Raw genomic sequence first — 72,089 nt, forward strand, 5'->3', positions numbered from 1 at the left:
CCTGGAGGGAAGAATAAGACGAGGTTCGTCAATCTCTTCCTGGGTAGAAACCATAGAGCAAGACAGGGCGTCTGCCTTGTTATTCTTACTCCCAGACAGATAGTTGATGGAGAAGTGAAAGCAGGAGAAAAACAAGGACCAGCGGGCTTGGCGAGGATTCAGACGCTGAGCGGTTTGTAAGTATGTCAGATTCTTATGGTCTGTATAGACCTGGAAAGGATGTTTCGCTCCTTCCAGCAAGTGATGCCACTCCTCCAAGGCTAGTCTCAGGGCGAGCAGTTCCCTATCCCCAATAGTATAGTTTCTCTCTGCCGGTGAAAAGGTTTTAGCAAAGAAGAAACATGGCCTTTTTCTACCTGCACCGTTCTTTTGATACAAGACCGCACCAGCACCCACTGAAGAGGCATCAACCTCCAAGAGGAAGGGCTTATTCTCATCGGGTCTTTGAAGAACGGGAGCAGTTGAAAAGTGTCTTTTTACTGCCTCAAAAGCCTGGGATGTCTCAGTAGACCAGACTTTTGGATTAGCACCTTTCTTAGTCAAGGCCACCAAAGGGGCCACCAAAGTAGAGAAATGGGGTATGAACTGCCTGTAATAATTTATGAATCCTAGGAAGCGTTGCACCGCCTTCAAGGAATGAGGTTCGGACCATTCCAGGACAGCAGAGAGCTTCGCAGGATCCATAGCCAGACCCTCTTGTGAGATAATGTAACCCAAAAAAGGCAAGGATGACTGCTCGAATACACATTTTTCGAGTTTAGCAAACAATGAGTGCTCCCTTAAACGGGAAAGGACACGAACGACATCCTGACGATGAGTCTCCAGATCAGGAGAAAAAATCAGGATGTCGTCCAGATACACCACGACGGAGGATAACAGTAAATCCCTGAACACATCGTTTACGAAGTCCTGAAATACTGCGGGTGCATTACATAAACCAAAAGGCATGACGAGGTATTCATAGTGACCGTCTCGGGTGTTAAAAGCGGTCTTCCATTCGTCACCCTCTCGAATTCATACCAAGTTATACACACCCCGCAGATCTAACTTCGTAAAAACCTGAGCTCCCCTCAGTCTGTCAAAAAGCTCCGAAATTAAAGGTAACGGGTATTTGTTCTTTATTGTGATTGCGTTGAGACCCCTGTAATCTATGCAGGGACGCAAATCACCCTCTTTCTTCCGAACAAAGAAAAACCCAGCTCCCGCGGGAGAGACAGACTTCCGTATGAACCCTTTCTCTAAACTCTCTCTTATATAGGTCGACATGGCCTCTGACTCAGGTATTGACAGGGGATAAACCCTGCCCTTAGGTGGAACTGAACCTGGGATAAGGTCTATGGCGCAGTCATATGGCCTATGGGGTGGAAGAACCTCAGCACCCTGTTTGGAGAACACGTCAGCGAAATCCAAATAGGGTGTAGGTATGGGAGAGAGATCAGTTGATGCAACCGCAACGACCTTAGGTGGTAAGGGAAGACATCGGGATTGACATTTCGAACCCCAACTAATAATGCTGTCGGACTCCCAGTCAATTAGAGTAGCATGAGTCCGAAGCCATGGGAGACCCAGAAGTACGTCGTCTATACCCTCAGGCAAAACAAGAAAAGAAATCTCCTCTATTTGACCCTGAGACAGGGAAAGGCGCAAGGGAACTGTCCTCAATGTAATGGAGTCAGACAACATAGTCCCAGTAACAACACGGACAGGAATAGGCGCCTCTAACATGATAGAGGGAATATTGTATCTTTTTACAAATCATGAAGACACAAAAGTCCCGTCACCTTCGGAATCCACAAAAGCCATAATAGGCCATGTATTCTCAGAGAATGAGAGCTGACCTGGGATACTACACTTAGAGGGTGCAGAAGGCGTCTCTAGTAACCCCCCTCTAATGGTTACTAGGCCTGGGAGTTTCCCTGACGGCTAGGACACTTGTTGGCATAGTGCCCAGCCTGACGACATACGTAACATATAGGGGGTCCAGACTTGCGTAGTCTGGAGGACGTATGACCTAACTCCATAGGAGTGGGAGATGTTTCAGATGCTGAGGAAGATGGTAGTGGAGCCTCAACAATTGGAATAGCCCGATGCTTAGGGCGTGAGGAAGAGACCTCGAGTCTACGTTCCCTATGGCGTACGTCGATCCTCGTTGCTACTGTGATCAAGTCCTCCAGAGAAGCAGAGACCTCACGAGTAGCAAGGGCATCCTTGACATAGCCTGCCAACCCTCTCCAGAAGATAGGAATCAACACCTTCTCTGGCCAATCTAGTTCTGCCACCAGAGTTCTAAAAGCAATGGCATAAGAACTAGTGGATAACGAACCCTGAGATAGATCTAACAGTCTCAGGGCCGCATCATGGGTAACCTGCGGACCCATGAATACCGCCTTAAGAGCATCAAGAAAGTCTTGATGTCTCAGAGTAACCACATCAGAGCGCTCCCATAGGGGAGTCGCCCATTCTAAGGCTTTGTCCTGAAGTAAGGAGATGATAAAGCCTACTCTGGACCTCTCCGTAGAGAAGCGAGAAGAGTTGACCTCTAGGTGTATCTGACACTGACTAATGAAACCACGACATGATCTGGCATCGCCAGAATATCTGTTTGGCAGAGCAAGTCGAGGATCATGTGCAGATGTCACCATGGTCTGAGGTTTATCCTCTATACTCTTGAGCCGCGACTCAAGTACTTGTATGTAACGGTGTAACTGCTGATATTCTGCCATAACTGCCAGACTCTTGGCTCAGTCCTAATGTTACAGGGGGCTGTCTGATATTAAAACCTAAAGGAATATCAGACAGTCAGGGTCCACCGTGCAAAGACTCTGCTGCAGACTATGGCAGAGTGCAATACCTCTGTTAAACTCACAGAGGAATATAATTAGTAAATAAGGCAATTCCTCCCTTACTAGGAGGGTGTGTGGAATGATCTATGTCAATGATCACAGAGACAAAAGCAGTGAGTGTGAAATGGCACCTACCTAGGTCCGCTCTTCTAGTGGTGCAAAAGAGACGGACAGCAGCGTAAGCCGCACAAAGCTCCTACCTGTGTTCGCTCCACTAGTCTGCGAGGACACGAACCACTAGATATGGCACCTGCCTAGGTCCGCTCTTCTAGTGGTGCAAAAGAGACGGACAGCAGCATAAGCCGCACAAAGCTCCTACCTCTGTTCGCTCCCCTAGTGTGTGAGGATACGAACAACTGCCAGACGCAGTATAAGGAACGTTACCCTAGCGGCAACTTCCACCTACGAGTAGAATCACAAGGCCCAGCCGGACCATGTGCCTCAGGCACCTGCCTATGTCCGCTCCACTAAAAGGTAAGGATACGGACTCCAGCCGAAGCTGTAAGGTATAAGAACGCTACCCTGCCGGTAGCGCTCACCTAACATAGACAGAGAGATGCCTAGAGGGACGTGCACAGGGCGTCTACCCTCATGCATGAACCAAGAGGACTGAGCGCCGGGCGGCGTGCGTCAGGGTCTTATATAGACTTTGTGCCTCATCCAAGATGGAGGACACCAGAGCCAATCCGCTGCCAGAACGACAGGAATGACATCACGCTGGCCTATCACCGAGCAAAGCGTCACAAGCACATGACCAGCGACCAATCGGCATAGAAGGTGTCAGAGACATGTGACCACGTGTCACAAGCACATGACCAGCGGCCAATCAGCTTAGAAGGTGTCAGAGACATGTGACCTCGTGTCAGCGATGATGTCACCCGCACATGTGCAATGGCTCCAAGATAGGACTTAGTCTCCAGCGCTTGCACATGTGCAGTAGCAAGAAATCCGAAGATAGTCTGCAGAGCCACAGCAACCGTAACACATTTCTTGTTATTATTACCCCATATTCCTTTCATTTGGTTATGGCATTACCTATTTATAATTGGCATTGACTCCTGACATTCCCCATTACACTACTAAATGTTCATGCATTTCTACAGTCCATGCAGTGTCACATCTGTCACTCTTGCTATAGACATACTGTCCTGATTTCTTCTTGCCATCCATTTGCTGTACAGGGTGTACAGACTTTAGGTTCAGCTTTTGAGACTTTTTTCATTGTATTTTTGGCCAAAGTATTCAATTTTATTCAGTCGGATGAATTTTTTGAAATAAATTCCTGAAAGTAATTTTCAGAGGGGATTTTGTTTACACTTCATCTGACTAGGAAATATATATTTATTATTGCTGGCCACCATGTGATTTCAACCAGAGAAAAAGCTGTCTCCTATCCTCATGTCATTGTATTGCTGTGCATTTTTATCTTGTTTTATATATATATTCTCTTAATAAAGATATTTTCTATGTAAAAGTGTTGTAGTTCTTTGTAGGTTGTATAGTAGCCTGGAAGATGGGATTCTCGATAACGGTACGAGATGAACCATCCGGGAGAAATGGTCCGTAATGACCCACACAAATCTATGTCCCTGTGAACACGGAAGATCACCCACAAAGTCCATGCCTACCACCTCCCATGGTCTATCTGGCACTGGTAAAGGATGCAAGAGCCCAGCCGGTCTCTGCCGTAACGGGCGGTTGTGAGCACACGAGTAGCAGGAACCGACATATCTCTTGACGTGGCTGGCTAAGTGTGGCCACCAATACCATCTCTCGAGTAACTCTCATGTCCGTCTAATACCAAAATGCCCACCCACCTTTGAGGTGTGGGCCCACGACAGTATATCATTCTGTCGATCCGGCGGAAAAAAGGTCTTGCCCGGTGGGATTTGGTCTAACGTCACAGAGGAGAGCATATGAAAAACCCTGGAGGGAAGAATAAGACGAGGTTCGTCAATCTCTTCCTGGGTAGAAACAATAGAGCGAGACAGGGCGTTTGCCTTGTTATTCTTACTCCCAGACAGATAGTTGATGGAGAAGTGAAAGCGGGAGAAAAACAAGGACCAGCGGGCTTGGCGAGGATTCAGACGCTGAGCAGTTTGTAAGTACGTCAGATTCTTATGGTCTGTATAGACCTGGAAAGGATGTTTCGCTCCTTCCAACAAGTGACGCCACTCCTCCAAGGCTAGTTTCAGGGCGAGCAGTTCCCTATCCCCAATGGTATAGTTTCTCTCTGCCGGTGAAAAGGTTTTAGCAAAGAAGAAACACGGCCTTTTTCTACCTGCACCGTTCTTTTGATACAAGACCGCACCAGCACCCACTGAAGAGGCATCAACCTCCAAGAGGAAGGGCTTATTCTCATCGGGTCTTTGAAGAACGGGAGCAGTTGAAAAGTGTCTTTTTACTGCCTCAAAAGCCTGGGATGTTTCAGTAGACCAGACTTTTGTATTAGCACCTTTCTTAATCAAGGCCACCAAAGGGGCCACCAAAGTAGAGAAATGAGGTATGAACTGCCTGTAATAATTTATGAATCCTAAGAAGCGTTGCACCGCCTTCAAGGAATGAGGTTCGGACCATTCCAGGACAGCAGAGAGCTTCGCAGGATCCATAGCCAGACCCTCTTGTGAGATAATGTAGCCCAAAAAAGGCAAGGATGACTGCTCGAATACACATTTTTCGAGTTTAGCAAACAATGAGTGCTCCCTTAAACGAGAAAGGACACGAACGACATCCTGACGATGAGTCTCCAGATCAGGAGAAAAAATCAGGATGTCGTCCAGATACACCACGACGGAGGATAACAGTAAATCCCTGAACACATCGTTTACAAAGTCCTGAAATACTGCGGGTGCATTACATAACCCAAAAGGCATGACGAGGTATTCATAGTGACCGTCTCGGGTGTTAAAAGCGGTCTTCCATTCGTCACCCTCTCGAATTCGTACCAAGTTATACGCACCCCGCAGATCCAACTTCCTAAAAACCTGAGCTCCCCTCAGTCTGTCAAAGAGCTCCGAAATTAAAGGTAACGGGTATTTGTTCTTTATTGTGATTGCGTTGAGACCCCTGTAATCTATGCAGGGACGCAAATCACCCTCTTTCTTCCGAACAAAGAAAAACCCAGCTCCCGCGGGAGAGACAGACTTCCGAATGAACCCCTTCTCTAAACTCTCTCTTATATAGGTCGACATAGCCTCTGACTCAGGTATTGACAGGGGGTAAACCCTGCCCTTAGGTGGAACCGAACCTGGGATAAGGTCTATGGCACAGTCATACGGCCTATGAGGTGGAAGAACCTCAGCACCCTGTTTGGAGAACACGTCAGCGAAATCCAAATAGGGTGTAGGTATGGGAGAGAGATCAGTTGATGCAACCGCAACGACCTTAGGTGGTAAGGGAAGACATCGGGACTGACATTTCGAACCCCAACTAATAATGCTGTCGGACTCCCAGTCAATTAGAGGAGCATGAGTCCGAAGCCATGGGAGACCCAGAAGGACGTCGTCTATACCCTCAGGCAAAACAAGAAAAGAAATTTCCTCTATGTGACCCTGAGACAGGGAAAGGTGCAAGGGAACTGTCCTCAATGTAATGGAGTCTGACAACATAGTTCCATTAACAACACGGACAGGAATAGGCGCCTCTAACATGATAGAGGGAACATTGTGTCTCTTTACAAATCCTGAGGACACAAAAGTCCCGTCAGCTCCGGAATCCACAAAAGCCATAATAGGCCATGTATTCTCAAAAAATGAGAGCTGACCTGGGATACTACACTTAGAGGGTGCAGAAGACGTCTCTAGTAACCCCCCTCTAATGGTTACTAGGCCTGGGAGTTTCCCTGACGGCTAGGACACTTGTTGGCATAGTGCCCAGCCTGACGACATACGTAACATATAGGGGGACCAGACTTGCGTAGTCTGGAGGACGTATGACCTAACTCCATAGGAGTGGGAGATGTTTCAGATGCTGAGGAAGATGGTAGTGGAGCCTCAACAATTGGAATAGCCCGATGCTTAGGGCGTGAGGAAGAGACCTCGAGTCTACGTTCCCTATGGCGTACGTCGATCCTCGTTGCTACTGTGATCAAGTCCTCCAGAGAAGCAGAGACCTCACGAGTAGCAAGGGCATCCTTGACATAGCCTGCCAACCCTCTCCAGAAGATAGGAATCAACACCTTCTCTGGCCAATCTAGTTCTGCCACCAGAGTTCTAAAAGCAATGGCATAAGAACTAGTGGATAACGAACCCTGAGATAGATCTAACAGTCTCAGGGCCGCATCATGGGTAACCTGCGGACCCATGAATACCGCCTTAAGAGCATCAAGAAAGTCTTGATGTCTCAGAGTAACCACAACAGAGCGCTCCCATAGGGAAGTCGCCCATTCTAAGGCTTTGTCCTGAAGTAAGGAGATGATAAAGCCTACTCTGGATCTCTCGGTAGAGAAGCGAGAAGAGTTGACCTCTAGGTGTATCTGACACTGACTAATGAAACCACGACATGATCTGGCATCGCCAGAATATCTGTTTGGCAGAGCAAGTCGAGGATCATGTGCAGATGTCACCATGGTCTGAGGTTTATCCTCTATACTCTTGAGCCGCGACTCAAGTATTTGTATGTAACGGTGTAACTGCTGATATTCTGCCATAATTGCCAGACCCTTGGCTCAGTCCTAATGTTACGGGGGGCTGTCTGATAATAAAACCTAAAGGAATATCAGACAGTCAGGGTCCACCGTGCAAAGACTCTGCTGCAGACTATGGCAGAGTGCAATACCTCTGTTAAACTCACAGAGGAATATAATTAGTAAATAAGGCAATTCATCCCTTACTAGGAGGGTGTGTGGAATGATCTCTGTTAATGATCACAGAGACAAAAGCAGTGAGTGTAAAATGGCACCTACCTAGGTCCGTTCCTCTAGTGGTGCCAGGAGACGGACAGCAGCGTAAGCCGCACAAAGCTCCTACCTGCGTTCACTCCACTAGTGTGCGAGGACATGAACCACTAGATATGGCACCTGCCTAGGTCCACTCTTCTAGTGGTACAAAAGAGACGGACAGCAGCGTAAGCCGCACAAAGCTCCTACCTGCTTTTGCTCCACTAGTGTGCGAGGACACGAACCACTAGATATGGCACCTGCCTAGGTCCGCTCTTCTAGTGGTGCAAAAGAGACGGACAGCAGCATAAGCCGCACAAAGCTCCTACCTCTGTTCGCTCCCCTAGTGTGCGAGGATACGAACAACTGCCAGACGCAGTATAAGGAACGTTACCCTAGTGGCAACGTCCACCTACGAGTAGAATCACAAGGCCCAGCCGGACCATGTGCCTCAGGCACCTGCCTATGTCCGCTCCACTAAGAGGTAAGGATACAGACTCCAGCCGAAGCTGTAAGGTATAAGAACGCTACCCTGCCGGTAGTGCTCACCTAACATAGACAGAGAGATGCCTAGAGGGACGTGCACAGGGCGTCTACCCTCATGCATGAACCAAGAGGACTGAGCGCCGGGTGGTGTGCGTCAGGGTCTTATATAGACTTTGTGCCTCATCCAAGATGGAGGACACCAGAGTCAATCCGCTGCTAGAACGACAGGAATGACCTCACGCTGGCCTATCACCGAGCAAAGGGTCACAAGCACATGACCAGCGACCAATCGGCATAGAAGGTGTCAGAGACATGTGACCACGTGTCACAAGCACATGACCAGCGGCCAATCAGCTTAGAAGGTGTCAGAGACATGTGACCTCGTGTCAGCGATGATGTCACCCGCACATGTGCAATGGCTCCAAGATAGGACTTAAGGCCACTTTACACACAGAGATAAATCTATGGCAGATCTGTGGTTGCAGTGAAATTGTGGACAATCAGTGCCAGGTTTGTGGCTGTGTACAAATGGAACAATATGTCCATGATTTCACTGCAACCACAGATCTGTCAAAGATTTATCTTTGTGTGTAATGTGGCCTTTAGTCTCCAGCGCTTGCACATGTGCAGTAGCAAGAAATCCGGACATAGTCTCCAGAGCCACAGCAACCGTAACAATCTCTTTGCCTGTCTGTCTCTTTGCCTGTCTGTCTCTTTCCAGGGCTGTCTCTTTCCAGGGCTGTCTCTTGGCCCGTCTGTCTCTTGGCCCGTCTGTCTCTTTCCAGGTCTGTCTCTTTGCCTGGTCTGTCTCTTTGCCCGTCTGTTTCTTTGTCCGTCTGTCTCTTTCCAGGTCTGTCTCTTTCCAGGGCTGTCTTTTTTCCAGGGCTGTCTCTTTTTAGGGTTGTCTCTTTCCCCCTTTGTCTCTTTACAGGTCTGTCTCTTTGCCCGGTCTGTCTTTTTGCCCGGTCTATCTCTTTGCCCGGTCTGTAACTTTCCAGGGCTGTCTCTTTCCAGGTCTGTCTCTTGCCAGGGCTGTCTCTTTCCAGGGCTGTCTCTTTCCAGGGCTGTTTCTTTCCCCATCTGTCTCTTTCCAGGTCTGTCTCTTTCCCCATCTGTCTCTTTCCAGGTCTGTCTCTCTCCAGGTATGTCTCTTGCCCACACATGAGCTTCTTATGCATACAGTTTTTTTTGTTCCTATAGCAACCACTGACAGTTGCTATTAATAGCCTGCAGCTCCCAGCTCCTTTCAGTTTAATGGATGCAGGATTTTTCGAGAGTAACTGTAAAGTGGGGGTTAAATTTTCCCGCCCAAACATAGTCTATGACGTTCCCTGAGTCACATGGATTGTCTGTGCAAAATTTCGTGATTGTAAATGCGACAGTGCGGATTCCTTTAGCGGACATTCATACATACATACACATACACTCAGCTTTATATATTAGATTAATTGTTTCCACAGTTGTATTTGTTATGTGGGGTCCCTCATAGGACTTTTCCTGTTTTTTTAATTGTTTTTTAATAGTTTTTTTCTTTTAAAAAGAAGTATTCAATAAAATTAATAAATTTTAATTTTGCATGAATCTTTTGTTCTTGGCCTTATTGGCTTGTAAGGAGAGGTTGATGTATTAAATTCATATTCTGTATCTGCCTTCTCCCAAAAAAGTAATTCAAGCATCAACAATAATCAGGATAGAAATGACGGTTAGGAGGAGTCCAAGTTGACAAAAAGCAAAGGGCTGATATTAGAACACTTAGCCAAGTTAATGGAAACCAAGTCCCCAGGTCCAGATGATTTAAACCCTAGAGTCTTAAAAGAGAAAGATGACAAAATAATAGTACCACTTGCCATAATCTTCAATATGTCATGGGAAACAGGAGTGGTACCTTTAGATTGGAAAGGGGCAAATGTGGTTCCTATCTACAAATAGGGGAAAAAGGAGGATCCAGGGAATTACAGGCTAGTAAGCCTGACCTCTATTGCAGGAAAAATCTTCGAGCAAATTGTCAAAGAACATTTATTTATGTACCTGGATGGGAAGATATTAATTAACCAGAGCCAGCACGGCTTTATGACCAATAAATCTTGTCAGACCAACCTGATTTCCTTCTACAACAAAGTCACTGAATGATTGGACTGGGGGAATGCTGTGGATATAGTATACCTTGACTTCAGTAAGCCATTCGATAAAGTATCACATGCCATCCTCATTGAAAAAATGATTAATTACGGAATCAACAAAACATCAGTTAGATGGATTCACAACTGGCTTAATGATTGGGCAAAACGAGTAATACTAAATAGCTACACATCAAACTGGAGGAAAGTTAAAAGCGCGGTGCAGAAAGGCTCTGTTCTGGGGCCATTGCTGTTTAAAATCTTTATAAATGTTCTGGACAACGTAATTATTGGGGAACTAATAAAATTTGCAGATGATACTAAGATAGGAGGAGTAGCTATCACTAGAGAGGAAAGAGACTGTATTCAAAAGGATCTAGACACACTCGAACAATGGGCCGAGGAGAACAGTATGGAGTTTAACAGAGAGAAATGCAAAGTCCTACATCTGGGTAAAAGAAATGTGAGAAGCAAATATAGTATGGGAGGAATAGAACTAGGTGATATCACTGTGAAAAGGACTTGGTCATAATAGAAGATCCGAGATTCAACATGAGCCAACAGTGCGGAGCTGCAGCTAAAAAGGCCAACAAAATTCTGGGATGTATCAAGACAAGCATTGAATCTAGATCAAGAGAAGGTAATTATTCCCCTATACGCTTCAGACCACACCTGGAATATTGTGTCCAGTTCTGGGCTCCCCAATTCAAGAAAGACATCAATATATTGGAGGATGTCCAGAGAAGAGCAACCAAGATGGTAGAAGGTCTGCAAACCATGTCATATGAATACCGGCTAAAAGAACTAGGAATGTTTAGTTTGCAAAAAAAAAGGTCTACAAATATCTGAAAAGTAGTCACATTGCAGAGGGAACTGCCGCATTATCATTAGCACAAGGAAGTACAAGAAGCAATGGGCTGAAACTAAAGGAAAGAAGATTCAGATTTGACATTAGGAAAAATAGGCTACCACGGGAGGTAGTGAGCTCTCCATCAATGGAAATCTTCAAGTGGAAACTGAATAAACATATATTCTGGCTGGGATGATTTAGGGAAACCTGTGCTTGCAGGGGGTTAGACACGATGGCCCTTGAGGTCCCTTCTAGCTCTACCTTTTTTTTATTCTATGTTTCTATGGTATTTTGTAATTTTTGCAAAGATAGTAAAGCATGCTGTTTCTTTAAGAGCATAATTGAGAATTCATTGGTGTGTGTTTAAGTCAAAATAGGGGGTCATAACAAATTAGTCAATTTATTATTAAAATTTATTTAAACATTTTATTAATGTGAAACCCTTTTAACTTCTTGAGTAGTTTGAAATAGGTTCAAATTCTGCCTGGGGACAAAATTAAGTCCCTCAGCCAGAACCCCAATCTGAGTAGCATAAATTATAGTAGGAGATGAAAGAAGGAACACTATTTAAACATTTATCTAGAGTGGAAACACTCTTCTTGTCTCCCTCACTGGATACTACCTGTGACCATTTGTAGGAGACTGCCCCTTTCCTCCTCTTTCATTGTTTAGAGCAAAATCAGATTTGTTATTTTAATTAGAATGACATGAATTAGATAAGTCCAATATTTAATCCGTAAATTCCCTTTCTGAGGAAAAGGAGACATGTTTGATTGTAGCATACTTCCCTTATGAATGACCATGCTCGGAAGAGCGAAACTTCAAAATAGAAACAGTCCTTGTATTTTTGTTTTCCAATGTGTACACCTGATTATTGTTATAATCTCTGGAGTTTCTATTAAACTTACTTTTATTTTAACAATAGAATCTTCCAGTGCATAAAGACTGATTGCATCTTTTTGTACGATTTATCATATTCCACAGTATTCACGTTTGGACAGAGGTGTGTAACTCATTGATATCCTCCATAAGTTTTAAAAGTTTAAGTTCCTCATTTCTGAAAATCAGCCCCTTCAATTCTAAGGCAGATTTAGTAAGAACCTAATTCTAAACTACAAGGAAATCATCAGAAAAAATACCCACAAGTAGGCACCTTTCTTAAGCCCCAAACCCATAGGTATCATTTTTCATACAAGTTAATTTTTTAGCGTGTTCCCTCCAGATATGCATTTCTTGACTTGAGAGCTTTTTTTTTGCTGTGTATTAACACTGAGATCAGAAGATTCATGTGTAGTTCCAATAGGTTATTAAACACCCATGATAATCGAGCCATGCGTTGTTCTACAGTCCACCTGTGGTTTATTCACATTCTATTAGATAACATGAAGTAAAATGTTAACACAAATTGGATCCATTGAAAATATGTCCTTTTTGGCAGAATAAAAAAATACATAGACCCATACAGAAAATGAGCTTGAGCAAAATAAAAAAAATAGGTCAAGATATCAGGCACAGAGAAATGCCAAGGAATACTATGCAATGAAAAAAGAATGTATAGGGAGCTCGTCACTCTTGTTGGTATTGGCAATGGCTGAGAGGAAACTGTGACAGTAGGTACTATATTATTTATAGTTTCATAGTTTTAAGGTTGAAGGTAGACTTAAGACCACTGAGTTCAACCTACAGCCTAACATGTTGATCCAGAGGAAGGCAACAACCCCATGGGGTAGACAGTAATAGCTCCATATTAGAGGAAAAATTCCTTCCTGACTTTACATATGACAATCTGACTAGTTCCCTAGATTAACGCCCAGTCGCACAATCTATAGCCTATAACAAGCAATATTATATTTTTCAAGAAAGGTATCCAGTTCTCTTTTGAATTTTAGTAGTGAATTAACCATTGCAATATTATGTGGAAGAGAGTTCCATAGTATCTCTACTGTTACAGTAAAGAATCTGCATCTTTGATTGTGATTAAACATTCTTTCATCCTGATGTAGAAGATGTCCCCTTGTTCCCGTCACAGGCCTAGGTATAAAAATATAATTAGAAAGGTCTCTGTACTGTCCCCTAATATATTTGTACACTGTAATAAGTTCACCTTTAAGACTTTGTTTTTCAAAACTGAATAACTCCAAGTTTAATAACCTACCTTGGTATTACAGTACACCAATTCCCTTAATATCCTTGGTTGCTCCTCTCTGCACCCGCTCTAGTTCACCTATGTCTTTCTTAAACACTGGAGACCAAAATTGTGCACAGTATTCTAAGTGTGGTTGCTCCAGTGACTTGTATAGAGGCAAAACTATATTCTTCTCATGGGAATCTATGCCTCTTTTAATGTATCCCATTATTGTATTAGCCTTGGCTGCAACAGAGTGACAGTTGTCAGTAAAGTTGAGTTTGATGTCCTTCCATACACTCGTCTTTTTCAGTGACAATTTTACCCAGTGTTTTACAATTAGGTTCATAGTTATACATTTTATTTCCTCTGTCAAAATGCATGAACTTGCATTATCCATGATCCTGTTCGGAGATAATCTTAAATATGTGTCCTTGCTGTGTACTGTGTAATGGCTGTTCCTGACCGTACAGGGACATGGTCTGATCCTACCATAGCTCCTGGGGAGGAGAGGAAGTAAAAAAGTACAATATATAGACATTACAGCATGGGATCGCAAATGTTTCTTTCTTTGAGGTAAAACTTTTTTTAAAACAGGCAGGGAAATTATTATTATTATTATTTATTATTATAGCGCCATTTATTCCATGGCGCTTTACAAGTGAAAGAGGGTATACGTACAACAATCATTAACAGTACAAGACAGACTGGTGTAGGAGGAGAGAGGACCCTGCCCGCGAGGAATCACAGTCTACAGGGAATGGGTGATGGTACAATAGGTGAGGACAGAGCTGGTTGTGCAGTGGTCTACTGGACTGAGGGCTATTGTAGGTTGTAGGCTTGTTGGAAATGTTTTAACTTTACAGAAGGAATCAGCTGTGATACCAGGATGTGCTATCTTCATACTCTTTTGCACCATCACCTGACCAGGAACTGTGGTATGATCAGACCATGTCACTGTACGGTCAGACACATCCATTACACAGTACATAGCAGGGGCACATATATAAGATTATCTCAGCTCAGTCACATTTTTTTTAAACACAATCAACTGTGTAAATTACTATGATTCCCAGATCTACTGATTAAAATGAACTTTAAAATGAACTTTGTTGGTGGGAAAAATCCCTTTAATTTTACATTTCACTGTGGGGAAACACATTTCCTTCCCATAGCTTTATTGGTCACAATACTAATCGTTGAGGTTTCTAAAGCCAAAGAAACCCTTTAAATCCTCCAATACATTAGATTGTTGTTGGTAGATAATAAGACTTTGAAATCTCATGTGTATTAAAGGATTTTAAACATATGAAATTCCGCAATTTTGCTGTAGCTTTGCTGCAGATGTGACCTTTGAATTGCAGAGGGTAAAATCTGCTAATATTAAAATTTAGATTTAACTATACACAACATGACCTTATAATATACACAGATTTTTTTTCTGCTGTGTTTTAATGGGATTTTCTAACACAGTATTCACTTGCATTTTACTGGTCTTTGTTTACAGTAGATGTAATATGTTTATTATTTAGGGACATTTTAACACCTTATAGATAGAAAATCTGCAGCATATTACTGTTTCAGAGGTGTAATTTACCCTTTCCGGTGAATGCATTATAAACTGTGACAAATCTGAGTCACTTCTAATAAGTGCGGATTTGGCTGATTTTCTGCAACAGAGATATTGTTTTTTTTCCTCCTCTTATAGACCTACCCTTAAAGGGGTTGTTTGGGCATTTAATATTGATGAACATAATTTTGATATGTCAAGAATAGAAGATTGGTGTGCATCTGACACTTGGCTACCCCACGATTAGCTGTAAACACTGTAAGTGGATGAAAGTATTGAACAAAGCTGAACAGCACAGCTCTGTTCAATGTATATCCACTGCTGCCTATTCAAATATAATAGCAGCAGATGTGCAGTTCTCAGCAATCACTCCAACACATTGAACACAGCTGTGCAGTACAGATGCAACCACCAAAGCAAGTAACAAGAGTTTGGTGGGAGTGTTAGGTTACCGACCCTAATAATCTAGTATAGCTGTCAATTTTGAGTAAAAATCATATAAGATTCATTGTTCATGATGTCCAGTCAAAACCAACATTTCATGTAAATTACTCTATGGCATTAATGGTATCTAAGTGACGGAAGAAGGTTAATTTCTTGCTATACCAAAAATGCATGGGGCATGTGTATAATGTTTGCTTTTTGAGAAGTACAAAACTCTCATTCTGCCTGTATACAACTATAAGATACTTGTTCATCTGAACATTACTTAGGAAATGAAAGTAAAATCAGTGTATTGTAAAAGATATGCTACTCTTAAAATTCGAGTCCCCACTCTGCTGAGCAAACATTATTTTCAAAAAGGCAGCATAGCCTGCCTAGTGAATAATTCATCCTAAATCTTAAGCCTTGTTCACACATAACCATGATTCACGCATTTTAGTTTGTACCACCTTATTTTTTCTCCTTTTGCTTAACAATACAGTAACATGCAGGGTCAGTTGTAAGGCATAATCCTATGTATAGGGCTAAACGGATACTGAGAGACGAGTGAGTGTTTTCAAATTCAATTTCAAATCCAAATGTTTTCCAAATAATTGATGTGTGGCAAATCTTAGTACTGCAAAGCCAAATGACTTATCTGAAATTGACTTGTATAGTTACTACTGTATTGAACCTTTTTGAAGTGCTTAGATGCAAAAACAGGCTTATTAGGCCCTGTGCCCACGCTGCGTATTTTGACGCAGATTTTGACGCAGATTTTCAGAAATCTACAGCAAAGTCTGCATGTCCATTGTGAAGCCAGCAAAGTCTATGAGAATTCAGACATGCTGTGCCCACGTTGAGTATTTTTCCCTTGCATATTTGGTGTAGATATCTTTTTTTCTGCACCAAATCTGCACCAAATACGCAAGGGAAAAATAAGCAACATGGACACAGCACTTCTGAATTCTCATAGACTTTGCTGGTTTCACAATGGACATGCAGATTTTACTGCAGATTTCCAAAAACTACCCAGCGTGGGCACTGGCCCTTAATGTCCAAATAGCCTCAATATATCTGGCTGGAGATAAATGGATGGACTTGTGATAGACAACAGATAATTTAACAACTCACTGCAACTGAGACTTTACACTAGTTCAATAGCAAAAACTGATCCCAAAAATGAACCCTTTTTGGGAGCAGGTGCCTGCCTTGCTGGTGCTTACACAGTGTAAATGCAAGCAGAAGAATCTATGGCATTTTTTCCTTGACCTGATGAAAAGTCATCCATGTTTGAGGAGTATCAAGAGCTTTGTTCTTTGGAAAATGAAGAAGTGAATCACTGCTGCTAACTTGGTTATTTGTTGTAACAGTACTGGCACATGCAGGAGAATGTTAATTTTACAGGTAGTGAAAAGAGGCTGCGTGTCAGACATTCAGTAATACATTGTCATGTCAGTACAGTCAAAGGCTTTGCTGGTTCATTTTTCCCATTTCAATGTGAAGGTTGGTTTTCATAGCAAACTCTTTCTCGCCCCTGTGTCAACTCAATGTCCACTTCCAGACTCACCTGCTGTTGCTGCCTCTCCTACCCATGATGCTGCATGTAACATGCAAATCTAGTGTCTGGGTAGGTGGCCAATCCTGGGCAGCATTCTACCGAGAAAATTCAACCAACTAAAATGTTATTACCAATTTAGATAAATAATTGAGAATTTTGTTAAACAAAATTGAATTAATGGAATACCAATAAATTTAGTTTGCGAAATTACAACACTTTTCTCCTTTGTGCATGGACACAATCTGAAGCAGAATTGCCCTCGTAGATTCCCCCCAAAACCTTCTCATAGTTGCCAAAAATTATGATGAAGCAAAATTGGGAAAATCAAAAACAAATCATATTTTTAATTTTATTTTTGCTATTTGTGGTCACCACTGCTCAGTGGGCTAATCCTGGGCTTGGTCCTACATGTGGAATTCACTAAAGAGGCAACTACAAATAAAATTAATTTCACACAAAATAAAGAAAATGAGATGTAATAAAAATATGGAAGACATTGAATTTGTTTTGTAAAAATGTTTACATTTTGTGCATAAAACTGCGCATTGGTAGAAGTGTAGATGAAGGGATTTAAAGTTTGCTATGTAATAGCTCAGGCCCAAAATTTATGGAAAGGTTTTACGTCAGAAAACTGGGGAAAAGGTAGGAATTAATCCAAAACAAGAAAACCAGTTTACCATATCTGTAATGGCCTCATCCAGGGAGCTCAGAAGCTTCACCAGAGGATGTCAATATTATCAAGTAAGAGAAAAGCTGGCATTCCATCCTTCTTGAGAAAACTCTGCGATTATTGTAACTTTACTCCATAAGTACTAAAACCACTGAACTCAGATACTCAACCAGCTGACGAGTTTCGCAATAAACCTTCCTATTTCATATGAAATGGTAATAAAATTGATTTTAGCACATATTGAATAAAGTTACAAAAAACAGAGTTTAACAGGTATCTATAAATCACTTGTAAGGCCACATCTGGAATATGGGATCCAGTTGTGGGCTCCACATTTTAAAAAGGACATTCAGAAGTTAGAGTCAGTTCAAAGGCGGCTAACTAGACTATTACAAGGAATAGAAGGCCTCCCATATGATGACAGGTTGGAAAAGTTAGATATGTTTAGCTTAGAAAAAAGACGTCTCAGAGGAGATCTCATTTATATGTATAAATACATGTGTGGTCAGTATAAGCGACTGGCACATGACTTATTCCTTCCAAAGATAATACTAAGGACCAGGGGGCACTCACTGCGAGTGGAAGAAAAGCGATTCCGACAGCTAAATAGGAAAGAGTTTTTTACAGTTAGAGCAGTCAGACTGTGGAATACCCTACCACAAGAGGTATTAATGGCAGATACTATAACAGCTTTTAAAAAAGGACTGGATGATTTCCTCAGTACAAATAACATTGTGGTTATAAATGATTTAATGACAAAAATGTATAATTGGTGGAGGAAGGTTGAACTAGATGGACATATGTCTTTTTCCCTATGTAACTATGTAACGTTGGCTTTTCTCTTAAAAGATAAAAAAAGTAAAGATGAGCAGATCTTTGGAAATCTGAATTCCCTCGCTTTGATAAATTTTCCCCCAAAATTTGATTTGATTGGAAAATATGTGTAGAATATGTAACTTCCCCTAGAAGTCCATTGAATACATTCTAAGCTCTGTTATGCATACACAGCCTTTTTAATGTCCAAATGACTTTAAACTATCTGGTTATAGGAAAATGGATGGTACTAGAGGTAACCAACAGCATATTTAACAACAAACTGCATTATCAGACTTTTAAGGCTGGGGCCACACAAGTGCAAATGCGAGTGCATTGAATGACACTTGGCTCCCACTCTGCTGGAGTTTAAGCCAAGTGTCATGCCACAGTGATGTGATCCTGTGATCGCAGCACAGCCGCAGAGGAGAGGGAGTGACTAATCTCCCTTATCTCCTCCAGTATCAGCTGATGCGTATATCATACTGCACGCCGCTGTAATGCGAGGGCAATGCAATGTTTGGTTCTGGGTGGTGCACATTAGACCTGACAGGTTCCCTTTAAACAAATCCATGTGTTACGCTTGATTATTTGGAGACGTGAAGGAGTAACTGAAGGGTTCCTGAGGAGTGCAAGCTCTTCAACTAAACCTAAGTGCTTATTCGTGAGTTGGAGATGTACATCTTGGAGATATAATAATTTTAAACAGGCTAAGTAGTTTTGTAGTGGTCACATCAGATCATATCCATTAGGTTCATCAAGGGTAGCCATGGGAACGAGTATCAGTTAATGTTGATAGTAACTTTGGGAGCAACTTGAATTTGGTGGATATACTGGTATGGCTCATGACAACTGCTCCTGTGAAATGACCCTTCTCAATTACAATTGAAATTGTTCATTTACTATATCTATTCAACCACTGACATTCTCAAGAGAATATCTCCTTAATGCTCAGAACTCAAACTGTTTTGCCACATTAGCGAGTATGGTTAACATTAAACATTTAAAAGGTGACATGCATTATTTGTGCGTAAACCCTCAATGTTTTATCACATCACCAGTGTCATCTGATGAACTAGAGTTAAATTATAGACATACAGGGGGAAAATAAGTATTTGATTTCGCAAGTTTTCCCACCTATAAAGTATGGAAATGTCTGTAGTTTCTATCGTAGTTAGACTTCAACTGTGACAGAATAAAAAAATGCAGAAAATCACATTATATGATTTCTAAATAATTAATTTGTATTTTATTGCATGAAATAAGTATTTATTCACCTCATCCAGCAAGAATTCTGGCTCTCACAGATCTATTAGTTTTTCTTTAAGGCTACGTGTACATGATAAGAACATGCTGCATCCTGGATGCAGCATGTCCTCTCCTGTGGGGCCACGAGTGCTCTCCGCAAGAGACCACAGCTACCTATGCCCATGATCAGGGTTCGAGCCACTGAAGTCTTTTTCTCTATTCTCCCTGCGGCGAACACTCGTGACTCCGCAGCAATAAATTCACATGTCGCACCACATGTCAGTTAACGCTGAGGGAAGAACAAGCACAGTGGGCATGGAATTTCTAGAAATCCCATCCACTATGCTTGTACTGTACAACGCTGCATTTTGAATGCTGTGAAAACACACTGTGTCCAAAACGCTATGAACCCTGATCATGGGCACGCAGCCTAAAGGCCGCTTTACACCCTGCGATATCGTGACCAATATCGCTAGCGTGGGTACCCGCCCCCATTGGTTGTGCGACATGGGCAAATCACTGCCCGTGGCGCACAACATCGTCCAGACCTCTCACACTACTTACCTGCCCTGCGACGTCGCTGTGACCGGCGAACCGCCTCCTTTCTAAGGGGGCGGTTCGTTCAGCGTCACAGCGACGTCACAGCTGCGTCACTGAACCGCCGCCCAATAGAAGCGGAGGGTTCAGTGACGTCCCGCCCACCTCCTTCCTTCCGCATTGCAGGCGGGAGGCAGGTAATGAGAGGTTCCTCGTTTCTGCAATGTCACACATACCGATGTGTGCTACCGCAGGAATGAGGAACAACTTCGTTACTGCTGCAGCAACAATATTAGAGAATGGAATGTCACCGATGAGCGATTTTGCACATTTTTGCAATGATGCAAAATCGCTCAAAGGTGTCACACGCAACGGCATTGCTAAAGCAACCGGATGTGCGTCACAAATTCCGTGACCCCAACGAGATCGATTGAGCGGTCGCAGCGTGTAAAACGGCCTTAAGGCCTCCTTCACACATCCATGCAAAACACAAATGTTTTGCTTGGTCCATGGTGAATGTGCGTATGTGTGTGCGTGTGTGTTCCGTGTGTTGTCCCTGTGCTGTACGTGTGACATGGGGATGGCACATGGACACCATGAGCTGGTATACTTACCTGTCTTCGGCGCTGCTGCTATTTCCGGGTCCGCGATCAATGCAGTGAATATGCATGAGCTTAATTCACAGGACCTGTAAGTAACAGCAGCGCCGGAGACAGCAGCACTGGACTCAGGTAAGTATAAAAATTATTTCTTTTTAGGTGACCTGTTTTTTCTCCTGTACGTGTGACACTGATGTCACATGGATCACATCAGTGTGTGGTCTGTGTGACACTCATGCTGCTGGCAGAAAAAGGAGGGTCGCTGTGTGGTGCACATGGACACACGTGTACACCACATGGACCCACTGTCCGTGTGAAAACACGGATGTGTGACCAAGCCCATTGATTTTAAAGGGTCTACATGAGTCCATGTCTCTGGTACATGTGCAAATGGATGTCACACGTACCCGAGACGCGGATGTGTGAAGGAGCCCTAAAAATCACTCCCATGCTGCACTCATTACCATTATTAATTGCACCTATTTGAACATGTTACCTGTATAATAGACTCCTGTCCACACACTCAGTCATTCACATTCCAACCTGTCCATCATGACAGACCAAAGAGCTGTCCAAGGGCACCAGGGACAACATTGTAGACCTACTCAAGGCTGGGATGAGCCACAGCACAAAAGGCAAGCAGATTAATTAGAAGGCAACAACTGTTGGCGCAATTATTAGAAAATGGAAGAAACATAAGATAACTGTCAATCTAACTTGCGGCTCCATACGAAATCTCGCCTCGTGGGGTAAGGATGATTCTGAGAAAGGTCAGGAATCAGCCCAAAACTACTTGGGAGGACCTGGTGAATGACCTGAAGAAAGCTGGGACCACAGTCTCAAAGATTACCATGAGTAACACACTACACCGTCATGGATTGAAATCCTGCAGGGCATGCAAGGTCCCCTTGCTCTTGCCAGCACATGTCCAGGCCCATTTGAAGTTTGCCAGTGACCATCTGGATGATCCAGTGGAGGCATGGGAGAAGGTCATGTGGTCATATGAGACCAAAATAGAGCTTTGCCATGTTTTTAGAAAGAAGAAGGATGAGTACAACACTAACAATACCATCCCAACTTCATGGGGTGCAAACATCATACTTTGGAGGTGCTTTTTTGCAAAGGGGACAGGCCGACTGCACAGTATTGAAGGGAGGATGGATGGGGTCATGTATCACAAGATTTTGGCCAACAAACTCCTTCCCTCAGTAAGAGCATTGAAGATGGGTCATGGCTGGGTCTTCCAGCTTAACAATGACTTAAACAACTCAGCCAGGGCATCAAAGGAGTGGCTCCATAAGAAGCATTTAAAGGTCATGCAGTGGCCTATCCAGCCTTCAGACCTGAACCCAATAGAAAATCTTTGGAGGGAGCTGAAACTCAATGTTGCCCACCGACAGCCCTGAAATCTAAAAGATCTGGAGAAGATCTGTATGGAGAAGTGAGCCAAAATCCCTGCTGCAGTGTGTGCAAACTCCGTTAAGAACTACAGGAAACATCTGACCTCTGTAATTGTAAATAAAGCTTTCTAAACCAAATATTAATTTCTGTACCAAATATAAAGTTCTGTTTTCTATTGTATTAAATACTTATTTCATGCTATAAAATGGAAATTAAATAATTATTTAATAATCATATAATGTGATTTTCAGGATTTAGTTTTTTTATTCTGTCTATCACAGTTGAAGTGTATCTACTATAAAAATTACAGCCCTTACTTGCCTTGCAACATCGGCACTGTATCAAATACCATTCTTTTCATTTTAAGATGTACCAGATTATAAGATGCACCCCAAATTTAGAGAAAAATAAAAGGGAAAAAAATATGGGGTCTGTCTTAAAATCCAGTGGTGTTTTACCGGTGATGGTGCGGGGTCACAGGACTGAGGAGACATGTGTGATGGTGGAGTAGGGTAATGCTGCGGGCATCCCAGATGCTTGCTGCGGGTACTGTGAGGCAGGAAGTTCATCTATAAACTGTCGCAGAGCGGGCTTCAAAGAAATGACACCAGGAGTTGGCGTATGTGCAGATGGAGCTCTTGGCATAATGACAAGCCGAGATCTCATCTGCGTATGCACCACCTCCGGGCACCATTTTCCTTAAGTCCACTGAAAGGAGATCAATGGGTTGGTGGCGCGCATGCACAGATGAGATCTTGAGCCAAAAACTCCATCTGACTCCAGGTGCCATTATTTAAAGCTCGCACCACTGACATTTTTCAGAATGGTAGCCACTGCTTCACCGCCCGCATCAGCACAGCGCAGAGCCCGCAGCACAGCACCCGTGGCCCTCAGCATTGCCCCTGCCTCCTGTGACCCCTTTCCACCACCCTCAGTAAGCTACATTTGGATTATAATACTCACCTCTCATTTTCCACCCAATCTTTTGGGATGAATAGTGCGTCTTATAATCCAAAAAATACGGTACTTATTTTCCCCACTGTATATATCACTTGGTTCTATCAGTATTGCAGCAACATTCTACATATAGAAATATATTTCATTCATCCTAAATCCATCACTTCAGGGAAAGCTCTTGTAAAGTAATCATTGTTTTAATGGATGCAAAGGACTGTCATATAGAATAATTATACTGTAATATTTACTGGGTGCAGCTCATCTTTAAGAAGAAGGCAGTTTCATCATTCAGCTCCTTCACAATTCTTTATGTCAAGATTATAATGAGTATAATTTCTTAGTGGCAGCGCTAGGTGCCCTTGGCATTAGCTCTATAGCAGACTTTGTGATTTAACAGAACTTGGCTCGCTTAGAACAGCTTATGTTTTCTTCACTGAACTGAGGATGACAAATGTATTGTATACCTTTCTTTTAGTAATATATTTAAATCTATAGGCTATGGCTAAATTTTTACTTTATTATACATTATCATTAAAAAAGAATCTCATAAATAGTAAATAGGGATGATCGAATACCTCAAATATTCGGCTTCGCGAATATTTTCCTAATAGGTCGCCACTATGCGAATATTCGATGCGCAATGCAAGTCTATGGGAAGCCCGAATAGTTCCGAATAGTTATTATTCGGGTTTCTCATAGACTTACATTGCGCATCGAATATTCGCGAATAGTCGAATAGTGGCGACCTATTCGGAAAATATTCGCGAAGCCGAATATTTGAGGTATTCGATTATCCCTAATAGTAAAGCTATTTTTCACACGGCATATGCGTTTGTGTCTTTGTGTCTTAGGTGTAGATCCAGTTTTTCCAATCTTCCAAAAATACCAGAACAGACCGTAAAAACAGGGCACTCTTTTGCCGGTGGTGAAAAAAAATGTAGGTTTCCATCATGAATGTTTTGATGTTGGAGAAACATATAGATTATTTTCTCTGTAATCATTTTACAGTTTACAGGGAATGCAGCTGAGGACTTTATTTCAGAACTATGGGCTGTATACATGTATCACTTATAATCATAATGATTTATTATGGTTTTCCAATGTGTCGTTAAAAATATTGTCTGTCTGTGAATTTTTGATAAGCTGTTCAGAAAAAATAAAAAGTCAAGTCAACAACCCTATATGGCTGGGGTTAAAATACATTTGTCTATTGTTTAAATAATTTTTTTGTGTTTATTTTTTTTTTTTTTTAATTGGCAATATTTTTTTCCAATATCACAATCTATATTAAAGTAACAAATAGAAATCATGCAATATTAGCAGTTGCCACTGGGTCTTTTCTAACATCTAATTAGGCTTCCTGGTGGTTCAGGATACTCACATGTGCAAAGCCTTAATGATCAGACTCTGGCCCTATGTTTTGTATTGAAATAACTAATAAGCATGTGGAAAGGTCATTTTAAAGGCTCAGCTGTTAAATTGCCTCATCTTAATGGTGGATTACTTGTATTGTCAGGTCAGCTGTGTATAAGGATGTTACATTAATTGTAATCCTGCCTCTGTTGGAAATGAGCCTACAGAAAATCTTTCTGAAAGAATAGGATGTACAAGTCTCATAGAACCCCAGTGGTCAGTGTGAAAACTGCATGAGTAGTAGTATATTTGGTTTCATAAGTTTCCTGAAATTGGCAATTTTTATCTTAAATACATATATCACAAAACCTGGCTCAAATAATAGGTAGTTTTCTGACTACACATTCCTTTTAGTAGTGATTACTCTGGTAGCCTAGGTTAAAGCCACAATCTTTGATCATCGGGGATAGAATAGGGCATTTTTTTGTTTTTTACCTGGAAGACTATAGTAAACAGAGAATAACCAGAAATAAGTAACTTGCTTTTAATTCAATTTTCAAATAAATGGAAATTCTTTGGGAAAAGAAAAAATGTGGTGCTATCTGAGTGTAGTAAGTGAAAGTACAATAGATAATCACATACGTGATTGTCCTGATGAAGGAGTCTGAGCATCCGAAATGCAATGAGCATTAATTCTCATTCCAGGATTTCATCTTCTGTCTTCATTTCATTGGCTACACAGGATTAACCCCTTCTGTTTCAACCTCAGATAGCTTTGTGAGAGAGAGACTTCTGATGATATTCAATATGACATGTATATTCCACTTACCCAGTAGAATTTGGAGATGGAAATCGAATCTGCCATTCAAAACTACCAGTTCAGTGGTCAGCTGTGCTCCACTGGGAATACTGATCTTTGCCATCCATGTACAATGTATCCAACAGCTGCAGGGAATTATGGGGAAGCTACGGGAGCCATGAAAAATGTCATTAGCCAGCGAAATACATACTTTCGCTGTATTATTGTTGGGAATCATGATTTAAATCTCAAAATGTTTAAATTTGTGTGAAACCACTAATTTCTGGAAAATTTGACTCAAACACAGTCATTTGTGTGGATTTCTGGATCTTATTGGCTCCTCACTAAAATTATGCATCCCAACTGGGCAATTTTCTGTTCTTTTTGCATTTTTTTCTCTTTACTACATGAGTCATCCCTTTTTTTCCATTAAGATAGCCTTATGAGAGCATGTTTATTGTGGAACAAGTTGCAGTTTACAATGACACCATTCATTTTACCATAAAACTGGTAACTAGGGCTGAGCGATGCCGAACGGTAACGTTCGGTGTCAGTACCGAATACCTTGTGTTTAATGCTAAACACTGAACACAGACTTTTGACTGTACGTTCGATTCCCTTTTGTCCCCCGAATAAAGCTTGTTTAATGTTTGCAGAACAGCCAATCAGCAAGCTTTTAGGCTGTAGGCACTTCCGGAGCCATTACTGCCATGCCAAGTATGCCAATGGCTGTGATTGGCCAGGGAAATCACTCAAAAAATAAATAACAGTGACGTGGGCTACAAATGGAAGTTAAATGATAGTGATACAATTTTATACACAACATTCAAACACCAAATCTGCATCTTCTGGCAAAAAAACCCCATCTAAATGAGATGCGGAATTGATGCGATATTGATGTGGTTTTTTACCAAGAGATGCAGATTTGGTGCTCTAATTTGGTATATAAATTTGAGCTCCAAATCTGCATTTGCTGGCAGAAAATTACACAAAAAATTTTGTTTTGATGCTGTTTCTGTGTAGGTTTCCACCAGGAGATGCAAATTTGGGGCAGAAATCTAGGACAGGGATTTCTGCAGAAAACCACACCGAAACAGCATTAAAACTACATTTTTTTTGTGCGATTTTCTTCCAGGAGATGCAGATTTGATGCTAAAATTTTTACACCAAATTCCTGCACCAAATATGCATCTGATGGCAAAAAAATTTCATCAATACCACATCAATACTTCATCATGTTTAGATGCATTTTTTTTCACCAGAAGATGCAGATTTGGTGCAGGAATTTAGTGTATAAATTCCAGCACCAAATCTGCATCTCTTGGCAAGAAAAATGTGGGTTCCTGCCAGGAGATACAGGTCTCATTTAACCCAATGAGTTCACCTGAAGTGAGGTTACTGAGTTCAATGAGGTCACCTCAGGTGAGTTTATCTGCAGTCACAGTGGGGGACTGTGGGAACCTCCAGTTGGGACCGCTGGTAAACTCAATGATGTCACCGCTCATAGCTACGGCTCAGTCAGTGTTTTCCTGAAGCTGCAGTGGGCGGTCATGTTTTCTAATGTGTCCGTGTGCTGTGATTTCAGTATGTAGCGTATCTGGGATTGTTCTGGGATTTCATATGGATTATGTTGGATCTGCAAGGGTGTTTTGAGGTTAATAAAGGGGTGAAAGAGGGTGTGTTTACTTTTTTTCAAATAAAGAATTTTTTCAGTTTTTGTTTTATTTCTTTTCACTTACAGGAATAGTAATGCGGGCGGTTAAGTTTGACCTCAAGTTTGCGCAACAATCCCGTTTTTTTTCCCCTTGCTGGTTTGGCGAACCTGATTATACACGGGATCGCTTATCACTATTGGTAACTGATTTTCCAGATCAACACAATTATGGTGATTTAAGAAAAAATTTAACATTTAAAATTTGTTAAGTGCTGAAAAATAAAATGGAGATTTTTTTTAAAAAAATTTAGTTTGTGTGGTCATTTTTGGAGACTCATAACTTTTATATTTTTTCATCAATATAACTTGATTTTTGCTTGGTGAGTTTTTACTTGGAATACATTCTATGAATTGAAAAAAAACCCTCAATTCTGGAGTTTCAATTTCTCTTTACAGCTTTAACCCTTATAATCAATTAGTTTTACGTTTCACATGTGGTGATATCAAACATGCTTGTTTTTTTTCTTTTCTTTATTTTTAAGGGGGGAGGTGTTTTGTTTGTTTTTTTTTTAAACTTATTTTTGCGTTATTATTTAGTCCACGTTTTGAATTTGAACTGTCAACTATTGCCATTGAAAAATGTGGCTTTGGGTTGGAAACTAGTGCACACATGCACTAGCAAACACGTCATTTAAATGTCGCTGTTAGTAATTGAGAACAGCATTATAATTGTTAAACAGGTACGATCAGAGCAAACAGTGGTCGCTGATATTATAGAAAGATCATGGCTGTGTAACACAGCCAGCATCTGCCAGATATGGTGCAGTCTCAGCTCCTGGGTCCATCTCATACCCTGGTACACAATGTATTCAATACATAAAAGTTAGTCATCGGAAACAAGTTAACCTCTGGTATCTCTGATTGTTTAAAGCCCATTTGCAGGAACCACATTCTGCTGTAAGCGACAAATCAATTGGTGTTTTTTATGGCGTATTTACACTAGCCAACACAAATCATCTGGACGCAGAACAATCGCTACAAGGATTGTTCTTTCCTTTTTTTATACAGGGTGATTAGCAGCTGAGAATAATATTTAAACTGGTAAAAACTGATTATAAGATGAGTGAGACCCCTACTTCTTTGACCAGCCAAATAGAGGCATGTTTGTTTAAGCCTATGATATGCAACAAACATTTTATATTTTTTTTTAATCAATTATGAGCTCGTTTAACACATTGATCCCTTTCAATTCATTACTACCCCATGTAACCAGCATCAGTAGAGTCCTAGTGGTCACCCCCTAAAGAGCATACTTTTATTACTTAGTTTATATATGTTCTAAATGATTATGGGGAAATCAGTTTATTGATAAATTGATCATAATGCACCATTGAAACTGACTTCAAGTTTGGGTTCCCAAATTCTAAACGTTATGTGGGCCCCAAACTGTTGAATAAATGACCCATATAAGCTGCAGTCAGACCTTGATCTCAATATGTAGCACATCCTTTTCTCTGTGGCTTTAGACACCTTTTTTACAAGGCTGATCCAAAATGCATAAAGTGAAATTGGACATGGAGCTTAAATATTACTATTCCCATTTATTTCCAGAGAAATTTAGTTATGGATCATTTCACTTTCACAAAATATGCATTACAAGGCTTTAAGTCGGAGGAAATTGTTCCAGGTTATATGTACATTCGAAATGTTGATGATTATGAAGATTTTATTGCAAAAAAAAAATTGCACTTTGATTGAATCAAAGATGAGAATTATTTGATTGCAAAGGCTTGCATTATATTTCCTCAATTTGATAAAAATAGGCATTTAATGCAACTGAACGAACAGGTAATAACAATAGTTTTATGAAAAAGTAATGACGAAAAGTTTTTGTTCTCAGTGAAACAAGAATGATTTCAGTTTTCAGTATTTGACAGCAACGGTTCTTTCCTGGGATTTGTTGCCAATGTACTGTATATATGATAAGCAAGGAATGAAAGAAATAAATCTCATCTACTTTTCTCTTGTCAGAGTCAACTACATAGCAGCCTACTACATATTAAATTTACTTGACAGGTGAAATCAGCGGAAACAGAACAAGCTGTGAAATATGAGAATTAGATGCTTGTGATAGCGTGCACATTTCAGATGTCTCGCACTTGTGGCTAATGGTTCAGTATGTGGTCTCCACCACATCAGATTGATACTTACACCTATGAATGTGGGGGATCGTTAGCCTATTATGCCCACAATTTATTAACAAATCAGATTCTGTCAGTTTAGCAAATTCAAAAATAATGTAATCATCCATAGCATTGCTTTTCAAATGAAGGTCTAAAATAATAAAATATACAGAAAATAACTGGTCTTTTTACACCATAAGTACCTTTTATCAATGGATATGTTGAAACCAAATTGCACAGCCAATTGCTTAAGCTCAAAATACAGTATGTATATATATATATACATATATAAAACTACTAATACTATATATATATATATATATATATATATATATACAGTACAGACCAAAAGTTTGGCCTTCATGGTAAAATAGCTGATAGGAAACCACTGCTAAGAACAGACAACAAGCAGAAGAGACTTGTTTGGACTAAAGAACACAAGGAATGAACATTAGACCAGTGGAAATCTGTGCTTCAGTCTGATGAAATAAAATTTGAGATCTTTGGAGCCAACCACCGTGTCTTTGTAGAAAATGTGAACGGATGGACTCTACATGGCTGGCTCCCACCGTGAATCAAGGAGGAGGAGGTGTGATGTGTGGGGGTGCTTTGTTTGTGACACTGTTGGGGATTTATTAAAAATTGAAGGCATACAGAACAAGCATGCCTACCACGGCATCTTGCAGCGGCGTGCTATTCCATCCGGTTTGTGTTTAGTTGGACCATCATTTATTTTTCAACAGAACAATGACCCCAAACACACCTCCAGGCTGTGTAAGGGCTATTTGACTAAAAAGGAGAGTGATGGAGTGCTACGCCAGATGACCTGGTCTCCACAGTCATCAGACCTGAACCCAATCGAGTTGGTTTGGGGTGAGCTGGACCGCAGAGTTAAGGCAAAAGGGCCAACAAGTGCTAAGCATCTCTGGGAACTCCTTCAAGACTGTTGGAAAACCATTTCCGGTGACTACCTCTTGAAGCTCATCAAGAGAATGCCAAGAGTGTGCAAAGTAGTAATGAAAGCAAAAGGTGGCTACTTTGAAAAACCTAGAATATAAGACATATTTTCAGCTGTTTCACACTTTTTTAAGAGTTTCATTCCACATGTTTTAATTCATCGTTTTGATACCTTCAATGTGAATCTACAATTTTCAGAGTCCTGAAAATAAAGAAAATTCTTTGAATGAAAAGGTGTGTCCAAACTTTTGGTCTGTACTATATATGTATATATATAAAAGTAGCTATATCTATTGGTCTCAATATTACAGAAGGGGGGTGAATATTCTTTCTTTTAATTAGTCGCTGGTTAGAGCATCACAAGGGGATAATAAAAGTTATGTATCCTGAAAAAGGACTGCAAAAGCCCTATTTCAGGACATTTTAAGCATGCAACTAGGGCTTATTTTTGGAGTAGGGCTTATATTTCAAGCCTACTCCAAAAATCCCGAAAAATCCTGCTAGGGCTTATTTTTGGGAAAGCACAGTAGACAGAAAAATAATAGATAACTTGATAGATAAAGCAATAGATAGCTTGTCCAGCTATTTAGCAGAATTAATAATTTTGGAAAAAAAAATGACGTGGGGTCTCCCCTAATTTTCATAACCAGCACAGGCATAGCAGCAGATGCAGGCTGCAACCCTCAGCTGTCAGCTGTACCTTAGCTGTTTTTGTAAAATAGAGAGGATCCTATGCTGATTTTTTAAATTGTTTGAAAAAAATATTTTAAAAAACAGCGTTGGGTCCTTCCATTTTTCCAAAACCAGCCAAGGTAAAGCAGACAACTCTGGGCTGATATAAACATGTTTATTTGGCTCTTCCTAGCCTAAAAATAGCAGCTTGCAGCCGCCTCAGTAATCGCGCATCTATGTGATGGGCCAAATCTAGCTCTGTAGTCGTCTCTTCCCATTGCCCTGGTGCGGTGGTAAATGGAATAATATAGGGTTGATGCCAGCTGTCAATTCACAGCTGGCATCAAGCCTTAGTAGTAGTAATGGATGGGCGTCTAATCCAGTGGTTGCAAATAAAACAAATAAATATTTGAAAAAAACATCCTCCCAACTAGAGCCCTCATTCAGCAATTAATGTACATTATTTATTTTTATAAAAAGGACTTCCAAAATCCATATAGGGGTCCCATGACATTCTACAAAAGAAACCTGAAAGACATAACAAGAGAAAATTTGTAAGGAAATAAAGATAGGAGACACCATAATTCACCAATTTATTTTTCAGCAAAAATCCAATCTGGGTTAATACATTTTTTGGATGTAGTTTTGAGCAGTTTTAGGGGTGTTGTTTTTAAAATGGTGTCACTTTTTTGTATTTTCTGTTATATCGGCCCCTCAAAGTCCGGCGCACTCCTGTACAGTGTATACAGTACAATGGCAGCGCGATAAGCTCCGGTCACATGCTGTCATATGACCGGAGCATGTGACCCGGAGGTTGCCATTTTACTGTATACACTGTACTGGAGTGCGCCAGATCCACCAATCCGGCGAAAAGAAGGATGTGTGAAACTAGCCTCAGGATAGGCCATCAGTATTATTAGCCTGGGGATAGGCCATCAGTATTATTAGCCTGAGGAAACCCCTTTAGGCCATGTGCGCACTAGAAAGTGAATTTTTCTCAAGGAAAATCGAGACCCTCTGAAAGAATCCCACACCTGCGGTAAAAAAATCGCACCAAAACCGCGCCAAAATCCGCATGCGGATTTGCCGCAGTTTGGTGCAGATTTGCAGCGGACTTGACGTGGATTTGCAGTGGTTTTTTTGACATGCACATTAATTACGCAGCGGAAAATCCACGGGTAAATCTGCAGGTATAAAAAACGCAGTGTGCGCACAGCATTTTTTTTATACCCGTAGGTTTTGCTAGGGATTGACTGCAGAAATGTTAGACATATTTTTTGCAGCAAATCTGCGTCAAATCTGCGGTAAAATTCACGGTAAATCCGCAGTGTGCTCACATAGCCTTAAGCTTCATTCACGTCAGTATTTTTGCATCAGTGTTTCATGAATATTTGTATACCATAATCAGGAGTGCCTCCAAAACACAGAACAGGGGTCAATGTTTCAATTATAGTTTTTATGTGTAAGCTCCACTCCTGGCTTTGGCATACAATCACTGATATAGGAATACTGACATGCGACTGAGGCCTTAAAGGGAAGGTGTCGTCCAAAAAAAAATTTCAATAACTGAAAAAATGTAAAGTATTAATGTTTAAATGTTTTGTTTAAATATTATTTGTTTTTAATTGAGCAAAATATAAAAAATTTAAAGTTTGATATTTTCCAAAGCAGATGTTGAAGCCCTACTGTAGAACCACTCTAGAACCATTCTAGAACTAGCTCACATTACAACTACAGTGAAAGTGGGCGGACTCTGCTCTCCTGTGTGTGATGTCACACCTCCCCCTCCCAACCTGGGTGTTTCTAAAAAGAAAAGGGAAGATGAAATTTAGGATCATAGTGCGGAGCCTTTTTGTTGGTGACCGCAAAGCGATCCTTATGTCTAAAGTGTCACCAAGGACAGCTGCATAGTGCTCCCCACATAGCGCACTGCAGGCCCCATACTAGCAATGCTCTGCCACACACACACCTGCCTGCAATGCTCTGCCGCACGCATGCCCGCAATGCTCTGTGCATACACACCCACTTGCAATGCTCTGCTGCATGCCCGCATGCAATGCTCTACCATACGCATGCAATGCTGTGCCTCATGCAATGTTCTGCCGCACGCATGCCCTTGTACCACCCCACTGTATACCGTGCTCTTTAGTATACTGCGCTCTACTGTATTCCGTGTTCTGCTGCATTCCGCTGTATACCATGCTCCTCGTCATATTGCGCTCCGCTGTATTCCGCTGTATACTGCGCTCCTCAGTATACTGTGCTCTGCTGAGCTGGGGAGCGGAGGCCTGAGGTGAGCACACAAGAACGGGGAGAGAAAGGGAGGGGAGTGGCGGAGGTGAGGAGAGCGGCAGGGGGGAGTGGCAGCAGCAGGGAAGCGGCAGGGGGGAGAGGCGGGGGAGGTTAGCGGCAGTGGCCTGGCGCCGGTACTCACACATCTCGTGTGGGTGACAGGGGGAAAGTGCACCACACAGCATATGCTGTGAGCTCCACAAAGATGGGACTGATCTCCTCCCTCTGCGGTAATATGGACAGCCCATGGAGTGTGTCCAGCTCACAGCAGGGAGATCTCCGTGTTAAGTCTAGGGTTTGGAGTCTGTCTATCAGACCCAATGCCCAGGACGTTTGAGGTGAGTCGTTACACACAGCAAATCCAAGATGGCAGCCCCCAGTGCTTCAGTAACTAGAATTATATAAAAGCTAAATAAACAGTGAATTTAATTTTGTATTAAAAATACTTGATTTCATAATTACTATTATTAATACAAAAATAAAAAAAAATTGACACCTTACCTTTAAAGTCTTCTTGTCAATTGATAAGGAGAAATTGTTAAAAAGAAATAATCAATAAACAAATAAGCTGTTTTGTTCAATAGGTGCATCAGGTTTTGCTAATTACTCCCGCCCCTGTCTGCCTGTCCTTTCTCCCCCTATCCTTCCTCCCTCCTTCCTCCACCTGTAATAACAGAAAAAGAGGGAGGAAGAACAGGCAGTCAGACAGGGGTGGGAATAACTAGCAATACCAGGCTCACCTATTAGACATTCTGTTGCACCTCTCATCAAATTACAGTGCCTTTCACACACTTTACTTGCCTATATTTCAGAAAGTATACATCCGATCTCACAACTAAAGGTATGTTTAGAATCATCATGATAGCGCCAGTATACCACTGCTTTTAGTTTATATATGAAAATCCTGGTGGTTGGTTCTCTTTAAATGTGTATTCATTCTCATTGTCATTGGTTCAGTTAACTGCTGAGAATAAGGCATCATTTACTTGTCATCACCTTTCATTTTCTTTTTTCATGGCATAAAGATTTTTTCCCATTTAACTTTTCAATTCCTCTTTCTTCATGGCTTGTTACATTTGTTCCCTGCCATACTTTAAATTAGTTTACAGTAAAAATGACAGCTGCTAAACAAAAGGGGACAGAAGGACTGTGTAGCACAGACTCAGTGCCACAAACAGTGTCATTACAGATTGTCTGGATCTCTTATTTTTGTATTTAGTGTGAAAGGAATACTTACCATATAATCAATAACCATATTTATATGGAAATTTAGAAAGCAAAATGGAGAGTATTTTTCTTACTTTCTTAAAAATCAAAAATCAAACACATCTTGACTTATGTATTCCTTTCATTGCAGCCTGATGGGTCATCCGTGGCCAGGGCCACAACATTTGCAAAATTTGCTTGTTAAGCTAGTCTGCAAGGTAACAGATGAAAGACAGTATGGAAGGCGCAGGATTAATGGTACCAATGGCTGCTTATCAATAACTTGCATCTGTCACAATAAAAAGTTTATCTATACCATATTGTCACGCTCCCCGGGTCCTCACCCCCGTTCCCCGGCTCACCTGCCACGCTCTCCGCTCCCCAGTCACCGGATTCCGTCCGTCCCAGGGCTCCGGGCCCCCGATCCCGGCGCCCGACAGCTTCCCTGGACCTGGCCGGCTCCCCTGCGTCCTCCTCGCAGCCTCCTTCCCTGGCTTCTGGCACCCGGGCGGCGCGCATGCGCATTAGGGCGCGCGCGCGGTCACTGACCCTTTCTTAAAGGGCCAGCGTCCATTAACAGGAAATGAGGTTGCACAGGTACAGGGTATATAGGGGGTCATTGTCCAAGGGGGCGGGGCCTGATCTTCGTGTTCCCTGAGCTAGGAGTCAGGTCTCTTGGTGTTTATGTGCCTGTACTCACCTATCTGTCTTTGTAGAGCCGTACCTGCCTCGCCATCCAGTCTGCCGTGTCCTGATCCCCGCACGCTGTCCGTCTGCCATCTGACAGTCCGTACCATCCCGGATCCCTGCGGTGACCCGTCATCTTGCTCCAGAGGTTCCGGACCCCGCCTGATATCACCTCGGCCTCCGAACCTGAGCTACGTCACCAAGACCACCTTCTGTGACTCCGTGGTCCCTGGGACTCCTCCGCTGCCTTCTCTTGCACGGACTGTTCTACTGCCCATCAGTGCTTCAGCTGCCGGACTCCCTACCACCATCTCAGAGAGTTCGGTCCAGTGGATCCACCTCCTGGGTCTGCCCGACCGCCCGGCCGTGACAGTAAGATCAGGCCATGGATCCCGCTGCAGCACTAATGGCTCTGCAAGAGGAACTCCAACGCCAGCGTGAAGTCCAGACCCGCATGCTGCAATTCATGACCTCCGTGGACACCCGCCTGTACACATTACAAGCATCAATGACGCCTGCGGCACCCAGGTCCCCCGCCAGGCAAGCCATGGCCCCCGCACCAGTGGCAACCTCGTCAGATGCTTCCCGACTCCGTTTGGCGTCACCTCCTCGTTATGCTGGAGATCCCAAGACCTGCAGGGGCTTCATAAATCAATGTTCCCTTCATTTCACGCAGCTGCCACATCTGTTCGCCTCCGACCAAGCCAAGGTCGCCTTTATAATGTCCCACCTAGAGGGCGAGGCGCTGGCGTGGATGAACCCCTTGTGGGAGAAGGAGGACCCCATGACCAAGGATCTTCAACAGTTCCTGCAGGCATTCCGCAGCACCTTTGACGAGCCGGGACGCGCTTCTGCCTCTGCTTCATCACTCCTCCGCCTACGTCAAGGAACACTGACGGTGGGCCAATACGCCATCCGTTTTCGCACTTTGGCTTCAGAACTCGGGTGGAATAATGAGGCCCTAACAGCCGCCTTCTGGGAGGGACTCTCGAGTCGCATCAAGGATGAGTTGGCGGGTCGGGACGTGCCCTCCACCCTAGATGCCCTGATTGCCCTAGCAACTCGTGTGGACATACGTTTTCAGGAGCGCTCCAAAGAGCTATCTCGTGAGAGACGCCCGTTACGGCATTCATCTCCTCCTCAGAAGCCCTCCGTACCTCAGTCATCAACAGCTGGGAGTCCCGTCCACGAGCCCATGCAGATTGACCGAGTGCGTCAGTCTGCACAACGTAGAGCAGAGCGGCTTGCCCAGGGTCTCTGCTTTTACTGCGGTGAGGGCACATACCTCCTCCGTTCCTGTCCGGAAAGGCCGGGAAACTCCAAAGCCTAGGGTTGGTAGGAGAGGCCACCCTAGGTGCTGGGACTCTCTCTGATCCGGTCACATGGACCGTGCAAGTGACAACGGGAGAGACGCGGTTCACGGCTGAGGCCTATCTTGATTCCGGGGCAGCAGGCAATTTCATCCAGCAAGCCACCGTGGACAAATACCAGGTGCCTGTTATCCCACTCAACAAGCCCCTGGTGATTGCCTCTGTGGATGGGAGACCCCTTTCTGACACCATCTCCTGGACCACCAGGCCGGTTGAACTGCGCATCGGTGCTCTTCACACCGAGAACATCGCCTTCTACGTCCTTCCGCACATGTCCCATCAGATCCTGCTGGGCCTTCCATGGTTACGGACTCACGAACCATCAGTCAGCTGGGGCACTGGCGAAATCACCCGCTGGGGTGCTTCGTGTCATGAGAGATGCCTAAAATCCACACAACCCATCCGACGACCTCCGGTTCCTGAGAACCTACCGGGGCTGCCCTCGGCTTATTGGTCCTTTGCTGATGTCTTTGATAAAAAAGAATCCGAGGTACTGCCGCCACATCGCCCCTACGATTGTGCCATCGACCTGCTCCCTGGAACAACGCCACCACGAGGACGGATATATCCTTTATCTCCAGCCGAAACAAGGGCTATGTCGACTTACATCTCAGAGAGCCTGGCTAGGGGATTCATTCGGAGATCCTCCTCTCCTGCTGGAGCAGGTTTCTTCTTTGTCAAGAAAAAAGAGGGCGATTTACGTCCCTGCATCGACTACCGGGGTCTGAATCAGATCACTGTTAAGAACAAGTACCCTCTGCCGCTCATCCCCGAATTGTTTGACCGGCTTAGAGGAGCTCGTCTGTTCACCAAGCTGGATCTTCGGGGTGCTTACAATCTGGTGCGCATCCGCTCTGGTGACGAATGGAAGACCGCGTTTAATACGCGCGATGGACATTATGAGTACTGCGTGATGCCCTTCGGCCTGTGTAACGCCCCTGCCGTCTTCCAAGAACTGGTGAACGACGTGTTCCGAGACCTCCTCTACACCTGTGTGGTAGTATATCTAGATGACATCCTTGTCTTCTCTCCGGACCTCCCAACCCACAGAGAGCACGTACAGCTGGTTCTACGACGACTAAGAGAGAACCGTCTGTACGCAAAGTATGAGAAGTGTGTCTTTGAGCAGTCTTCTCTCCCCTTTCTGGGGTACATCATCTCTGAGACTGGACTGCAGATGGATCCCAAGAAGGTCTCCGCCATTCTCAACTGGCCTCCCCCTTCTGGACTGAAGGCAATCCAACGCTTCCTGGGATTCGCCAACTACTACCGCCAATTCGTCCCTCACTTCTCTGCTCTGACTGCTCCACTTTCCGCTTTGACTAAGAAAGAGGCAAATCCAAAGGACTGGTCGCCTGCGGCCGACGCCGCGTTTGGCTCTTTGAAGCGGGCTTTTGCTTCCTCGCCTGTACTTCACCGTCCGGAGTTGAACCGCCAGTTCACCTTGGAGGTGGATGCCTCCTCCTCAGGAGCCGGAGCAGTGCTCATGCAGAAGTCCTCCTCCGGGAAGATGGTGACTTGCGGATTCTTCTCCAAGGGCTTCTCAGCGCCTGAACGCAACTATACCATCGGGGACCGAGAGCTCTTGGCAGTCAAACTGGCACTGGAGGAATGGCGCTACCTCCTGGAAGGTGCAGTGTATCCCGTGATCATCTACACGGACCACAAGAACCTAGAATACCTGCGGTCCGCTCAGCGACTGAACCCACGGCAAGCCAGGTGGTCCTTATTCTTTGCCAGGTTCGACTTTCAGCTTCACTTCCGACCCGCGGACAAGAATGTACGCGCTGATGCCTTGTCCAGGTCTTTCATGCCCATGGAGCAGGAGGAAGAGACTACCCAACCCATCATCTGTCCTAGCAACATCATTCCGGTGGCCCCTGTTACCCTAGCCCAGATACCGCCCGGGAAGACCTATGTCTCCGATACCGACAGGCAAAAAGTGTTACACTGGGGTCATGCCTCAAAAACAGCCGGGCATGCTGGTCAGAAGAGAACATGGGGTGCGATTGTACGCCATTACTGGTGGCCATCCCTTCGCACGGACGTCGCTGCTTTTGTCTCTGCCTGCTCCTCCTGTGCCAGGAACAAGACGCCCAAACACTTGCCCCATGGCCGTCTTCTGCCTTTACCGATACCCTCAGTCCCGTGGCAACACATAGCAATGGACTTTATTACGGACTTGCCATTATCCTCCGGGCACACAGTCATATGGGTCGTGGTTGATCGATTCTCCAAAATGGCCCACTTCGTTCCTATGGCCGGACTGCCCTCTGCTCAGGAACTCGCGGAAGCCTATATACATCACATCTTCCGCTTGCATGGCTTTCCATCCCACATAGTGTCCGACAGAGGAACTCAGTTCACCTCCCGCTTCTGGAGGGCTCTATGCAAACATCTGGGAGTGACTCTGGACTTTTCTTCTTCTTACCATCCTCAGTCTAACGGCCAAGTGGAGAGGGTCAATCAAATCGTGACCTCATACCTACGTCACTATGTCAACGCCCATCACGACGACTGGTCCTCGCTTCTGCCTTGGGCTGAATTCTCCCATAACCACCACGTCAGTGAGTCATCCTCCGAATCTCCCTTCCATGTTGTTTATGGACTCCAGCCCGCCGTCCCATTGCCTATATCCCCTTCATCGGATGTCCCGGCTGCTGATACTGCAGTTCGTGACTTTGCTACCATTTGGGACTCTGTCAAAGCGTCCCTTGGGCGCGCTTCCCAGCGGATGAAGAAACACGCTGACAAGAGACGTCTGGATCCTCCGTGTTTCTCTCCTGGTGACCTGGTCTGGCTTGCTTCCCAGTACATCCGATTGAAGATACCTTCCTACAAGCTGGGTCCTCGCTACATCGGGCCGTTTAAGGTCCTCAGCAAGATCAATGAGGTATCCTACAAGCTACAGCTCCCGGCCACGATGAGGATACCCAACTCCTTCCACGTCTCTCTGCTCAAGCCGGTTGTCCTTGGTCCCTTCTCCGCTGCTGCCAGTCCGGCCCCTCCTCCTATTGCCGATGATGACATCTATGCGGTAAGGGATATCGTGGCCATGAAGACCGTACGAGGTCGACAGTTCTTCCTGGTGGACTGGGAAGGGTATGGTCCTGAGGATAGGTCTTGGGAGCCCAGGGAGAACGTGGGCACTCCTCTTATCCGTGCCTTCATGTCCCGGTTGCGGGGAGGGGGGCGTGGGGGGGGGGGTACTGTCACGCTCCCCGGGTCCTCACCCCCGTTCCCCGGCTCACCTGCCACGCTCTCCGCTCCCCAGTCACCGGATTCCGTCCGTCCCAGGGCTCCGGGCCCCCGATCCCGGCGCCCGACAGCTTCCCTGGACCTGGCCGGCTCCCCTGCGTCCTCCTCGCAGCCTCCTTCCCTGGCTTCTGGCACCCGGGCGGCGCGCATGCGCATTAGGGCGCGCGCGCGGTCACTGACCCTTTCTTAAAGGGCCAGCGTCCATTAACAGGAAATGAGGTTGCACAGGTACAGGGTATATAGGGGGTCATTGTCCAAGGGGGCGGGGCCTGATCTTCGTGTTCCCTGAGCTAGGAGTCAGGTCTCTTGGTGTTTATGTGCCTGTACTCACCTATCTGTCTTTGTAGAGCCGTACCTGCCTCGCCATCCAGTCTGCCGTGTCCTGATCCCCGCACGCTGTCCGTCTGCCATCTGACAGTCCGTACCATCCCGGATCCCTGCGGTGACCCGTCATCTTGCTCCAGAGGTTCCGGACCCCGCCTGATATCACCTCGGCCTCCGAACCTGAGCTACGTCACCAAGACCACCTTCTGTGACTCCGTGGTCCCTGGGACTCCTCCGCTGCCTTCTCTTGCACGGACTGTTCTACTGCCCATCAGTGCTTCAGCTGCCGGACTCCCTACCACCATCTCAGAGAGTTCGGTCCAGTGGATCCACCTCCTGGGTCTGCCCGACCGCCCGGCCGTGACACATATCTGTAGAAAAGGATACTGACCACACACCCAAAATCGTATACATTGATCAATGATATAAGGAAATATATACAAACCTGATCATGAGGTTCTTAGTTCAACATTCTTATCAGATACTATGAAGCCCACTGCCACATTACTATGAACCTCTTAGTGAGTCCCTGATTTTAAGGGTTCCCTCATATAAATATACAACACGGCCAAGTTTTATCCCTTGTTTTATTGGATAGCACTCGGACCAGTGTTTTACAACAAGGCAGTGCAGACCTGAGATTTTTTTCTCATGTCGATTCTGCATGAGAAAAAAAATTGCATAATGCTGCAAGTGTTTCCGCAAATCGAATCATGCACATCCTTATAGGTTTTTGGGTGTGTGTGAAACAGACGACTACACTTGTAGTCGTGCTTGTAGGAATTATCCGTGACAAAGATAACAAATAGACACGTTTCTGTGATTTTTTTTTGTGTGTGCAATCATACAGTCCACAAAAAACACAGATATATGAACAGCTCAGTAGACTATAGTGAAAAAAATGTGAGCAGAACGTATGTCATTCACGGACGTCTTAATGAGGGCTTACATTTATAATGCAGGGAATATATCATTAATGTTTTAGAAAAGAGTAGTAACTGTCACGAGGTGTGATGGGATAACTGGGAACAGGGGAGCCCAAACTGACCCTTAGGCTAGGGAAACCCTTGCTGACCTTGCTCCCAAAGGTACGTCTGAAGGTGATGATGTTTGGGCCGCCTTCCTTGCCCTAACTTCTAAACAACCCAGGAGAGGGCCGGGCCAGGAGTGGTTAATCCCACATAAATAAACAAATGGGGGAAACGAAAACTCAAACTCACAGCAATCACTCACAGAGATATAGACAATACATGATCAGGAGGAAACTAAAGGAAGGGAAAAAAATTATCAGACAACAAAAGTATTTCTACAACACACCAAACAGCACACAGAAGTTCACCAGCAACAGCATAACAAAGCAAAAGGATCCCATAAAGCTATCATCGGCATGGGAGAAAAGGCTCCGCCATCTTAAAAAGGGTCCAGGTGACTGTGATAGGTCCCCTGCAACATGTAACTCAAGCAGTAATCTACTGGTTAGCAGAAATTAACTCCTGTAAGCTTGATTACTAACAAGAGCACAGCTGGTCGATGCCAGAGCCTGTCTGTGCAACTCAAAAGCAGCATTGTGTGGAGTGTCAGACTCTGCTGTGGGAACAATGTCAGATGTAGTCCTGACACTCATCAAGTTTTGAGCTAAACACGGTGTGACAGCACCTTGCTAATATTAGCATAAATTATAGCAGTTTAGCTCCTGTACAGATTTTTTTTTATAATGTTAGGACTAGGAGATGATGAAATGTGGTATCACCAATTCAGAACAGAGAAAAAAAAAATCATTAACTTTCAGAATCAGCATCCAAAGTCTTAGTGCCTTGCTGACTATCTCAAGCACATAAGACTGGTACCACGACTATCTGATGAAAATACATAGCAATAATAGGTGTCGGATGTGCACACAGCTTCTAAGGGAGAATGTCTCTGTAATACTACATCCGAACAAGCTTTCTTAGGCTACTTTCACACTTGCGTTGAACGGCATCTGTTGCATTGCGTTGTGTGACGGATGCAACGAATGTGTTGCATATAACGGCACAATGGATGCAACGGATGCTGCAAAACAACGGAAAGCTTTTTTTTATTTTTTATTTTATTTTTTTTATTTCTTCTTTACAGCTTTACCGGCAGCAGACTATTGTGAACGATCAGCTGATCACCCGGCGGCCTGGCGCTCAGCTGATCGCTCTCAATAGCCGGCGCTCGGGGCGCTCAGCTTGAGAGCTCTCACATGCCGGCGGCCAGGCGCTCAGCTGAGCGCTTTCAATAGCTGGTGGTCGGGGGCGCTCAGCTGAGAGCTTTCACATGCTGGCGGCCGGGGGCGCTCAGCTGAGCGCTCTCAATAGCCGGCGCTCGGGGGCGCTCAGCTGAGAGCTCTCACATGCCGGCAGCTGGGCGCTCAGCTGAGCGCTCTGAGCGCTCTCAATAGCCGGCGCTCGGGGGCACTCAGCTGAGAGCTCTCACATGCCGGCAGCCGGGCGCTCAGCTGAGCGCTCTGAGCGCTCTCAATAGCTGGCGGTCGGGGGCGCTCAGCTGAACGTTCGGCCACTGAGAAACAAAATAAAGTTTCTGTGATTTAAAAAAAAAAAAATGAGCATGCGCAGTGAAAAATAAAAGTTTCCGCCGCTCAAAAAAACATTACATGCTGCGTTCATTCCGCCCGACACAGTGTCAAAATAACGCCGCTGTGTCGTCCAGCGGATGCAACGCTGACACTTGCGTTACAGTGTGTCATCCATACAAGTCTATGGAGAATAGCGCAGTGCGTTAACGGACTGCGCTATTCTCCATAGTGACGGACTGCGCTGAACGCAAGTGTGAAAGTAGCCTTACTTGGATTTAGCATAAATATATGAAGAAGTATTGCTAGTGGTGTGTATGACAAGTCTAAGAAGACAACAAGATTACTTAAATGGGCAAGAGATATCACCAGGATGCCCTTATGGATGAAGACAAGCTGACAAAGAAAACATAAGTGTGTGAATGGTCAGAGCTGTTTTGCAGCAGTAGGGAAACATACAGAATTATAGCCAGGTAGATATGTTATTGCTGAACCTTACAAGATACTTTTAATAAACAAGAGCATTAAAAAAATGAACACATAATATGTGATTTGTTAGGTCATACCTAATTATACGTGTAATGAATCAGTGGGATATATAGTTATGTGTAGTATATACATGGAGCTTGTTTAGAAAACAGAAATTTAACATAAATAAATGAATAAAAGAGACTTGTACAATATTAACTATTTATGATTGTTTTTATGTTAAGATTAGAGATGAGCGAACCGGTCGCGGTTCGGCTCGAGGTTGGTTCGCCGAACGGACCTCCCGTTCGAGTTCGGTTCGTCGAACGTTCGACGAACCGAACTCGAACTGCATAGGAAACAATGGCAGGCAATCACAAACACAGAAAAACACCTAGAAAACACCCTCAAAGGTGTCCTAAAGGTGACAAACAACTCAAACACATTGGAAAGTGACAAGGACATATACTCATGCGAAAACAAAACAGCTGGACAAGGAAAAAGAGGAGGACACACAGATATAGGCATGGCACGCCCTTCTAAAATCATGTAAAACACCGCAAGGTGACTCCAAGCGGAGTCTCCATTTTTTCCAAAAATTGGGCCACACACACACCCACCCCTTCAGTGGCAGCAGTTGTGCCCCAGTTGTACACTTCACAGCTACATTTGCATCAAGCACATTCAAAAATACGCCATTCTTATCCGTCCCCAGGATGACACCGGGGTAGGTAGCAAAGTCTTTCCTGATCCCAGCTCTGTTCATCTTGGCTTCTTTTAAAAACACATCAAGCAAGGGTTACTCCAAGCGGAGTCTCCCTTTTTTTCCAAAAATTGGGCCACACAGACACCCACCCCATCAGTGGCAGCACTTGGGCCCTAGTTGCAAACAGGATGTTTTGATTTGCATCAAGCACATTCAAAAATACGCCATTCTTATCCGTCCCCAGGATGACACCGGGGTAGGTAGCAAAGTCTTTGCTGATCCCAGCTCTGTTCATCTTGGCTTCTTTTAAAAACACATCAAGCAAGGGTTACTCCAAGCGGAGTCTCCCTTTTTTTCCAAAAATTGGGCCACACAGACACCCACCCCATCAGTGGCAGCACTTGGGCCCTAGTTGCAAACAGGATGTTTTGATTTGCATCAAGCACATTCAAAAATACGCCATTCTTATCCGTCCCCAGGATGACACCGGGGTAGGTAGCAAAGTATTTCCTGATCCCAGCTCTGTTCATCTTGGCTTCTTTTAAAAACACATCAAGCAAGGGTTACTCCAAGCGGAGTCTCCCTTTTTTCCAAAAATTGGGCCACACAGACACCCACCCCATCAGTGGCAGCACTTGGGCCCTAGTTGCAAACAGGATGTTTTGATTTGCATCAAGCACATTCAAAAATACGCCATTCTTATCCGTCCCCAGGATGACACCGGGGTAGGTAGCAAAGTCTTTGCTGATCCCAGCTCTGTTCATCTTGGCTTCTTTTAAAAACACATCAAGCAAGGGTTACTCCAAGCGGAGTCTCCCTTTTTTTCCAAAAATTGGGCCACACAGACACCCACCCCATCAGTGGCAGCACTTGGGCCCTAGTTGCAAACAGGATGTTTTGATTTGCATCAAGCACATTCAAAAATACGCCATTCTTATCCGTCCCCAGGATGACACCGGGGTAGGTAGCAAAGTCTTTGCTGATCCCAGCTCTGTTCATCTTGGCTTCTTTTAAAAACACATCAAGCAAGGGTTACTCCAAGCGGAGTCTCCCTTTTTTTCCAAAAATTGGGCCACACAGACACCCACCCCATCAGTGGCAGCACTTGGGCCCTAGTTGCAAACAGGATGTTTTGATTTGCATCAAGCACATTCAAAAATACGCCATTCTTATCCGTCCCCAGGATGACACCGGGGTAGGTAGCAAAGTCTTTCCTGATCCCAGCTCTGTTCATCTTGGCTTCTTTTAAAAACACATCAAGCAAGGGTTACTCCAAGCGGAGTCTCCCTTTTTTCCAAAAATTGGGCCACACAGACACCCACCCCATCAGTGGCAGCACTTGGGCCCTAGTTGCAAACAGGATGTTTTGATTTGCATCAAGCACATTCAAAAATACGCCATTCTTATCCGTCCCCAGGATGACACCGGGGTAGGTAGCAAAGTCTTTGCTGATCCCAGCTCTGTTCATCTTGGCTTCTTTTAAAAACACATCAAGCAAGGGTTACTCCAAGCGGAGTCTCCCTTTTTTTCCAAAAATTGGGCCACACAGACACCCACCCCATCAGTGGCAGCACTTGGGCCCTAGTTGCAAACAGGATGTTTTGATTTGCATCAAGCACATTCAAAAATACGCCATTCTTATCCGTCCCCAGGATGACACCGGGGTAGGTAGCAAAGTCTTTGCTGATCCCAGCTCTGTTCATCTTGGCTTCTTTTAAAAACACATCAAGCAAGGGTTACTCCAAGCGGAGTCTCCCTTTTTTTCCAAAAATTGGGCCACACAGACACCCACCCCATCAGTGGCAGCACTTGGGCCCTAGTTGCAAACAGGATGTTTTGATTTGCATCAAGCACATTCAAAAATACGCCATTCTTATCCGTCCCCAGGATGACACCGGGGTAGGTAGCAAAGTATTTCCTGATCCCAGCTCTGTTCATCTTGGCTTCTTTTAAAAACACATCAAGCAAGGGTTACTCCAAGCGGAGTCTCCCTTTTTTCCAAAAATTGGGCCACACAGACACCCACCCCATCAGTGGCAGCACTTGGGCCCTAGTTGCAAACAGGATGTTTTGATTTGCATCAAGCACATTCAAAAATACGCCATTCTTATCCGTCCCCAGGATGACACCGGGGTAGGTAGCAAAGTCTTTGCTGATCCCAGCTCTGTTCATCTTGGCTTCTTTTAAAAACACATCAAGCAAGGGTTACTCCAAGCGGAGTCTCCCTTTTTTTCCAAAAATTGGGCCACACAGACACCCACCCCATCAGTGGCAGCACTTGGGCCCTAGTTGCAAACAGGATGTTTTGATTTGCATCAAGCACATTCAAAAATACGCCATTCTTATCCGTCCCCAGGATGACACCGGGGTAGGTAGCAAAGTCTTTGCTGATCCCAGCTCTGTTCATCTTGGCTTCTTTTAAAAACACATCAAGCAAGGGTTACTCCAAGCGGAGTCTCCCTTTTTTTCCAAAAATTGGGCCACACAGACACCCACCCCATCAGTGGCAGCACTTGGGCCCTAGTTGCAAACAGGATGTTTTGATTTGCATCAAGCACATTCAAAAATACGCCATTCTTATCCGTCCCCAGGATGACACCGGGGTAGGTAGCAAAGTCTTTCCTGATCCCAGCTCTGTTCATCTTGGCTTCTTTTAAAAACACATCAAGCAAGGGTTACTCCAAGCGGAGTCTCCCTTTTTTCCAAAAATTGGGCCACACAGACACCCACCCCATCAGTGGCAGCACTTGGGCCCTAGTTGCAAACAGGATGTTTTGATTTGCATCAAGCACATTCAAAAATACGCCATTCTTATCCGTCCCCAGGATGACACCGGGGTAGGTAGCAAAGTCTTTGCTGATCCCAGCTCTGTTCATCTTGGCTTCTTTTAAAAACACATCAAGCAAGGGTTACTCCAAGCGGAGTCTCCCTTTTTTTCCAAAAATTGGGCCACACAGACACCCACCCCATCAGTGGCAGCACTTGGGCCCTAGTTGCAAACAGGATGTTTTGATTTGCATCAAGCACATTCAAAAATACGCCATTCTTATCCGTCCCCAGGATGACACCGGGGTAGGTAGCAAAGTCTTTCCTGATCCCAGCTCTGTTCATCTTGGCTTCTTTTAAAAACACATCAAGCAAGGGTTACTCCAAGCGGAGTCTCCCTTTTTTTCCAAAAATTGGGCCACACAGACACCCACCCCATCAGTGGCAGCACTTGGGCCCTAGTTGCAAACAGGATGTTTTGATTTGCATCAAGCACATTCAAAAATACGCCATTCTTATCCGTCCCCAGGATGACACCGGGGTAGGTAGCAAAGTATTTCCTGATCCCAGCTCTGTTCATCTTGGCTTCTTTTAAAAACACATCAAGCAAGGGTTACTCCAAGCGGAGTCTCCCTTTTTTCCAAAAATTGGGCCACACAGACACCCACCCCATCAGTGGCAGCACTTGGGCCCTAGTTGCAAACAGGATGTTTTGATTTGCATCAAGCACATTCAAAAATACGCCATTCTTATCCGTCCCCAGGATGACACCGGGGTAGGTAGCAAAGTCTTTGCTGATCCCAGCTCTGTTCATCTTGGCTTCTTTTAAAAACACATCAAGCAAGGGTTACTCCAAGCGGAGTCTCCCTTTTTTTTCCAAAAATTGGGCCACACAGACACCCACCCCATCAGTGGCAGCACTTGGGCCCTAGTTGCAAACAGGATGTTTTGATTTGCATCAAGCACATTCAAAAATACGCCATTCTTATCCGTCCCCAGGATGACACCGGGGTAGGTAGCAAAGTCTTTGCTGATCCCAGCTCTGTTCATCTTGGCTTCTTTTAAAAACACATCAAGCAAGGGTTACTCCAAGCGGAGTCTCCCTTTTTTTCCAAAAATTGGGCCACACAGACACCCACCCCATCAGTGGCAGCACTTGGGCCCTAGTTGCAAACAGGATGTTTTGATTTGCATCAAGCACATTCAAAAATACGCCATTCTTATCCGTCCCCAGGATGACACCGGGGTAGGTAGCAAAGTATTTCCTGATCCCAGCTCTGTTCATCTTGGCTTCTTTTAAAAACACATCAAGCAAGGGTTACTCCAAGCGGAGTCTCCCTTTTTTCCAAAAATTGGGCCACACAGACACCCACCCCATCAGTGGCAGCACTTGGGCCCTAGTTGCAAACAGGATGTTTTGATTTGCATCAAGCACATTCAAAAATACGCCATTCTTATCCGTCCCCAGGATGACACCGGGGTAGGTAGCAAAGTCTTTGCTGATCCCAGCTCTGTTCATCTTGGCTTCTTTTAAAAACACATCAAGCAAGGGTTACTCCAAGCGGAGTCTCCCTTTTTTTCCAAAAATTGGGCCACACAGACACCCACCCCATCAGTGGCAGCACTTGGGCCCTAGTTGCAAACAGGATGTTTTGATTTGCATCAAGCACATTCAAAAATACGCCATTCTTATCCGTCCCCAGGATGACACCGGGGTAGGTAGCAAAGTATTTCCTGATCCCAGCTCTGTTCATCTTGGCTTCTTTTAAAAACACATCAAGCAAGGGTTACTCCAAGCGGAGTCTCCCTTTTTTTCCAAAAATTGGGCCACACAGACACCCACCCCATCAGTGGCAGCACTTGGGCCCTAGTTGCAAACAGGATGTTTTGATTTGCATCAAGCACATTCAAAAATACGCCATTCTTATCCGTCCCCAGGATGACACCGGGGTAGGTAGCAAAGTATTTCCTGATCCCAGCTCTGTTCATCTTGGCTTCTTTTAAAAACACATCAAGCAAGGGTTACTCCAAGCGGAGTCTCCCTTTTTTCCAAAAATTGGGCCACACAGACACCCACCCCATCAGTGGCAGCACTTGGGCCCTAGTTGCAAACAGGATGTTTTGATTTGCATCAAGCACATTCAAAAATACGCCATTCTTATCCGTCCCCAGGATGACACCGGGGTAGGTAGCAAAGTATTTCCTGATCCCAGCTCTGTTCATCTTGGCTTCTTTTAAAAACACATCAAGCAAGGGTTACTCCAAGCGGAGTCTCCCTTTTTTCCAAAAATTGGGCCACACAGACACCCACCCCATCAGTGGCAGCACTTGGGCCCTAGTTGCAAACAGGATGTTTTGATTTGCATCAAGCACATTCAAAAATACGCCATTCTTATCCGTCCCCAGGATGACACCGGGGTAGGTAGCAAAGTCTTTGCTGATCCCAGCTCTGTTCATCTTGGCTTCTTTTAAAAACACATCAAGCAAGGGTTACTCCAAGCGGAGTCTCCCTTTTTTTCCAAAAATTGGGCCACACAGACACCCACCCCATCAGTGGCAGCACTTGGGCCCTAGTTGCAAACAGGATGTTTTGATTTGCATCAAGCACATTCAAAAATACGCCATTCTTATCCGTCCCCAGGATGACACCGGGGTAGTTAGCAAAGTCTTTGTTGATCCCAGCTCTGTTCATCTTGGCTTCTTTTAAAAACACATCAAGCAAGGGTTACTCCAAGCGGAGTCTCCCTTTTTTTCCAAAAATTGGGCCACACAGACACCCACCCCATCAGTGGCAGCACTTGGGCCCTAGTTGCAAACAGGATGTTTTGATTTGCATCAAGCACATTCAAAAATACGCCATTCTTATCCGTCCCCAGGATGACACCGGGGTAGGTAGCAAAGTATTTCCTGATCCCAGCTCTGTTCATCTTGGCTTCTTTTAAAAACACATCAAGCAAGGGTTACTCCAAGCGGAGTCTCCCTTTTTTCCAAAAATTGGGCCACACAGACACCCACCCCATCAGTGGCAGCACTTGGGCCCTAGTTGCAAACAGGATGTTTTGATTTGCATCAAGCACATTCAAAAATACGCCATTCTTATCCGTCCCCAGGATGACACCGGGGTAGGTAGCAAAGTCTTTGCTGATCCCAGCTCTGTTCATCTTGGCTTCTTTTAAAAACACATCAAGCAAGGGTTACTCCATGCGGAGTCTCCCTTTTTTTCCAAAAATTGGGCCACACAGACACCCACCCCATCAGTGGCAGCACTTGGGCCCTAGTTGCAAACAGGATGTTTTGATTTGCATCAAGCACATTCAAAAATACGCCATTCTTATCCGTCCCCAGGATGACACCGGGGTAGGTAGCAAAGTATTTCCTGATCCCAGCTCTGTTCATCTTGGCTTCTTTTAAAAACACATCAAGCAAGGGTTACTCCAAGCGGAGTCTCACTTTTTTCCAAAAATTGGGCCACACAGACACCCACCCCATCAGTGGCAGCACTTGGGCCCTAGTTGCAAACAGGATGTTTTGATTTGCATCAAGCACATTCAAAAATACGCCATTCTTATCCGTCCCCAGGATGACACCGGGGTAGGTAGCAAAGTCTTTCCTGATCCCAGCTCTGTTCATCTTGGCTTCTTTTAAAAACACATCAAGCAAGGGTTACTCCAAGCGGAGTCTCCCTTTTTTTCCAAAAATTGGGCCACACAGACACCCACCCCATCAGTGGCAGCACTTGGGCCCTAGTTGCAAACAGGATGTTTTGATTTGCATCAAGCACATTCAAAAATACGCCATTCTTATCCGTCCCCAGGATGACACCGGGGTAGGTAGCAAAGTCTTTGCTGATCCCAGCTCTGTTCATCTTGGCTTCTTTTAAAAACACATCAAGCAAGGGTTACTCCAAGCGGAGTCTCCCTTTTTTTCCAAAAATTGGGCCACACAGACACCCACCCCATCAGTGGCAGCACTTGGGCCCTAGTTGCAAACAGGATGTTTTGATTTGCATCAAGCACATTCAAAAATACGCCATTCTTATCCGTCCCCAGGATGACACCGGGGTAGGTAGCAAAGTCTTTGCTGATCCCAGCTCTGTTCATCTTGGCTTCTTTTAAAAACACATCAAGCAAGGGTTACTCCAAGCGGAGTCTCCCTTTTTTTCCAAAAATTGGGCCACACAGACACCCACCCCATCAGTGGCAGCACTTGGGCCCTAGTTGCAAACAGGATGTTTTGATTTGCATCAAGCACATTCAAAAATACGCCATTCTTATCCGTCCCCAGGATGACACCGGGGTAGGTAGCAAAGTATTTCCTGATCCCAGCTCTGTTCATCTTGGCTTCTTTTAAAAACACATCAAGCAAGGGTTACTCCAAGCGGAGTCTCCCTTTTTTTCCAAAAATTGGGCCACACAGACACCCACCCCATCAGTGGCAGCACTTGGGCCCTAGTTGCAAACAGGATGTTTTGATTTGCATCAAGCACATTCAAAAATACGCCATTCTTATCCGTCCCCAGGATGACACCGGGGTAGGTAGCAAAGTATTTCCTGATCCCAGCTCTGTTCATCTTGGCTTCTTTTAAAAACACATCAAGCAAGGGTTACTCCAAGCGGAGTCTCCCTTTTTTCCAAAAATTGGGCCACACAGACACCCACCCCATCAGTGGCAGCACTTGGGCCCTAGTTGCAAACAGGATGTTTTGATTTGCATCAAGCACATTCAAAAATACGCCATTCTTATCCGTCCCCAGGATGACACCGGGGTAGGTAGCAAAGTCTTTGCTGATCCCAGCTCTGTTCATCTTGGCTTCTTTTAAAAACACATCAAGCAAGGGTTACTCCAAGCGGAGTCTCCCTTTTTTCCAAAAATTGGGCCACACAGACACCCACCCCATCAGTGGCAGCACTTGGGCCCTAGTTGCAAACAGGATGTTTTGATTTGCATCAAGCACATTCAAAAATACGCCATTCTTATCCGTCCCCAGGATGACACCGGGGTAGGTAGCAAAGTCTTTGCTGATCCCAGCTCTGTTCATCTTGGCTTCTTTTAAAAACACATCAAGCAAGGGTTACTCCAAGCGGAGTCTCCCTTTTTTTCCAAAAATTGGGCCACACAGACACCCACCCCATCAGTGGCAGCACTTGGGCCCTAGTTGCAAACAGGATGTTTTGATTTGCATCAAGCACATTCAAAAATACGCCATTCTTATCCGTCCCCAGGATGACACCGGGGTAGTTAGCAAAGTCTTTGTTGATCCCAGCTCTGTTCATCTTGGCTTCTTTTAAAAACACATCAAGCAAGGGTTACTTCAAGCGGAGTCTCCCTTTTTTTCCAAAAATTGGGCCACACAGACACCCACCCCATCAGTGGCAGCACTTGGGCCCTAGTTGCAAACAGGATGTTTTGATTTGCATCAAGCACATTCAAAAATACGCCATTCTTATCCGTCCCCAGGATGACACCGGGGTAGGTAGCAAAGTATTTCCTGATCCCAGCTCTGTTCATCTTGGCTTCTTTTAAAAACACATCAAGCAAGGGTTACTCCAAGCGGAGTCTCCCTTTTTTCCAAAAATTGGGCCACACAGACACCCACCCCATCAGTGGCAGCACTTGGGCCCTAGTTGCAAACAGGATGTTTTGATTTGCATCAAGCACATTCAAAAATACGCCATTCTTATCCGTCCCCAGGATGACACCGGGGTAGGTAGCAAAGTCTTTGCTGATCCCAGCTCTGTTCATCTTGGCTTCTTTTAAAAACACATCAAGCAAGGGTTACTCCATGCGGAGTCTCCCTTTTTTTCCAAAAATTGGGCCACACAGACACCCACCCCATCAGTGGCAGCACTTGGGCCCTAGTTGCAAACAGGATGTTTTGATTTGCATCAAGCACATTCAAAAATACGCCATTCTTATCCGTCCCCAGGATGACACCGGGGTAGGTAGCAAAGTATTTCCTGATCCCAGCTCTGTTCATCTTGGCTTCTTTTAAAAACACATCAAGCAAGGGTTACTCCAAGCGGAGTCTCACTTTTTTCCAAAAATTGGGCCACACAGACACCCACCCCATCAGTGGCAGCACTTGGGCCCTAGTTGCAAACAGGATGTTTTGATTTGCATCAAGCACATTCAAAAATACGCCATTCTTATCCGTCCCCAGGATGACACCGGGGTAGGTAGCAAAGTCTTTCCTGATCCCAGCTCTGTTCATCTTGGCTTCTTTTAAAAACACATCAAGCAAGGGTTACTCCAAGCGGAGTCTCCCTTTTTTTCCAAAAATTGGGCCACACAGACACCCACCCCATCAGTGGCAGCACTTGGGCCCTAGTTGCAAACAGGATGTTTTGATTTGCATCAAGCACATTCAAAAATACGCCATTCTTATCCGTCCCCAGGATGACACCGGGGTAGGTAGCAAAGTCTTTGCTGATCCCAGCTCTGTTCATCTTGGCTTCTTTTAAAAACACATCAAGCAAGGGTTACTCCAAGCGGAGTCTCCCTTTTTTTCCAAAAATTGGGCCACACAGACACCCACCCCATCAGTGGCAGCACTTGGGCCCTAGTTGCAAACAGGATGTTTTGATTTGCATCAAGCACATTCAAAAATACGCCATTCTTATCCGTCCCCAGGATGACACCGGGGTAGGTAGCAAAGTCTTTGCTGATCCCAGCTCTGTTCATCTTGGCTTCTTTTAAAAACACATCAAGCAAGGGTTACTCCAAGCGGAGTCTCCCTTTTTTTCCAAAAATTGGGCCACACAGACACCCACCCCATCAGTGGCAGCACTTGGGCCCTAGTTGCAAACAGGATGTTTTGATTTGCATCAAGCACATTCAAAAATACGCCATTCTTATCCGTCCCCAGGATGACACCGGGGTAGGTAGCAAAGTATTTCCTGATCCCAGCTCTGTTCATCTTGGCTTCTTTTAAAAACACATCAAGCAAGGGTTACTCCAAGCGGAGTCTCCCTTTTTTTCCAAAAATTGGGCCACACAGACACCCACCCCATCAGTGGCAGCACTTGGGCCCTAGTTGCAAACAGGATGTTTTGATTTGCATCAAGCACATTCAAAAATACGCCATTCTTATCCGTCCCCAGGATGACACCGGGGTAGGTAGCAAAGTATTTCCTGATCCCAGCTCTGTTCATCTTGGCTTCTTTTAAAAACACATCAAGCAAGGGTTACTCCAAGCGGAGTCTCCCTTTTTTCCAAAAATTGGGCCACACAGACACCCACCCCATCAGTGGCAGCACTTGGGCCCTAGTTGCAAACAGGATGTTTTGATTTGCATCAAGCACATTCAAAAATACGCCATTCTTATCCGTCCCCAGGATGACACCGGGGTAGGTAGCAAAGTCTTTGCTGATCCCAGCTCTGTTCATCTTGGCTTCTTTTAAAAACACATCAAGCAAGGGTTATTCCAAGCGGAGTCTCCCTTTTTTTCCAAAAATTGGGCCACACAGACACCCACCCCATCAGTGGCAGCACTTGGGCCCTAGTTGCAAACAGGATGTTTTGATTTGCATCAAGCACATTCAAAAATACGCCATTCTTATCCGTCCCCAGGATGACACCGGGGTAGGTAGCAAAGTATTTCCTGATCCCAGCTCTGTTCATCTTGGCTTCTTTTAAAAACACATCAAGCAAGGGTTACTCCAAGCGGAGTCTCCCTTTTTTCCAAAAATTGGGCCACACAGACACCCACCCCATCAGTGGCAGCACTTGGGCCCTAGTTGCAAACAGGATGTTTTGATTTGCATCAAGCACATTCAAAAATACGCCATTCTTATCCGTCCCCAGGATGACACCGGGGTAGGTAGCAAAGTCTTTGCTGATCCCAGCTCTGTTCATCTTGGCTTCTTTTAAAAACACATCAAGCAAGGGTTACTCCAAGCGGAGTCTCCCTTTTTTTCCAAAAATTGGGCCACACAGACACCCACCCCATCAGTGGCAGCACTTGGGCCCTAGTTGCAAACAGGATGTTTTGATTTGCATCAAGCACATTCAAAAATACGCCATTCTTATCCGTCCCCAGGATGACACCGGGGTAGGTAGCAAAGTCTTTGCTGATCCCAGCTCTGTTCATCTTGGCTTCTTTTAAAAACACATCAAGCAAGGGTTACTCCAAGCGGAGTCTCCCTTTTTTTCCAAAAATTGGGCCACACAGACACCCACCCCATCAGTGGCAGCACTTGGGCCCTAGTTGCAAACAGGATGTTTTGATTTGCATCAAGCACATTCAAAAATACGCCATTCTTATCCGTCCCCAGGATGACACCGGGGTAGGTAGCAAAGTATTTCCTGATCCCAGCTCTGTTCATCTTGGCTTCTTTTAAAAACACATCAAGCAAGGGTTACTCCAAGCGGAGTCTCCCTTTTTTCCAAAAATTGGGCCACACAGACACCCACCCCATCAGTGGCAGCACTTGGGCCCTAGTTGCAAACAGGATGTTTTGATTTGCATCAAGCACATTCAAAAATACGCCATTCTTATCCGTCCCCAGGATGACACCGGGGTAGGTATCAAAGTCTTTGCTGATCCCAGCTCTGTTCATCTTGGCTTCTTTTAAAAACACATCAAGCAAGGGTTACTCCAAGCGGAGTCTCCCTTTTTTTCCAAAAATTGGGCCACACAGACACCCACCCCATCAGTGGCAGCACTTGGGCCCTAGTTGCAAACAGGATGTTTTGATTTGCATCAAGCACATTCAAAAATACGCCATTCTTATCCGTCCCCAGGATGACACCGGGGTAGGTAGCAAAGTATTTCCTGATCCCAGCTCTGTTCATCTTGGCTTCTTTTAAAAACACATCAAGCAAGGGTTACTCCAAGCGGAGTCTCACTTTTTTCCAAAAATTGGGCCACACAGACACCCACCCCATCAGTGGCAGCACTTGGGCCCTAGTTGCAAACAGGATGTTTTGATTTGCATCAAGCACATTCAAAAATACGCCATTCTTATCCGTCCCCAGGATGACACCGGGGTAGGTAGCAAAGTCTTTCCTGATCCCAGCTCTGTTCATCTTGGCTTCTTTTAAAAACACATCAAGCAAGGGTTACTCCAAGCGGAGTCTCCCTTTTTTTCCAAAAATTGGGCCACACAGACACCCACCCCATCAGTGGCAGCACTTGGGCCCTAGTTTTACACTTCACAGCTACATTTGCATCAATCACATTCAAAAATACCCCATAATTAACCGTCCCCAGGATGACACCGGGGTAGGTAGCAAAGTTTTTGCTGACCCATGACTTGTTCATCTTGGCTTCTTTTAAAAACAATGTAAGCAAGGGTTACTCCAAGCGGAGTCTCCCTTTTTTCCAAAAATTGGGCCACACAGACACCCACCCCATCAGTGGCAGCACTTGGGCCCTAGTTGCAAACAGGATGTTTTGATTTGCATCAAGCACATTCCAAATCCACAAGCATTTACTCTCCCCAGGATGACACAGGGGTAGTAAATTCCTTCTGGATCCATGACTTGTTCATTTTGATGAACGTCAGTCTGTCCACATTGTCACTGGACAGACGCGTGCGCTTATCTGTCAGCACACACCCAGCAGCACTGAATACACGTTCAGAGACAACGCTGGCAGCTGGACACGACAAAATCTCCAAGGCGTAACTGGAGAGCTCTGGCCATTTTTCTATGTTTGAAGCCCAAAAGGAGCAAGGCTCCAGTTGCACAGTCATGGCATCGATGTTCATTTGGAGATACTCCTGTATCATCCTCTCCAGCCGTTGAGTATGTGTCAGACTTGTTGTCTCTGGTGGCCTTGCAAAAGAGGGTCTAAAAAAATTATGAAAAGATTCCATAAAATTGCTGTTACTGGCACCAGATACGGTCCTACTGGTACGGGTAGACTGGTGAAGATGACGAGACCGTCCCATGTTTGTCAAGTTACAACTGGGAGATTCCCTCCCTGCACCTGCACGGTTGTTTGGTGGAAAAGCCGAGCTAAGATCGAGTAACAGCTTCTGCTGATACTCCTGCATACGTGCGTCCCTTTCTATGGCTGGAATTATGTCACAAAATTTGGACTTGTACCGGGGATCTAATAGTGTGGCAATCCAGTAGTCATCATCACTTCTAATTTTGACAATACGACTGTCATGTTGGAGGTAGTGCAACAAAAAGGCACTCATGTGTCTTGCGCAGCCATGCGGACCAAGTCCACGCTGTGTTTGTGGCATAGAGGTGCTACCCGTTCTTTCTTCCTCTGACATCTCCCCCCAACCTCTTTCAACTGAAATTTGACCAAGGTCTCCCTCATCCGCTGAGTCTTCCATGTCCATGGACAGTTCGTCCTCCATTTCTTCATGTTCTCCTGCACCTTGCTCAACATTTCGCCTGCTACTATGCGCCCTTGTCGATCCCTGTTCCCCATGGTCCCATGCCTGCTGCGTTGGTGATGATGAACGTCTGGACCTTGGTGATGTTGTTGTCCCTTGCACATATGAATCCTCCTGTAGTTCCTCCCCTTCATGTTGTCCCACCCCCTGACTCCGAATAGTGTTTAGCGTGTGCTCCAGCATGTAAATGACTGGAATCGTCATGCTGATAATGGCATTGTCAGAGCTAAACATATTCGTCGCCATGTCGAAACTGTGCAGAAGGGTGAATAGGTCCTTGATCTGAGACCACTCCATCAGGGTGATCTGCCCCACCTCTGCATCTCGTTGGCCCAGGCTATACGTCATGACGTATTGCACCAGGGCTCTGCGGTGCTGCCACAGTCGCTGTAACATGTGGAGAGTTGAATTCCAGCGTGTCGCCACATCGCATTTCAGGCGATGAACCGGCAGGCCGAAAGACTTCTGTAGCGATGCAAGTCGCTCAGCTGCGGCGCTTGAACGCCGGAAGTGAGCAGACAGTTTTCGTGCCCTGTTCAGAAGGCCATCTAGGCCGGGATAGTGTGTTAAAAATTGCTGCACGACAAGGTTCAACACGTGAGCCATACAAGGTACGTGTGTCACCTTGCCCAGGCGAAGGGCCGCACCCAGGTTTGCAGCATTGTCGCACACGGCCTTACCAGGCTGCAGGTTGAGTGGAGACAACCATTTATTAAACTCGGACCGCAGAGCTGACCACAACTCCTCAGCTGTGTGACTCTTATTACCAAGACATGTCAAGCTAAAGACCGCCTGATGCCGTTGCGCTCGGCTGCCAGCATAGTAATGAGGCGTGCGTGATTCCTTCTGCGCAGTGAGAACGCTGGTGGCCTGACCAGGCAGGCTTGGGGCGGAGGTGGAGGACCCAGATGAGGTGGAGGATGCAGAAGCTGTGGCGGAACTTGGACAGACAGAGGATTGACACACAAGTCGTGGGGACGGCAAGACTTGTGCAGCAGACCCTTCACCATCTATCACCATAGTTACCCAGTGCCCAGTCAGCGACATGTAACGTCCCTGTCCATGCTTACTGGTCCAAGTATCGGTGGTGAAATGCACCCGTTCACACACAGAGTTTCTCAAGGAAGCGGTGATGTTGTGTGCGACATGCTGGTGTAGCGCGGGCACACCTTTCTTAGAGAAGTAGTGGCGACTAGGCATCTGGTACTGGGGCACAGCGACAGACATAAGGTCTCTAAAATCCTGTGTGTCCACTAGGCGGAAAGGCAGCATTTCGGTAGCCAACAGCTTACAGAGGGATAGAGTCAACCTCTTAGCTTTGTCATGGGTCGGAGGAAGTGGCCTTTTATTTGACCACATCTGAGGGACAGAGATCTGGCTGCTGTGTGTAGACGGTGTTGAGTAGGGTGTCCCTGGAAAAATGCAGGTTTGTGAGGAAAGTGCAGGCGGAGACATGATGTTGCCTTCATCCAACGTTGGTGCTATCGATGTCTGAGAGAGCTGTACACACTCACTTGTTTCCCCTTCCAAACCAACTGACGACCTTACAAGCAAACTGCCTGTTGCGGTTACAGTGGTGGAAGTTTTGCGTGGAAAAACAGGTGTGACAGCTGTCCCCACAGTCCTAGAAGATGAAGAGCGCGCGGATGCACTGGAAGGGGCGGGCGGTGGATGGTTCGCTCCGCTAGCCGGCATTGCAGCACGGTGAGCTTCCCACCGGGACATATGATATTTATTCATGTGACGATTCATGGAAGAAGTTGTCAAACTGCTGAGGTTTTGACCTCTACTAACAGAATCATGACAAATGTTACATATCACATGAGTTGGGCGATCTTTTTCGATGTGAAAAAAGGCCCAGGCTAGGCAAGGCTTAGAGGCCATGCGACCTGTTGATCCACCCCGAATAATGCTCAGAGGCAGAGTGGTGGCTGAGGATGCAGTTGTAGACGTGCTACCAGTGCTCCGACTCTGTCCAGGAAGGCGCAAGGTAACTTCGTCGTCGGTTGCATCCTCCTCCACCGCCTCTGTTGACCTCCTCGAGTGCCTGACTGGGGGTTGACAGTAGGTGGGATCTAGAACGTCATCATCAATTGTTGTGTTCGCACTCCCCTCCCCCTCAGACCGAGCCTCTTCTTGCCCTGACCGAATATTTAAGTTGTCATCCCAATCGGGTATCTGCGTCTCATCTTCATCAGTATGTTCCTCATTGTCTATAACCACAGGTGTTACAGTTTGTGACAAAGGGTCAACATTATGCTCAGAAACTTGGTCCTCACGGCCTGAATCTGAGTCACAAAGGTTCTGGGCATCACTGCAGACCATTTCCTGTTCTGTACTCACTGTAGCTTGGGAGCAGACCTCTGATTCCCAGGCTATAGTGTGACTGAACAGCTCTGCAGACTCAGCCATCTCAGTTCCACCATACTGTGCAGGGCTGATGGAGACTTCAGAGCTGGGAGAAATCAAGTGTGATTGGGATGACAACTCAGAGGAATGGTGTTTTTTGGATGCGGTACTTGAAGTGGCTGAGAGGGCACTTGTTGGACCACTTGAGATCCATTCAAGCATTTTCCTTTTTTGCCCATCATCTACCTTTGTTCCTCTTGTTCGTGTCCGTAAAAAAGGGAGCACATCGGATTGTCCACAATAAGTAGTAGACATCTTACTTTTGCTAGTAGATGGTCTATCTTCAGCAGATGATAATGGAGCTTTGGCACCTTCCCCACTGACAAAACCTTTTTTGCCTTTTCCACCACGCCTCTTCCCCTTTCCACCAGCATCTGTCATTTTGCCACTCATGTTGATTGCGACAAGATTGTGGACTGAAAATGTGGTAGTAAAAATTGAGAGGTGGTGAAGATTGCAGTGGTGGTCTAGCTTTATTAACAGCAGAATAATAAAGAATAAATATCCCTGACAATGTAACTTAGTTATAATTCGTTGGAGTGTGCAACGCAGGCAGACGTGCTGCAAATGTCTTGGCACTAGTGGGACTATAGCAAAGTCCAATAGCCACGTATAGGATGCCACTAGGTTCACTGAGTGTGTGCTAGTATAATGGCTTAGTTATAATTAGTTGGAGTGTGCAACGCAGGCAGATGCGCTCTGCAAATGTCTTGGCACTAGTAGGACTATAGCAAAGTCCAATAGCCACGTATAGGATGCCACTAGGTACACTGAGTGTGTGCTAGTATAATGGCTTAGTTATAATTAGTTGGAGTGTGCAACGCAGGCAGACGTGCTGCAAATGTCTTGGCACTAGTGGGACTATAGCAAAGTCCAATAGCCACGTATAGGATGCCACTAGGTACACTGAGTGTGTGCTAGTATAATGGCTTAGTTATAATTAGTTGGAGTGTGCAACGCAGGCAGACGTGCTGCAAATGTCTTGGCACTAGTGGGACTATAGCAAAGTCCAATAGCCACGTATAGGATGCCACTAGGTACACTGAGTGTGTGCTAGTATAATGGCTTAGTTATAATTAGTTGGAGTGTGCAACGCAGGCAGACGTGCTGCAAATGTCTTGGCACTAGTGGGACTATAGCAAAGTCCAATAGCCACGTATAGGATGCCACTAGGTACACTGAGTGTGTGCTAGTATAATGGCTTAGTTATAATTAGTTGGAGTGTGCAACGCAGGCAGACGTGCTGCAAATGTCTTGGCACTAGTGGGACTATAGCAAAGTCCAATAGCCACGTATAGGATGCCACTAGGTACACTGAGTGTGTGCTAGTATAATGGCTTAGTTATAATTAGTTGGAGTGTGCAACGCAGGCAGACGTGCTGCAAATGTCTTGGCACTAGTGGGACTATAGCAAAGTCCAATATCCACGTATAGGATGCCACTAGGTTCACTGAGTGTGTGCTAGTATAATGGCTTAGTTATAATTAGTTGGAGTGTGCAACGCAGGCAGATGCGCTCTGCAAATGTCTTGGCACTAGTAGGACTATAGCAAAGTCCAATAGCCACGTATAGGATGCCACTAAAAAACACTTAGTGTGTGCAAGTATAATGGCTTAGTTATAATTAGTTGGAGTGTGCAACGCAGGCAGATGCGCTCTGCAAATGTCTTGGCACTAGTGGGACTATAGCAAAGTCCAATAGCCACGTATAGGATGCCACTAGGTACACTGAGTGTTTGCTAGTAAAATTGCTTAGTTTAAAAAAGTTGTAGTGTGCAATGCAGGCAGACGTGCTCTGCAAATGTCTTTGCACTAGTGGGACTATAGCAAAGTCCAATAGCCACGTATAGGATGCCACTAGGTACACTGAGTGTTTGCTAGTAAAATTGCTTAGTTTAAAAAACTTGGAGTGTGCAATGCAGGCAGATGTGCTCTGCTAATGTCTTTGCACTAGTGGGACTATAGCAAAGTCCAATAGCCACGTATAGGATGCCACTAGGTACACTGAGTGTGTGCTAGTATAATGGCTTAGTTATAATTCGTTGGAGTGTGCAACGCAGGCAGATGCGCTCTGCAAATGTCTTGGCACTAGTGGGACTATAGCAAAGTCCAATAGCCCTGTATAGGATGCCACTAGGTACACTGAGTGTTTGCTAGTAAAATTGCTTAGTTTAAAAAAGTTGTAGTGTGCAATGCAGGCAGACGTGCTCTGCAAATGTCTTTGCACTAGTGGGACTATAGCAAAGTCCAATAGCCACGTATAGGATGCCACTAGGTACACTGAGTGTTTGCTAGTAAAATTGCTTAGTTTAAAAAACTTGGAGTGTGCAATGCAGGCAGATGTGCTCTGCTAATGTCTTTGCACTAGTGGGACTATAGCAAAGTCCAATAGCCACGTATAGGATGCCACTAGGTACACTGAGTGTGTGCTAGTATAATGGCTTAGTTATAATTCGTTGGAGTGTGCAACGCAGGCAGATGCGCTCTGCAAATGTCTTGGCACTAGTGGGACTATAGCAAAGTCCAATAGCCACGTATAGGATGCCACTAGGTACACTAAGTGTTTGCTAGTATAATGGCTTAGTTATAATTAGTTGGAGTGTGCAACGCAGGCAGATGCGCTCTGCAAATGTCTTGGCACTAGTGGGACTATAGCAAAGTCCAATAGCCACGTATAGGATGCCACTAGGTACACTGAGTGTTTGCTAGTAAAATTGCGTAGTTTAAAAAAGTTGTAGTGTGCAATGCAGGCAGACGTGCTCTGCAAATGTCTTTGCACTAGTGGGACTATAGCAAAGTCCAATAGCCACGTATAGGATGCCACTAGGTACACTGAGTGTTTGCTAGTAAAATTGCTTAGTTTAAAAAAGTTGTAGTGTGCAATGCAGGCAGATGTGCTCTGCAAATGTCTTTGCACTAGTGGGACTATAGCAAAGTCCAATAGCCACGTATAGGATGCCACTAGGTACACTGAGTGTTTTCTAGTAAAATTGCTTAGTTTAAAAAAGTTGTAGTGTGCAATGCAGGCAGACGTGCTCTGCAAATGTCTTTGCACTAGTGGGACTATAGCAAAGTCCAATAGCCACGTATAGGATGCCACTAGGTACACTGAGTGTTTGCTAGTAAAATTGCTTAGTTTAAAAAAGTTGTAGTGTGCAATGCAGGCAGACGTGCTCTGCAAATGTCTTTGCACTAGTGGGACTATAGCAAAGTCCAATAGCCACGTATAGGATGCCACTAGGTACACTGAGTGTTTGCTAGTAAAATTGCTACGTTTAAAAAACTTGGAGTGTGCAATGCAGGCAGATGTGCTCTGCTAATGTCTTTGCACTAGTGGGACTATAGCAAAGTCCAATAGCCACGTTTAGGATGCCACTAGGTACACTGAGTGTGTGCTAGTATAATGGCTTACTTAGAATGAGTTGGAGTGTGCAGAGGACAAGAGGGTACAGTGGCAGGATTGTGGTGCTCTGGGTAGAGGAATGGAAGCCTGCCTTTCTATTCCCTCCTAATGGTGAAATGCAGGGAGGAAATCCCTGACCTGGGCTACACAGACGCTGTCTCTGTTTTCAGGACCTGTCACCTATGGCTCTCTGACCCTGCCGCTTTGAGCCCTTAAAAGGACTGCTAGAAAGTGCTCTCCCTAAGCTGTCTAACACTGTGTATGCAGCGCATACAGCTGTATCGGCTATAGGACTCAGGAAGACGGAGCTGCGACAGTGATGTCTGACACCAAAGACGCAGAAGGCAGATAATGGCGTTCGTGAAGAAAATGTCCGGTTTTATAATGCAGGGACATGTGACATGCAGATCCTATCACACATGCCGTTGCTTCTCTGGCTCAAAGTCCACTTAGGTGTGTGTGTGTCTGTGATTGGCTGACATGCTGGCCCGCCCCACAAGACGCGCGCGCTTAGGGAAGGAAGACAAGAAAAAAAAAAAAAAAATGGCGATCGCCATTATAGAAACAGCAGTGATCTGAAGGCGCTGTTCACGCACACTATACACTGAAATGTGATAATAGTTTGATTCACAGAGTGACTTACACTATTACAGCAGAAACCAAGCTAGGATTTAGCTGTTTTTTGGCTGCTAGAACCGTTCTCGAACGTTTCTAGAACTATCGAGCTTTTGCAAAAAGCTCGAGTTCTAGTTCGATCTAGAACATGCCCCAAAATCACTCGAGCCGCAAACTGGAGAACCACGAACCGCGCTCAACTCTAGTTAAGATTGCATTTGGGTAAACGAGAAATGAAAATTGTACTGTATACTCAAGCCCAGCAGGTGGTAGGTATTTAGGTTTGAGAATCCATCTGCTTTTGAGATAATTTTATATTGATAGCTAGCTCTTTTGTGTTATATAATTATACAAATACTTTTAACCTACTGCTTTTCTTCATGGAGCTAAAGTATTTAAATAAAATATTAAATAAATGTGAAGATCTGAATAATATTCAGTGGTTGGATACATCCAAAATTCAGAATACATTATTTTTTAATGTACTGTACTTAGAAGTCCCTGCGTCACAAAGTCAGTTTACACATTCACAGTTTTTACCCTTTAAGACTATTGCTCCTAAGAGAATGATGAGGGTTGTGTTACGAACTAGAATGCGTCATATCTTATATGTGAATATATAACAGTTGCAGGATCATCAGAGACAGTACACTGACATTCAAAGACTTATATGTAACATCCTCTATGATTTGTCATTTACTTTTTTATTCTCTATCTGGTCCAGACCTTGATGACTACTTCCAGATAAGCTTCACCTCTGCAGAATTTGCTTTATTTTTACAGCAGAATTTTATCGAATATATGAAGACTAAAATTCTTATTGTGCCAAACACTGAAAACTATAGCTCTGCACATTGTGACCCAATTAATGTTATAATGTTATAAGCTGTGTCTTCTGAAAATAGTGCTACACACAGCATCACCTGAAAACAATGCTCTCAAAAAGAAATATTAATCTACACTGTGCCCCAAAATGTAATAATAACCTATGCTCTTTAAAAAATTGAAATATACTGTGCCCCCTAAAATTAATTATACACCATATCCCAAAAATGAGTTATTTACATTACTGTTCCACTGACAATTCTAGTAATACACTCTGTGTCCCTAGAAATTAAATATAATATACACTGGGCCCAAAAAATGTAATCCTGATTTGGGAAATATATGCACATCCTACATCAGGTGCATGTGTGTTAAACTAGCCTGACTTTATCTGCAGATTAAAGGGATTGTTCACTTTTAGTAAATGAATGTCCCCAGCAGTAAGTTAACCTCTTCAGCCCCCTGGCAACGTTTCATTTTTTTTTCTCCCCTTCTTCCAAAAGCCATTTTTTTTTTAATTTTAAATATAGCCATATAGTGCTTGTTTTTGCAGAATGAGTTGTACTTTTGAAGGACGCCATTCATTCTGACAAATATTGTACTGGAAAATGGGAAGAAAAGTCCAAGTGCAATGAAATTGCAAAAAAAGTGCCATTGTAAGATTGTTTTGTTTTTTTATTATTTACCATGTTCACCATATGGTAAGACTGACCTGGTAATATGATTCCCCAGGACAGTATAAGTTCAAAGACAACAAACATGTACAGTTTTACTTTTATCTAAGAGGTGAAAAAAAAAATTCAAAGTTTGTAAAATTAAAAAAAAATTGCGCTTTTGCTGCCATTTTCCAAGACCCGTAGTCTTCTCATTTTTTGGAATCTGGGGCTCAGTGATTGCTTAATTTTTGTCTCTTGAGCTGATGTCTTTATACCTACCATTTTTCATTAAGCAAGCATTGTTGACCTTAGGGAGATCAACATATCCACTGCAGAGACACCATCACGTGTTTCTCAACGCAGTGATTCTAGAGCATTGCCCCCTGGGAAGTATGCAAATAAGAAAGCCGCGGAGACACCATCACGTGTTTCTCAACGCTGGCAGGAAACTAGCCAGGTCTTTCACCGGGAAGGAACAACCACGGGAAGGGCAGTCTCCAGTCAAGGAGACCACCTATACCAAACATGGTATCCATCCACAGACAGCTGTTTCGGGGTATTTGCCCCTCATCAGTGTGGAGTAGGAATCTGGCTAGTGGGGGCAATGCCTAGTATAAGACTACTTAAGCAAGCATTGTTGACCTTAGGGAGATCAACATATCCACTGCAGAGACACCATCACGTGTTTCTCAACGCAGTGATTCTAGACCATTGCCCCCTGGGAAGTATGCAAATAAGAAAGCCGCGGAGACACCATCACGTGTTTCTCAACGCTGGCAGGAAACTAGCCAGGTCTTTTACCGGGAAGGAACAACCACGGGAAGGGCAGTCTCCAGTCAAGGAGACCACCTATACCAAACATGGTATCCATCCACAGACAGCTGTTTCGGGGTATTTGCCCCTCATCAGTGTGGAGTAGCAATCTGGCTAGTGGGGGCAATGCCTAGTATAAGACTACTTAAGCAATTTATTTATTATTTGCATACTTCCCAGGGGGCAATGGTCTAGAATCACTGCGTTGAGAAACACGTGATGGTGTTTCTGCAGTGGATATGTTGATCTCCCTAAGGTCAACAATGCTTGCTTAAGTAGTCTTATACTAGGCATTGCCCCCACTAGCCAGATTCCTACTCCACACTGATGAGGGGCAAATACCCCGAAACAGCTGTCTGTGGATGGATACCATGTTTGGTATAGGTGGTCTCCTTGACTGGAGACTGCCCTTCCCGTGGTTGTTCCTTCCCGGTGAAAGACCTGGCTAGTTTCCTGCCAGCGTTGAGAAACACGTGATGGTGTCTCCACGGCTTTCTTATTTGCATACTTCCCAGGGGGCAATGCTCTAGAATCACTGCGTTGAGAAACACGTGATGGTGTCTCTGCAGTGGATATGTTGATCTCCCTAAGGTCAACAATGTTTGCTTAAGTAGTCTTATACTAGGCATTGCCCCCACTAGCCAGATTCCTACTCCACACTGATGAGGGGCAAATACCCCGAAACAGCTGTCTGTGGATGGATACCATGTTTGGTATAGGTGGTCTCCTTGACTGGAGACTGCCCTTCCCGTGGTTGTTCCTTCCCGGTGAAAGACCTGGCTAGTTTCCTGCCAGCGTTGAGAAACACGTGATGGTGTCTCCGCGGCTTTCTTATTTGCATACTTCCCAGGGGGCAATGCTCTAGAATCACTGCGTTGAGAAACACGTGATGGTGTCTCTGCAGTGGATATGTTGATCTCCCTAAGGTCAACAATGCTTGCTTAAGTAGTCTTATACTAGGCATTGCCCCCACTAGCCAGATTCCTACTCCACACTGATGAGGGGCAAATACCCCGAAACAGCTGTCTGTGGATGGATACCATGTTTGGTATAGGTGGTCTCCTTGACTGGAGACTGCCCTTCCCGTGGTTGTTCCTTCCCGGTGAAAGACCTGGCTAGTTTCCTGCCAGCGTTGAGAAACACGTGATGGTGTCTCCGCGGCTTTCTTATTTGCATACTTCCCAGGGGGCAATGCTCTAGAATCACTGCGTTGAGAAACACGTGATGGTGTCTCTGCAGTGGATATGTTGATCTCCCTAAGGTCAACAATGCTTGCTTAAGTAGTCTTATACTAGGCATTGCCCCCACTAGCCAGATTCCTACTCCACACTGATGAGGGGCAAATACCCCGAAACAGCTGTCTGTGGATGGATACCATGTTTGGTATAGGTGGTCTCCTTGACTGGAGACTGCCCTTCCCGTGGTTGTTCCTTCCCGGTGAAAGACCTGGCTAGTTTCCTGCCAGCGTTGAGAAACACGTGATGGTGTCTCCGCGGCTTTCTTATTTGCATACCATTTTTCATTAGATATGATGTTTTGATCGCCTTTATTGTATTTTAATGCAGTGTTGCAGCAACCAAAAAAAATAATTCTGGCATTTGTTTTTTTTTCTCGCTACACCCTTTACAGATCAAATGAACTGATTTTATATGTTGATGGATTGAGCATTTCAGAACTCAGCGATGCCAAATATGTGTTTTTTTATTGTTTAATTTTCAATGGGACAAAAAGGGAGTGACTTGAATTCCCATTTTTTTCACATTTTTGAAAACTTTTTTTACCTTTTGTATTGATTTTATTAGTTCCCTTAGGGTACTTTATAACTGCATGGTAAGAGCGCTTCTGCTGATCAGAGTGATGCTTCAGCAACAGCAGAAATGCTGTTTACCTGTGAATACCAGTGCTTTGCCGGCATTCACAGGAAGTGAGTCAAAACGGTGACCTCGTGCTGTCATGACCCATTGGCACACTGTGATCACGTCATGGGGCCACTGATAGCGGAGGGGAACAGCATTATCCCCGCTGGATCACGTCAGAACGAGCTGTCATAGTTTGAAAGCTCGATTCAAGGGATTAACTGGCACAGGTTGATCTCTGATTAAACCACGCCTGTTAGCTGCACACGTTGGCTGATCAGATCAGCTGACCCGTGCGGGGAAAGATGTGGGTTTATCATTGGATCCTACATCAACAGAAAGGGAGGGAGACCTAGGACATATATACACATCCTAGGTCATTAAGGGTTTTTTCCACAAACAAAGTTAATTTGAAAGTTAAATTTAATCAATAGATGTTAGAATAATAATAATTTCCACTATTGGATATGTTTAAAAAAATGTTCCTATGTGGAGATAATCATATATATGTGTCCCTGCTGTGTACTGGGTAATGGCCGTGTCTGACTGTACCGGTACATGGTTTGATCATACCCCATCTCCTGGGCAGGGTAGAAAGTAAAAAAGTATACAGTTATTACAGCACGGGATCGCAAATTATTATTTTAAACACATCCAATTATGGAACCTATTATTATTCCAAGATCTATTGATTAAAATGTACTTAAAATGAACTTTGTTTGTGGGAAAACCCCTTTATTCTAATGAAGTAAACTATGCTGTACTCACTTTTGCAGTAGTCAATTAGTGTGTTTAGCGGCTCTGAAGGGGGCACTCTGCCTACACTGGCAGAGCCGCTGAACCCACTGATTACATGCCGTGCTGTTGATGTGACATCAGAGTCATAGCCAAAGTTAGAAACCATAGGCAGAATGGACCTGAGAAGGTGAATATAGTATGGTTTGTTTCTTTATAGTAACCTGCAACTGGGGACATTTATTTACTGAAAGGGAATGAGCCATTTTACTTTTTAGATGCGAGTAGTGCTGTCAATCTCTGAAAGTGACATTTAAATTGTTGGGATCCAGTCAAGCACCCATTCCCGCGCAAGTCAAAATAGTGGGCTACCAATGGGTCAGTAGGACATATGGGGGCTTACTGAGGGTGTATGACTGGGCTCCATAGAAGATCATAATTTTTACTATATATTGAGATATTGTAGCACTGCAGTACATAGATCAAAAGATCACAGGTTCAAGTCTTGTGCGGGGACTAAAAAAAATAAATGACAATTAGCAAAATAATTTTTAAATATTTAAACACATGTTCACTAATATAAAAATTTAAATAACCCCCTTATTTATTAATCCATAAATAAAGAAGTAAAAAAAGAAAAATAAACATTTTTGATATTTCTGTGTTCCTAAAAGTCAGATCCCCAGAGAATTCTTTGCCATGAAGTGCCATGTTGAACTTCTGGTGACCATTATGAGAGAGTGTAAAACACCTGCTCCCCATTCATACAGGAGACCTTGTAACATTAATGAGTCACATGGGAGGGAAAATGGCTAATTGGGCATAATTTGTTCATTTTAACTTAGGGGTGTACTCACTTTTATTTCCAGCGGTTTAGATATTCATAGCTGTGTGTTTAGTTATTTAGCATTTAGAGGGCACCAAATTTACAGTTATACAAGCTGTACACTGACTACTTTACATTGTATCAAAGTGTCATATCTTCAGCGTTGTCCCATGAAAAGATATAATAAAATATTTACAAAAATGTGAGAGATGTGCTCACTTTTGGGATTTACTATATATTTGCTGCACATTGACTACTTTACACTGTATTAAACTATCATATCTTCATCGAGGTCCTATGAATAGATATCATAAAATATCAATAGAAATGAGAAGGTTTTACACACTTTTGTGATATACTGAATAGGTATATTTGCCATCACTGACCTGAAGAATCATGTTCCCAGGTCAGCCATATAATGAACACTGTACAAACGAGATCTAAAATACAAGAGCAGAATTTTGGTTTTATTTTGTAAAAAAACTATATTTTGGAAAAAACCCTCTATAACTCTGCTCTAGCTGTAATCATACTGACCTGAGAAATAAAGTCACTGCATCACTTACAGTGACATGTAAAAGTTTGGGCACCCCTTGCCAAAATTAATGTGTTTGTAAACAGGTAAGTGTGTTGAAAATTACATGATTTCTAAAAGGCATAAAGTTACAGATGACACATTTCCTTTGTATTTTAGTAAAAAAAAAATATTTTCATCTTTTAAATCTTTAAATTAACAGAAAAGATAAATGGGCCGATGTTAGGTTTGTGTGTCGTGCATGGTTAGTACCTAGTAGCACCCCCTTTGGCAAGTATCAAAGCTTGTAAACAGTTTTTGTAACCAGCCAAGAATCTTTCACTTCTTGTGTGCCACCCCGTGGCCCCGTTACCTTCAAGTCGTCTCAGGGTCTTCGGGAACGGTGCGTCCTGGGTCCTTCTGGTGACAGGTAGGTTGACTTGTATAGGGGACGCATGGGGCTGATGTTTAGTGCAGTAAGATGTGGTGGCCTCCCGAGAGTGAGGCTGGCCCCAGTGCCCAGTGTAGGTGTGTAGTACCACAGGTCACAGAAGAACTCACACGCACAGCAGGAATGTCTTTCAGGGTTTTTACTCACTTCAGATGGCAAGGGTGAGTAACCCGGGTGATGCTGTGATGTCCCCAGAGGGGAACCAGGCTCCTTCAGGCTGACTTAGGAGGTGGCTGCTGACTCACTTACCTAGCCCACGTGTTTTTGTGGTGACTCAGACTTGTAGTCCTACGGGGTCACCCAGGGAAGTTGCTTCTGCCTGTTCTCCCCTTTTTCGGCCCGTTTGCTTGTAGCCTGGACCAGGTCACTCCGGCTGCTTGCCTCTTGTGATCTATGGGCCCTCTCGTTGCTACGTGGCTGTGGACTCTGTGGTGTTTTGGTGGAGGGTATGAAGTACCCCCCACCTGCAGGTTGAGCAGGCCAACTGAATGGGCCCCTGCTCTGGGGACCTGTAACCCGTGCGGCCTGGTCCTCGCCTGGCAGTCCCCGTACTCAGCCACCCTTCTGTGCTCCGGCCTTAGGTGGATTTAGGGCGGCACTACCAGGTGACAGTTCTTCCCTGCCAGCAACCACTGCACCTGCGGTAACTGACTAGTGACAGCCTGCAGCCTGACTAGCGACTGCTCTCTCTCCCTGAGCTTCGCTGACTGACTGGCTCACTACTCCCTCCCCTCTGTGTCTGCCTCTGCACTTAGCAACCAGGCTCTCTACCACAGCCCTTAAGTAGAGATGGAGGCCACACCCCCTCCTGGATTCCCCAAGGGTCCCTTCAAAGGTCAATGTGGGAGACATGTTTACTATGCGCCTGTGTAACCACACCCCGGTCAGCCTTCTGGATTACCTGTGTTGTACTGCCCCCAGCATGGGTGCAGTACTCAGTAATGCCTGACCAGGTCAGGGGCGCCACACTTGTTTAAGGGATTTTCAACCATTCTTCCTTGTAAAAGTCTTCTAGTTGTGTGAGATTCCTGGATCGTCTTGCATATGTGATGCCCTGGCCAGCCAGGTAGTCACAAATAGGGCCCCGCATTACACCTTTCCCTCACAGGTAACACACAGCCAACCACAAAAACCTAGTCAGCCCCCTCAGGGCTTGATAGATACACCAAGGGGCAGAACCAGGTGGTTGGAAGACGCCCACCGAGGAGTCTTAGACAGCCCGAGGGCGGGAAACAAAGGAGTGTAGTTCAAGTTGAGAGAAAGATCAGTTGTGGAGTTCAAGGAGAGAGGAGGTCAGGCCTGTGTCTGGGCCTGAAGACAAACTGACAGGTACCAGGGTAGGAGCCCTGGTGCCTTTGGATAGGAGGCAGATGGAGGTCTCCGTCTGCAGGAGCCGGGAAGACGGCTCGGTGGAACCGAGGTGGACCGGGACCGGGTTGTAACCCGCCGGTACCGACCCTGGGAACCGACTCGGAAACCGGAGCACACAGGGGGGTACTCAGACCCTTAAGCTAGGTCCAGAAGTGACTGTAACTGGTTAATTAACTGATTGAGGCCAGAACTAGAGGTCCTGTCCCACCCAAAGTCCCTAATAGAAGACAACAGCCCACTGAGGGGGATAAAAGGCCACCGGCACGATTCAGAGATCCCACGGGCCAGCGTCTGCGGGCAAGGGCTCCTTAGGCCACATTCAGCCAGGAGCGGACTCCTGGAGTTGCAAGCACAGGCAGTCCACCATTCTAAAACAGGTGCAGGAGAAAGACAGAGACCACCAGCCAGGTGGGGGAACCAGAACGCAGCCGGCTATGGGCACCGACCACCATCACCTTGGTTTACCAGAGACTCTTGTGTTTTCTAATAGTGAGTACAGCAGCACCCTGCGGTCGCCCATCTCCCTGCACCGCCAAACCCCAACGGGTCCCGGGGCCACCATCCCTGCCCACGGAGGGGTTAACAACTTCCTGCACAACATCTCCCCCGGGTGCCCCATCACTGCAGCGGTGGTGTCAAACCTCACCACATCCCGTGGGTGGTGTCACGAACTCCGTACGGCCCAGGCCGTACATATACGTCCTACATCCACCATCACATCACCCCCCTTTTTTATTTGAAGTGACCGCGAGACCCCACGGGTCCGGAGACCCTCGAGCCATCCACAGAAGGAACGGATCCAAGCAGCTCGGCTGCCGCGAGCGGGTCGGTACACATACACTGCTCTTAAGGTCTAAGGGGTACTTCTCACATAGCGAGATTGCTAGCGAGATCGCTGCTGAGTCACAGGTTTTGTGATGTACCAGTGACCTC

The sequence above is a fragment of the Anomaloglossus baeobatrachus genome, chromosome 1, assembly GCF_048569485.1.
Source record: "Anomaloglossus baeobatrachus isolate aAnoBae1 chromosome 1, aAnoBae1.hap1, whole genome shotgun sequence".
NCBI classification, from domain to species: domain Eukaryota; kingdom Metazoa; phylum Chordata; class Amphibia; order Anura; family Aromobatidae; genus Anomaloglossus; species Anomaloglossus baeobatrachus.